The sequence below is a fragment of the Salmo trutta genome, chromosome 2 (assembly GCF_901001165.1).
Source record: "Salmo trutta chromosome 2, fSalTru1.1, whole genome shotgun sequence".
NCBI lineage: Eukaryota > Metazoa > Chordata > Actinopteri > Salmoniformes > Salmonidae > Salmo > Salmo trutta.
In genome coordinates this window covers 62,947,932-63,003,886 of record NC_042958.1, presented here as the reverse complement: position 1 = coordinate 63,003,886, position 55,955 = coordinate 62,947,932, and the positions used below count along the sequence as shown (strand labels likewise).

General features: G+C 42.7%; 1 protein-coding gene across 1 annotated transcript; it reads right to left on the bottom strand.

The window, feature by feature from the left end:
- Nucleotides 1-12,549: 12,549 nt before the first annotated feature.
- zgc:56095 (ferritin) lies at nucleotides 12,550-45,790 on the bottom strand. Its single transcript, XM_029710677.1, has 5 exons — nucleotides 45,676-45,790; nucleotides 26,658-26,761; nucleotides 21,082-21,228; nucleotides 13,797-13,922; nucleotides 12,550-13,498 (listed from the first exon to the last, which is right to left on the bottom strand). The coding sequence occupies exons 2-5, from the start codon at nucleotides 26,757-26,759 to the stop codon at nucleotides 13,349-13,351; spliced, it is 525 nt and encodes a 174-aa protein (XP_029566537.1). The 5' UTR covers nucleotides 26,760-26,761; nucleotides 45,676-45,790; the 3' UTR covers nucleotides 12,550-13,348.
- Nucleotides 45,791-55,955: the final 10,165 nt, after the last annotated feature.

Below are 55,955 nucleotides of genomic sequence, written 5' to 3'. Positions count from 1 at the left end.
CTGTAATGGAGTGGGTCGAGAGTTTCAAGTTCCTTGGTGTCCACATCACCAACGAACTATCAAGGTCCAAACACACCAAGACAGTAGTGAACAGGGCAAGACAACACCTTTTCCCCCTCAGGAGACTGAAAAGATTTGGCATGGGTCCTCAGATCCTCAAAAGGTTCTACAGCTGGACCATCGAGAGCATCCTGACTGGTTGCATCACTGCCTGGTATGGCAACTGTTCAGCCTCCGACCGCAAGGCACGACAGAGGGTAGTGCGAATGGCCTAGTACATCACTGGGGCCAAGCTTCCTGCCATCCAGGATCTCTATAGCAGGCGGTGTCAGAGGAAGGCCCTAACATTTGTCAAAGACTCCAGCCACCCTAGTCATTGACTGCTCTGTCTGCTACCGCACGGCAAGCAGTACCGGAGCACCAAGTCTAGGTCCAAGAGGCTTCTAAACAGCCCCCCCTCCCCCCTCCGGTGCCCCCCCAACATTGACTCTGTACCGGTACACCCCTGTATATTTTCTCAGTATTGTTATTTTACTGCTGTTCTTTAATTACTTGTCACTTTTATTTCTTATTCTTATCCGTATTTTTTTTAAACCGCATTGTTGGTTAGGGGCTCGTAAGTAAGTATTTCACTTTCAGGTATACACCTGTTGTATTCGGTGCATGTGACTAATAACATTTGATTTGATTTAAATAGGCTGCATTCAGCAGCCTATATCTCTCCACCTCCACTAATCTGCATCGGATGCGCTCATAAATGCGCTGCTATACTCAGAATGTTTCAGAGATATCAAGTTATGATGCTGCATGTATTTCATCAAATGCTAGCAGTCAAACAAACAATAATGCACGATTCCGTCTATTTTCTTGTGTTTAGTCCAGACTGCGTTCTCACCTGCAGCGAACCCCACCAAGGTACTAATTGAATCGGACTGAGACCACCCTTTTTGAGCAAACCACATAGCGTTGTTAAGTGCGCTGCCGAGTGCAGATAGTGTTCACACCAGTCTAAACGAACCGAACTATGGGGGTAAACGCACCAGAGTTCGGAAAAACCCGACCAAAACAATTTGGTATGAAAGCCTCTCTACTGTACGTGTCTTAACTAATCAAGTAACTTGCAACTCAGGGAAATTTGTTGGCAAATGGCCAACTTGACAGTGTTTATTTGAAAGTGTGGGTTCTGAATAATCCATTTCATTTTTCAGTGCACTATCATGTTGATTTGAATTCTTCTAAACAAGGATCTCTGACTCACTCTACACTAGAAACCCATTGGAGTATTTGTATGTGTTATCTTCCATGCAGTCACTACTAAAGGGAGGCAAGGATCTTCTGAGGGTGTAGGACCCCACCTATAACAAAGACCCCAAAAACGAATGTGCTTAAATAATGACCAAAGACATGGGTTTATTAAGATTAATAGCTGAGAGGGACTTAGGTGGTGAATGAGTCTCTCTCCCAGCACCCACAGTGAAGCAGATGAAGTTGGAAATATGTATTTATTTTTCGGCTCACCTTTTCCTGTAGTCCACGATCAGCTCCTTTGTCTTGCTCACATTGAGGGAGAGGTTGTTGTCCTGGCACCACACTGCCAGTTCTCTGACCTCCTCCCTATAGGCTGTCTCACTGTTGTCGGTGATCAGGCCTACCACTGTTGTGTCGTCAACAAACTTAATGATGTTGTTGGAATCGTGTTTGGCCATGCAAAGCGTGGGTGAACAGAGAGTATAGGAGGGGACTAAGTACACAACCCTGAGGGGCCCCAGTGTTGAGGATCAGCGTTGTTACTTACCCTTACCACATGGGGGTGGCCCGTCAGGAAGTCCAGGATCCAGTTGCAGAGGGAGGTGTTTAGTCCCAGGGTCCTTAGCTTAGTGATGAGCTTCGTGGGCACTAGGGTGTTGAACGCTGAGCTGTAGTCAATGAACAGCATTTTCACAAACTCAGCAAACAAAGAAATGTCCTCTCACTGTCAACTGCGTTTATTTTCAGCAAACTTAACATGTGTAAATATTTGTATGAACATAACAAGATTCAACAACTGAGACATAAACTGAACAAGTTCCACAGACGTGACTAACATAAATGGAATAATGTGTCCCTGAACAAAGGGGGGGTCAAAATCAAAAGTAACAGTCAGTATCTGGTGTGGCCACCAGCTGCATTAAGTACTGCAGTGCATCTCCTCCTCATGGACTGCACCAGATTTGCCAGTTCTTGCTGTGAGATGTTACCCAACTCTTCCACCAAGGCACCTGCAAGTTCCTGGACATTTCTGGGCGGAATGGCCCTAACCCTCACCCTCTGATAAAACAGGTCCCAGACGTGCTCAATGGGATTGAGATCCGGGCTCTTCGCTGGCCATGGCGCACAGCGTTGAGATTGCCTGCAATGACAACAAGCTCAGTCCGATGATGCTGTGACACACCGGCCCAGACCATGACGGACCCTCCACCTTCAAATCGATCCCGCTCCAGAGTACAGGCCTCGCTGGAACACTCATTCCTTCGACGATAAACACAAATCCGACCATCACCACTGGTGAGACAAAACCGCGACTCGTCAGTGAAGAGCACTTTTTGCCAGTCCTGTCTGGTCCAGCGACGGTGGGTTTGTGCCCATAGGCGACATTGTTGCCGGTGATGTCTGGTGAGGACCTGCCTTACAACAAGCCTACAAGCCCTCAGTCCAGCCTATTGAGCACTGATGTAGGGATTGTGCGTTCCTGGTGTAACTCGGGCAGTTGTTGTTGCCATCCTGTACCTGTCCCGCAGGTCTGATGTTCGGATGTACTGATCCTGTGCAGGTGTTGTTACACATGGTCTGCAACCGCGAGGATGATCAGCTGTCCGTCCTGTCTCCCTGTAGAGCTGTCTTAGGCGTCTCACAGTACGGACATTGCAATTTATTGCCCTGGCTACATCTGCAGTCCTCATGCCTCCTTGCAGCATGCCTAAGGCACGTTCAAGCAGATGAACGGCCTATAGGGAGGAGGTCAGAGACCTGGCCGTGTGGTGCCAGGACAACAACCTCTCCCTCAACGTGATCAAGACAAAGGAGATGATTGTGGACTACAGGAAAAAGAGGCCCGAGCAAGCCCCCATTCTCATTGACGGGGCTGCAGTGGAGCAGGTTTAGAGCTTCATGTTCCTTGGTGTCCACATCAACAACAAACTAGAATGGTCCAAGCACACCAAGACAGTCGTGAAGAGGGCACAACAAAACCTATTCCCCCTCAGAAGACTGAAAAGATTTGGCATGGGTCCCGAGATCCTCAAAAGGTTCTACAGCTGTACAATCGAGAGCATCCTGACCAGTTGCATCACTGCCTGGTATGACAACTGCTCGGCATCTGACCGTAAGGCACTACAGAGAGTAGTGCGTACAGCCCAGTACATCACTGGGGCCAAGCTTCCTGCTATCCAGGACCTATATAAAAGGCGGTGTCAGAGGAAAGCCCATAAAATTGGCAGAGACTCCAGTCACCCAAGTCAAAGACAGTTTTCTCTGCTACCGCACAGCAAGTGGTACCGGAGCGCCAAGTCTAGGACAAAAAGGCTGCTTAACAGCTTCTACCCGCAAGCCATAAGACTGCTGAACAATTAATCAAATGGCCACTGGACTATTTACATTGACACACCCCAATCCCCCATTTGTTTTGTACACTGCTGCTATTCGCTGTTTATTATCTACAGTGAGGGAAAAAAGTGATTGATCCCCTGCTGATTTTGTACGTTTGCCCACTGACAAAGAAATGATCAGTCTATAATTTTAATGGTAGGTTTATTTGAACAGTGAGAGAGAATAACAACAAAGAAATCCAGAAAAATGCATGTCAAAAATGTTATAAATTGATTTGCATTTTAATGAGGGAAATAAGTATTTGACCCCCTCTCAATCAGAATTTTTTTTACAAATTATTTTTTTTGCTTTTTACACTGCTGCTACTGGCTATTTATTATCTATGTATTGTCACTTTACAAATTACCTCGACTAACCTGTATCCCCGCACATTGACTCGGTACCAGTACCCACCCTGTATATAGCATTGTTATTGTTTTGTAATTTTCTTATCGTTTTTTTCCCACTAGTTTATTTAGCAAATATTTTCTTAACTCTATTTATTAAACTGCATTGTTGGTTAAGGGCTTGTAAGTAAGCATTTCACGGTAAGGTCTACACACTTGTTGTATTTGGCACATGTGACAAATATAATTTGATTTGAAGATTCTAGTTTTGGGAACAGAAAAATATATTGAGATCAGATGTTTCATTGTTGAGAAAATTTGCAGAATGTCGGCAGATTCACCTAGTTCCATCCTCTCCCACTTCCCAGACTGGACTTCCTCTCACTACCATATTTGGTGGTGAGAAAACATTCTAAACGGATGCTTCAGCTTTATAGCCCCTGTGACGTGTCTGTGGTTACAGTCTGGGACAAAATACTGGAACATGGCTGTGTATGGTAACTTAGCTGGCTAACAGAAATTGGAAATGCAACACCTTTGCAAATCACCACTTGCCATATTTCTCTAAATTTCCAAGGAACTAGTCCAGTGGTTACGTGACTTTGTATCTGCTCTGTGATTGGACGATACAGACCGCAATGCTGTATGGGATGAGTAGATTGTTTTCTTGTACCCTTGACTCTTTTTTTTAATCTATCACAGTTTTTTAAAATTGATTTCTAATCTTTTGAATGAATGGCTCACCCCGGAGATTTTTGTACCTATTCAATGTTTGTAACCATGATTCTCCAAGTGGGTAGCTGCAGCCCAATATGGCAACCGGAGTATAGGCGAGTGGGTGTGTCAAAAGGAGTGGGCGTATGGAAAGCGAATAAGCTTATTGGGCAGGTTTGTTGCCACTCAAGACCGTTTGGCGTGGCTGATTGGGCTGCACGACGAAATAAGCCGGTGACCAGCACACGGATACAATGTAATGCAACAGTACACCCATCATAAATACTTTGAATGAAAACAAACAATCGTCAGTTTTATAACCGAAAATGTACAATTATTTGTGTAAAACAGTGAAATATTACTCATTCATCCTCTCGCTTAAAAACAGAAGTACAAACTCTCGCGGTATGACTCAATCAAAACCGCCTGGCCTACAGTATAGAAGAGCGCTTGACACACCCACTCCTTTCCTTTCCACACACCCCGGTCACCGGTCACCATATTGGGATGCAGCCTCCGATTACAAATGAGTGGGGTGTCAGTTCCGGAACCATAACCGTGGGAAGAGGGGCGCGGCCCGTTGGAGCTCTATTGGCCATCATTTAATTTGAGCAAATCACACAACTTTTATTTGACCAGGTAAGTTGACTGAGAACACATTCTCATTTACAGCAACGACCTGGGGAATAGTTTCAGGGGATAGGAGGGGGATGAATGAGCCAATTGTAAGCTGGGGATGATTAGGTGGATGTGATGGTATGAGGGCCATATTGGGAATTTAGCCAGGACACCGGGGTTAACACCCCTACTCTTACGATAAGTGCATTGGGATCTTTAATGACCTCAGAGAGTCAGGACACCCATTTAACGTCCCATCCAAAAGACAGCACCCTACACAGGGCAGTGTCCCCAATCACAGCCCTGGGGTATTGGGATATTTTTTAGACCAGAGGAAAGAGTGCCTCCTACTGGCCCTCCAACACCACTTCCAGCAGCATCTGGTCTCCCATCCAGGAACTGACCAGGACCAACGCTGCTTAGCTTCAGAAGCAAGCCAGCAGTGGGATGCAGGGTGGTATGCTGCTGGCGCATAAATGCGAGGCATGGCTCCAAATGGAGCCAGGACCCGGGCAAGAACTTGTGGTGTGCTAGCAAAAACATTGTCCCTGACCTCAAAAGGGAGCGAAAAAACAATACCTTCCAGCTAGCTAATTACAAAAAGACACAGCTAGCTAATGGCTCCCAGAGAAGAAAAAAGCCTGATACACCAGTAAAATATGTGGTCGATGTGTGTCGTCTTTTGGGGAAAACTATCCCATAAGAAGTACAAACGCCATCTCTTTATTGTTGCCAAGACGTCGGCCTGATACGATTATACTATAGGGCACGAAAGGAGATAACTGGTCCCATCGCGGAGGTGGATGATCTTTCTAAATCAGCCTGCGAAAAGTGTTGCACACTTTTAACAAGGCACTACAAAAGTAGTGGCGAGACTTGGGAGTTTATTTCGGGAGAGTTTATTTCAGGCTATGTGCACACTGCTCACAAAATGAGGTGGAAACTGAGCTGCACTTCCTAACCTCCTGCCAAATGTATGACCATATTAGAGATACATATTTCCCTCAGATTACACAGACCCACAAAGAATTCAAAAACAAATCCAATTTTGATAAACTCCCATATCTATTGGGTGAAATACCAGTGTGCCATCATAGCAGCAAGATTTGTGACCAGTTACCACAAGAAAAGGGCAACCGGTGAAGAACAAACACCATTGTAAATACAACCTATATTCGTTTATTTATTTTGCCTTCTGTACTTTAACTATTTGCCCATTATTACAACACTGTATATAAACATATGACATTTGAAATGTCTTTATTCTTTTGGAACTTGAGTGTAATGTTCACTGCAATTTTTTTGTTTATTTCACTTTTGTTTATTATCTATTTCACTTGCTTTGCCAATGTAAACATATGCTTCCCATGCCAATAAAGCCCCTTAAATTGAAATTGAATTGAGAGCCAATACTGTGCCGAAAATACAACAGACAAGGTGCTCCCTCACAACAACTGGCATACAAGGGGAACGTAAACAGAGGTGCACAAGACATGTACGGATGAGGGTCATTACCGATTTCAAAACAACTCAGAAACTGACATTTCCGACTTAAACTCTTAGAAAAATGAGCTCAGTTCCCCACTTGGAAAATATCAGAATGGACCAATAGGAAGCTCTACGCAAAAAATGTATGTACATTTTAACTCAAGAGTTGTCTTGAAAGCACCATATGGCTTTTCATGACAATACGCCATGCAAGTGACACGTTGTTACGTCATATTTTCGTGTTTACATCCCTGGTCTTTTGAATGGGCTTCAAGATGATTTCAAATTCATGAAAATGCGATCATATAAAGATATACACAATTATATTTGTGTTTGAATTTACTTCTGCCAGATGCATTTTATTATGTTTTTGCCATTCAAAGCCTACAAAAGTTCAACTTCAAGGCTACTTGCATGGTGTATTAGGCTGGCATATATCATTTATTTTATTTAACCTTTATTTAACTAGGCAAGTCAATTAAGAACAAATTATTTTTTACAATGGCGGCCTACGAAAAGCCAAAAGGGCTCCTGCGGGGACGGGGGCTGGGATAAATTAAATAAAATATAGGACAAAACACACATCACGACAAGAGAGACAACGCTACATAAAGAGAGAGCTAAGACAACATAGCATGGCAGCAACACAGCATGGTAGCAACACAACATGACATCAACATGGTAGCAACATGGAAGCAGCACATGGTAGCAGCACAAAACATGGTACAAACATTATTGGGCACAGACAACAGCACAAAGGGCAAGAAGGTAGACAATACATCACGCAAAGCAGCCACAACTGTCAGTAAGTGTCCATGATTGAGTCTTTGAATGAAGAAATTGAGCTAAAACTGTTCAGTTTGAGTGTTCGTTGCAGCTCGTTTCAGTCGCTAGCTGCAGCAAAATGAAAAGACGAGCGACCCAGGGATGTGTGCTTTGGGGACCTTTAACCTGTTGGGGCTAGGGGGCAGTATTTGCACGGCCGGATAAAAAACGTACCCGATTTAAACTGGTTACTACTCTTGCCCAGAAACGAGAATATGCATATAATTGGATAGAAAACACTCTAAAGTTTCTAAAACTGTTTGAATGGTGTCTGTGAGTATAACAGAACTCATATGGCAGGCCAAAACCTGAGAAGATTCCATACAGGAAGTGCCTTGTCTGACAATTTGTTGTCCTTCTGTTGCATCTCTATCGAAAATACAGCATCTGTGCTGTAACGTGACATTTTCTAAGGCTTCCATTGGCTCTCTAAAGCCGCCAGAAAGTGGAATGGGGTGTCTGCTGTCTCTGGGCAAAGAACAGCAGCAGAGTTTGTGAGTGGTCAGCCTGGGGACAGTGAGACTGAGATGCGCGTTCACGAGACTACTCCATTTTTTTCTTTCAGCCTTTGAATGAATACAACGTTGCCCGGTCGGAATATTATCGCTATTTTACGAGAAAAATAGCATAACAATTGATTTTAAACAGCGTTTGACATGCTTCTAAGTACGGTAATGGAATATTTTGAATTCTTTCGCACGTCACACTTCGGATAGTGACCTGAACGCACGAACAAAACGGCGGTATTTGAATATAACTATGGATTATTTGGAACAAAAACAACATTTGTTGTTGAAGTAGAAGTCCTGGGAGTGCATTCTGACGAAGAACAGCAAAGGTAATCAAATTTTTGCTTTCGCCGAAAAGCTATTTTAAAATCTGACACCACGATTGCATAAAGGAGTTCTGTATCTAGAATTCTTAAAATAATTGTTATGTATTTTGTCAATGTTTATCATGAGTAATTTAGTAAATTCACCGGAAGTTTTCGGTGGGTATGCTAGTTCTGAACATCACATGCTAATGTAAAAAGCAGTTTTTTGATATAAATATGAACTTGATTGAACAAAACATGCATGTATTGTATAACATAATGTCCTAGGAGTGTCATCTGATGAAGATCATCAAAGGTTAGTGCTGCATTTAGCTGTGGTTTTGGTTTTTGTGACATATATGCTTGCTTTGAAAATGGCTGTGTGATCATTTTTGGCATTTTTGAGGTATTTGTATTTCGCGCCACGCGATTCCACTGGCTGTTGACTAGGATGGGACGCAAACGTCCCACCTAGCCCATAGAAGTTAACAGAATGTGACTGGCAGAACGGGTGTTGTATGTGGAGGATGAGGGCTGCAGTAGATATGTCAGATAGGGGGGAGTGAGGCCTGAGAGAGTTTTATAAATAAGCATCAACCAGTGGGTCTTGCGACGGGTATACAGAGATGACCAGTTTACAGAAGAGTAGAGTGCAGTGATGTGTCCTATAAGGAGCATTGGTGGCAAATCTGATGGCCGAATGGTAAAGAACATCTAGCCGCTCGAGATCACCCTTACCTGCCGATCTATAAATTACGTCTATATAATCTAGCATGGGTAGGATGGTCATCTGAATCAGGGTTTGTTTGGCAGCTGGGGTGAAAGAGGAGTGATTACGACAGAGGAAACCAAGTCTAGATTTAACTTTAGCCTGCAGCTTTGATATGTGCTGAAAGAAGGACAGTGCACCGTCTAGCCATACTCCCAAGTACTTGTATGAGGTGACTACTTAAATCTCTAAACCCTCAGACGTAGTAATCATACCTGTGGAGAGAGGAGCATTCTTCTTACCAAACCACATGACCTTTGTTTTGGAGGTGTTCAGAACAAGGTTAAGGGCAGAGAAAGCTTGTTGGACACAAAGAAAGCTTTGTTGTAGAGCGTTTAACACAAACTCCCGGGAGGGGCCAGCTGAGTATATGACTGTATCATCTGCATATAAATGGATGAGAGAGCTTCCTACTGCCTGAGCTATGTTATTGATGTAAATTGAGAAGAGCGCGGGGCCTAGAATCGAGCCTTGGGGTACACCCTTTGTGACAGGCAGTGGCTGAGACAGCAGATGTTCTGACATTATACACTGCACTCTTTGAGAGAGGTAGTTAGCAAACCAGGCCAAAAACCCTTCAGAGACACCAATACTTCTTAGCCGGCCCACAAGACTGGAATGGCCAAGTCAATAAAAATAGCAGCACAACATTGCTAAGAATCAAGGGCAATGGTGACATCATTGAGGACCTTTAAAGGTTGTAGTGACACATCCATAACCTGAGCGGAAACCAGATTGCATACCAGAGAGAATACTATAGACATCAAGAAAGCCAGTCAGTTAATTAAAGACAAGTTTTTCCAACACTTTCGATAACTGGGGCAAAATAGATATAGGCCGATAACAGTTAGGATCAGCTTGATCTCCCCCTTTAAATAAAGGATGAACCGTGGCTGCCTTCCAAGCAATGGGAACCTCCCCAGAGAGAAGAGACAGGCTTGGTGATTATAGGGGCAGCAACCTTAAGCCTTGTGTTGTCTAAAGGGTAAAAAATGACCCGCCACTATGTTTAACAGCAGAGAAAACCCCCTAAATTATATTTTTTCAACTTGAAATTTGATGACGTTTCCTAGAGTGACCCCAACATTAGAAAAAGTGAAACATCACCTTTGTTCATATTTCCATGAAAGCTGTACACCACCAGGGTACAAAGATTGTCTTAGGGTGATTTTTGACCTGGCAGTTATAAAATAATTTACACACACACACAGAAATTGAGATTGTGTGCTACTGATTGAACTCAGACAAAACTAAAACTTTGTTGTGCATGTACAGCATCTCCCCTCCACATGACTCAAGTTCACAGACAAAATAAAAACAATTTCATACAAAATAAACATTTTTTGAAAGCAATGTTTACTGATGGGGAATGCAGTCAGAGGCTATAAAAGGTGCTGCAGATGACAGTACCCCCAGTTCTCTCTTTGCTGAAGCCATGAGTTCACGTTTCAGTGCCCAACAGGTCATAGATCAGATTTTTTTCAGATGTCCAGGAGGAACAAGAGAACAATGATTTAGAAGAGGAGGAGCTATCTGAAGAAGAAAACAACCCAGAGCATGATGCATCATCTTCAGATGAAGAAGATATCCCCCAAGCTGAAAGAGAGACATTTTTGTCAAAGAACAGAAAAATAACATGGTCCTTGTCACCATATGACAACCAGGGCAGGATGGCAGCACAAAATATCATAAGGATGACCCCAGGGCCCACAAGACATGCAGTTTCCCATGCCCAGGACATCGCCTCAACATTCTACATGTTCATCACACCAGCCTTCGAAAAAAATCATCCTGGAGATGACAAATTTGGAGGGATTCCAGAAATATGGAGACAACTGGAAAATAATGGAAAGATTGACCTGCGTGCCTACATCGGGCTTAGCGGGTGTGTATAGGTCCCGAGGCGAGGCTACACGTAGTCTCTGTGATGCAGAGTGTGGAAGGGCGATTTTCCGTGCCACAATGCCACTGAAAGTCTTTTACACTTTCTCAAGAATTCTACGATTTGATAACCGTGAGTCAAGACCTGTGAGAGAAACTGGCTGCTATAAGAGTGGTCTGGGAGAAGTGGATGGAGTGTCTGCCATACCTCTACAACCCTGGGCCTAAAGTTACAGTGGATGAGCAACTGGTTTCATTCAGAGGTCAATTTTATTTTCATATCAGTAATGTAAGTGATTTTCACTGTTCATTTTATTATGTATTGCTGTAATATCATTGATTTATGTGATTATTTTCTGTGACACTGATACTAATTACTGATAGTAATCTCTTTTGTCAAAAGGTTGCTGTCCTTTCCAGCAGTATATGCCCAGCAAGCCAGCAAAGTATGGCATCAAGATATGGGTCGCCTTTGACACACAATCCAGCTACGCTTGGAAGATGCAAGTCTACACAGGGAAGCCGACCAGTGGAGTCCCGGAGAAGAACCAGGGGATGCGGGTTGTGCTTGATGTGACAGATGGACTGATGTGTCCCCTCCGTGTAACTTTGGCTTTAAGGTGAAAGTGTTGTGGGAGATTATTTGTAGGTAGATTAAGCCAATGAGGGAGTTCTATTAAACTGCCCTGGGTTGAACCGGGCTATGGCCTGTCACGTGACCAGGCGAAGCCCTGCGCCGCTTGGTCATATTGGTCGTGTTCCTCTGCTCAGACGCTGCTGACGCATGCCAGGTGTTACGTCGTCTGTATTTGTATTTTACGTATCAGCCAACATGTTATAGCAATGTGGTTCCCGACAGCACAGTTGATGACGTGGCACGCAACCATTGGTTGATACATGGAACAAGACCATCATCAACAATGCAGCATGGTGCATTGTTCAGAAACATACAGTACTAGTTTTCATTGGGAAGGCAGAAAGCAATCACTTTTGCATGTGAAAACACAGATTCCTACGTCACTTTTGTTTTGAGACGACTTTGCTGTCAGCCAGAACGGGTCCCTGGCTCACGCCCGGGAGGCAGCCCGGTTCCAAATAGGATACAATCAACGCAAACTCGGTTCGCCCGGGGCATTAATAGAATCCCCTCACTGCCTATGTGTTGGGGAGTTTCTCACAAATCTTTTTATTGGCTAACGAAGGCCAAGTTTGACGCGTTTGTCCACCAGACCTTTCACGCATTTGGGCAGAATTGTCTGGGAACGAGATTAATGCATGGGTGGAATTTAAGGTAATCTTGTCAAAAATTGTGCTGAATAGGTTTTGACTGCCAATTTTCCAGACCTATATTTCTGTGCGGTTATACAACAACAAAAGATCTGGCAGTCACAAGTAAAACAAACCTTCGCTCGACAGTGACTCAGTAATACCAGGAACCCCAACCCCACCAGAAAATAATTAGACAAAGCCATCAATAGTGTTACTTTTATTCAAATTCAACTATTGCTTAAATCCTTTACAACATATTTGATCATATGCTGCTTTTTGGACTAATGAAACTAGGTGTAACACAGCACTGATTCAGAAATATGTAGGAATGCACAACACAATGAAGCATATTTACTGCTGGAATGCTTGATCAACTCTCTGGCAGAAACCAGAGTTGACTTATAGCACCAGAGTTGTTTAGGTGAACGGACACCTGGGGCGGTTGCCCTTCGTACCCACTCCCATACCCTATAATTCTGTATTACTTTGTGACTAATTTGTATACAGGTAGGCCAGAAAAGCCACATACCTGATTGTCAGATGAGTGGCAACCCTGATCAGAAGTACCTGCTGCTCATCGGGTGTTCTCTAAAAATGCGGTTTTGAATTAAAAAAAAATTGTACCTACACACTGAAGGATGTAAAGCCGAAACGTCTTTGTACGCTATCCCTGATGCAGTGAAAATAATTTAGAAAAATTTAATAGTAAGCTTTATGTGACATATTTTTGAGTGCGAACCCATTACACATTTTTGTTTGTCAGTGGTAACCATTGTTCACATCAGAAGTGGTAAACGGGTGTTGAGGTATTCAACTGTTCCATTGTCTTGCATTGTTTTCTGTACGTACTGTAAGAGGTATGTGGTTCTATTGCTAAATCCCACTTTAGTGCTACTTATAACGGAAATGCATGCACAGTTAGAAAGGACGTTCTGCCCAGCACAACTCTCCAGACTCCAGTCCCTGTGTGAAAGCTGTGCTCTCTTATTGCTGTGAGTCTTACAGGGTGTGTTTGTCAAACAAGTATTCTCCCATGGAGCCATGGGTCTCAGAGGAAGTGAGGCGGGTCAGGCTGCCCAGATGGTCACCCAGCTTCTTGATGGTGTCGTGGCTGTCGGACAGGAAGTGCTGTTCTAGGAAGTCACACAGCTAAAGAGGAAGTAAAGTTATATTGTCATGCACGGTTGCAACAGACAGCACAGCATTGACATCATAGAGATAGATGCATACTGCAGCGGAGGCCACACGCTTCTGCAGGTATTCTTTCAACATTCTATCTGTTCCTCCTTTTCATTTTTTAAATCTGTTCAAATCACTAACAGACAAATATAGATGTTATGAGCTTCAATTATACATGGCTATCAAATACATCTGATCTAATAACACTGAACATCCATTAAAATATGCATAGCAGTTAATCACAATGGGATAATTATCATGGATTTACATGGGGGTCAGCGTGAGTGTTGGCACCACGGTGCACCTCGAGGAGGGACGTGTTGAGAGTTTTCTGAAACTCCAGGGAGAAGGTGATGGCATCCAGGCCACCTCGCCAGTCCTCCCTGCTGGGTTTCTGAAAGAGAGACAGACCGCACATTTGAAGGAATCAGTTTGAGCAAGGCGAGGCCCAGAACCGCTGATCTAGGTCACATAGAGTAGTTATTTGGGATACATCATGCAAGGTTATTTGTAGATTAGTGATTCTTCATAGTTCGCCTACAATGTAGTCAAACAGGCATAGTGACTTGGGTATCACAACTGCATGTAGGGCCCTGACAAATCCACGTTGAGGAAAACAGACGGAATAACAAAAGCCCGACATTAAAACGGAATGCATTCTAGCACCTCCCACATTGGGGGTTTCATTTCCGCTTGACTTCCGGCCGGTCACTATGCTTCGCTAACTCAGGGAGGGAGATGTAGCTAAATATGGATCAAATTTGTTAAAATTACATTCACATAATTTGTAAGCAACAGCAGGACGTTGATGAGAAAATTGGATGAAGAATTTCAAACAAAGTATTACCGCTACAAAGCTGATGCTAGCTTGCTAATTTTTCATTGCAATAACATGGCTGGTTAGCTATCATTTCCACACCCCCTCAGGCCTTCTTTCTTAAAGTGGAACTGAAAGCGTTTTAACTACTTGGCAGATATGAAAAACAGAATCATAAATTAGTCAAAAATATCAAATTCCCAGTTTATGCAACAAAACCAACTTGAGGTTTTAAAACTAAGGTGTATTTGACTCAACATTCCATGACATACATTAAGGCATTGTTGGCAGAATAGATGGATGCAGCTCAATGCATGATTAATATACTGCTCAAAAAAATAAAGGGAACACTTAAACAACACAATGTAACTCCAAGTCAATCACACTTCTGTGAAATCAAACTGTCCACTTAGGAAGCAACACTGATTGACAATACATTTCACATGCTGTTGTGCAAATGGAATAGACAACAGGTGGAAATTATAGGCAATTAGCAAGACACCCCCAATAAAGGAGTGGTTCTGCAGGTGGTGACCACAGACCACTTCTCAGTTCCTATGCTTCCTGGCTGATGTTTTGGTCACTTTTGAATGCTGGCGGTGCTTTCACTCTAGTGGTAGCATGAGACGGAGTCTACAACCCACACAAGTGGCTCAGGTAGTGCAGCTCATCCAGGATGGCACATCAATGCGAGCTGTGGCAAGAAGGTTTGCTGTGTTTGTCAGCGTAGTGTCCAGAGCATGGAGGCGCTACCAGGAGACAGGCCAGTACATCAGGAGACGTGGCGGAGGCCGTAGGAGGGCAACAACCCAGCAGCAGGACCGCTACCTCCGCCTTTGTGCAAGGAGGAGCACTGCAGAGCCTTTCAAAATGACCTCCAGCAGGCCACAAATGTGCATGTGTCTGCTCAAACGGTCAGAAACAGACTCCATGAGGGTGGTATGAGGGCCTGCCGTCCACAGGTGGGGGTTGTGCTTACAGCCCAACACCATGCAGGACGTTTGGCATTTGCCAGAGAACACCAAGATTGGCAAATTCGCCACTGGCGCCCTGTGCTCTTCAAAGATGAAAGCAGGTTCACACTGAGCATATGTGACAGACGTGACAGAGTCTGGAGATGCCGTGGAGAACGTTCTGCTGCCTGCAACATCCTCCAGCATGACCGGTTTGGTGGTGGGTCAGTCATGGTGTGGGGTGGCATTTCTTTGGGGGCCGCACAGCCCTCCATGTGCTCGCCAGAGGTAGCCTGACTGCCATTAGGTACCGAGATGAGATCCTCAGACCCCTTGTGAGACCATATGCTGGTGCGGTTGGCCCTGGGTTCCTCCTAATGCAAGACAATGCTAGACCTCATGTGGCTGGAGTGTGCCAGCAGTTCCTGCAAGAGGAAGGCATTGATGCTATGGACTGGCCCGCCCGTTCCCCAGACCTGAATCCAATTGAGCACATCTGGGACATCATGTCTCGCTCCATCCACCAACGCCACGTTGCACCACAGACTGTCCAGGAGTTGGCGGATGCTTTAGTCCAGGTCTGGGAGGAGATCCCTCAGGAGACCATCCGCCACCTCATCAGGAGCATGCCCAGGCGTTGTAGGGAGGTCATACAGGCACGTGGAGGCCACACACACTACTGAGCCTCATTTTGACTTGTTTTAAGGACATTACATCAAAGTTGGATCAGCCTGTAGTGTGGTTTTCCACTTTAATTTTGAGTGTGACTCCAAATCCAGACCTCCATGGGTTGATAAATTGGATTTCCATTGATTATTTTTGTGTGATTTTGTTGTCAGCACATTGAACTATGTAAAGAAAAAAGTATTTAATAAGATTATTTCATTCATTCAATCTAGGATGTGTTATTTTAGTGTTCCCTTTATTTTTTCGAGCAGTGTATAATTCACCAATACATTTCTTGGTAGTCCAAAAAATTATTGCTATAAGGTTGTAAATCCCAGCTGGCCTGGTACAATGTTTGCTGCCTCCATTCGGGATGCACGGTTTCATTTTCAATGACTCAATATTTTGGACAAAAACAGACAAAGGCTGGGAATGTAAATACAATCAAACTAGCAAGGGCAATAATCACAAATCAGCTACAACGTGGCTAATAGGTTAGCGTATCTATTTATGTAGCAAGCTAAAAACACAGCCTAACGTTCGCTAACTAGCTGCTAGGAAGATGTCATGTCATGGGAGGAGTGACTGACTTTTTCCCCTCATTGTTTTTCAGTGGCTATACACAGCTAGAGATGCAGGTGTCATTTGGTTAGCTAGCAAGAACTTGAACGACTGCTATCCAGTTAGCCAGTGTGAATTTGCGAACGCAAGAGATATGCTATCTACTTCGATTTCAAAGCACTCGTCTGAATGTGCTAGTGCAGAATAACTGAGGAATTTACGAATAGGCTGAATATGACCGGTGTCAGTAAAAGTAGGCAAAAAAAATTAAAAGTTAGTCACGAACCCTCTAGATAACATGTAAACAGCCTAGCTAACCAGCTCTGCTAAGGTGAGTCAAATGGTCCGTGTGAGGTGTTCTCTCATTTGTGTCTGGAAGTAGCTAGCTAGCCAACTTTAGCCAGTTAGCTTGGGTGCAGGCAAGCTGCAGAAGGATGAGTAATCTACAATTCCCCATTGTTTATCAGTGCAATTTTGACACCCAACTAGCTGAAACAGTTTGAGAGGGTTTATCTAATGTTACTTTGTTCGATTTTAGCTCATCTTGCTCTGGCTAGCATTAGTTGTTGATCTTGTTGTTGTGCATACCTAAGGGAGAGAGCCTAACTTGTCATGGTTGTTTGATCAATAGGACTGTAAAGTTCCCAAATGTAAGAGGACGACTCCTGTGGCATTGACATACTTGCAGAAATCCATTCTGGTGTATTTTGTGGCTTCTGGCGAATGTGTTCTAATGATCTGAAGTCGCACTGTTGCAACTGCCTGTAAACACACAGTCCAGTTTAAAGTGAATGATGGCAGGCCTGTGTGGCAAATGGACGAGACAGATGTTTTTGTTAGGTTTTATTTACTGCAGTGTCTATTAAATTGTCCAAACGCACCGCCGCTTTCCCACTCTATATTGCTATAGAATTTTCACAAATGCCTTAAAATGACTGAGAATTACATATACTAAGAATTTATGAAAACGTGAATATGACCATATCTAAGTGCTTGCTTGTCAGGAAATGAATTAAAAGAGTCATTCTTCCTGGTGGTGTATATTAACAGATTTTAGTAAGTTTTCATGTTGGTAAAATGCTGGCAGTTTCACTTTAAATAACTAGCTAGTTACAGTGCATTCAGACCGTGACTTTTTCCACATTTTGTTAGGTTACATCCTTACTCTAAAATGGATGAAATAGCCCCCCCCCCATCAATCTACACACAATACCCCATAATGACAAAGCAAAAACAGGTTTAGATGAGACACGAGATTGAGCTCAGGTGCATCATGATTCCATTGATCATCTTTGTTTCTACAACTTGATTGGAGTCCACCTGTGGTAAATGCAATTGATTGGGCATGCTTTGGAAAGGCACACACCTGTCTATATAAAAAGGTCCCACAGTTGACAGTGCATTTCAGAGCAAAAACCAAACCATGAGGTCGAAGGAATTGTCCGTAGAGCCCCGAGACAGGGTTGTGTCAAGGCACAGATCTGAGGAAGGGTACCAAAGAATTGCTGCAGCATTGAAGGTAAACAAGAACACATTGGCCTCAATCATTCTTAAATAGAAGAAGTTTGGAACCACCAAGACTCTTCCTAGAGCTGGCCGCATGGCCAAACTGCGCAATCGGGGGAGAAGGGCCATGGTCAGGGAGGTGACCAAGAACCCCATGGTCAATCTGACAGAGCTCCAGAGTTACTCTGTGGAGATGGGAGAACCTTCAGAAGGACAACAATCTCTGCACCACTCCACCAATCAGGCCTTCATAGTAGAGTGGCCAGACGGAAGCCACTTCGTAAAAGGGACGACAGCCCACTTGGAGTTTGCCAAATGGACTCTGACCATGAGAAATAACATTCTCTAGTCTGATGAAACCAAGATTGAACTTTTTGGCCTGAATGCCAAGCGTCACGCCTGGAGGAAACCTGGTGCCATCCCTACGGTGAAGCATGGTGGTGGCAGCATCATGCTGTGGGGATGTTATTCAGCGGCAGGGACTGGGAGACTAGTCAGGATCGAGGGAAAGATTAACGGAGAAAAGTACAGAGAGATCCTTGATGAAAACCGTCTCCAGAGAGCTCAGGACCTCAGACTGGGGTGAAGGTTCACCTTCCAACAGGAAAACAACCCTAAGTACAAAGCCAAGACGATGCAGGAGTAGCTCTGGGACAAGTCTCTGAATGTACTTGAGTGGCCCAGCCAGAGCCCGGACTTGAACCCAATCAAACATCTCTGGAGACCTGAAAATATCTGTGCAGCGACGCTCCCCATCAAACCTGACAGAGCTTGAGAGAATCTGCAGATTAGAGTGGGAGAAACTCCCCAAATACAGGTGTGCCAAGCTTGTAGCGTCATACCCAAGAAGACTAGAGGCTGTAATCGCTGCCAAAAGGTGCTTCAACAAAGTACTGAGTAAAGGGTCTGAATACTTATGTAAATGTGATATGTTTATTTAAAACATTTGCAAAAGTGTGAACTTGTTTTTTGCTTTGTCATTATGGGGTATTGTGTGTAGATTGAGGGGGAAAAATGGCTAACGTAACAAAATGTGGAATAAGTCAAGGGTACTTTCTGAATGCACTGTATATCAGATACATTTTCAGGAAACGCAGGGAGAGAGCAAGCTAGTAATAGTTACATTATGAGTTATCAGTTTATGGGTGTATAAATGGCACGGGAATGAGCAGAGCCTATCAAAGACAAAAAATGGTGCAGCGAAGTAGGGCTGACCCCATTTGGCTGATTGTTTGGTCAATAATGGGCTATTGGTCGACAAAAAAAAATTTGTAGATCAGTCGCAAATATTTTTTTGATTCACGCCTGACTCTGTGGACTTATCCATTGCGAAGGCCACAGGGATGGCAGTCTTTTCTCATTGTCGGAGTGGACACGTTGTTTGCAGAGCGCATAACCAATGCTAGACTGGTTAATTTCATTCCATTTACAAGTTCTGTCAATTTATTAATTGTCTTTTGTTTGGGGCGCTCCTGTCAAAGTTGAGTAAGGACACGCACCTGATTACGCATAGTCGGCCTTAACTCACCACCGCTAATGAGATGTCGAGCTTCTCAAAGTAATTTTCTTCACCTTAACAGCAAGTAAACAGTCTGTTTTTACTTCCACTGAGAATGATAATTCCTCTATTTGAAAAATCTTTCCAGCCTCTCCCTTTCGATAACCATTGTGTGTGAAAGGGAAAAATGTCATGCTCTGATCCAGTGGAAATGTCAAATAATAAATTGGCCTACCTGATTACTTATCCTGTGCACAAATAGCCTACAGCTGTGTCTGTCCAGAGCTCACTGGTGCGGGAAACTGAGGGCCCAGAATATTTTATACAATGTTGCAAGTTTTGTTAGCATGAGCTTCGAGCCAGACCCAGTTGATACAATATTTCAAGTTTGTTGCAGACAGGCCAATGTGATTTATGATAGTTCTCAGGATATTTAGCCAGCAGTTTTTATTGACAAATGTCTGCCAAAGCAAAAAATCTGATCAAAATAAATGTAAAGGAGTGCTATGTACAGAAATGGTTTGCTCAGTGGGAAATTAATATCCAACTAGTCAGTGACAACTGTGTGGCGTTTGACAGCAACTAAGTGAGCTTATTACAGTATTACACTATGTCCTGGGATTTCATATGATCTTCTAACGACTCGCGTAGCTTGTGAACGCACCGGAAATGAGCAAAACATGTTACATGTGCGTGTTTGAGAGTCTCAGCTTTTCATAGATCGATACAAACTACTAAAAGCTCAAACCATTTGGACTTGAGTCCTTGTCTCATAAATACCACTCTAGCTCAGCCCGTTATTTACACACACTAATGGTTGGTACCAATGGATGCAGAATATGTTTAAGAGGTTATAAGTAAAAATCACACCAGCGTCAAGGTGGGACTCATAGGGAACGAAATGCATGCGATTCATTTTTTTCCCTGCAACTTTCTGAAATGGCACAGGAATGCCGTCTGTGTGTGCGTTGTGTGCGCATATGCCTAGTCTATGCTTTGCGTAGCCACTAGCGATAATGATAACCGTCCGCTGGCGGATGGAAAGGCTTTCCTAAAAATCTTACCAATTCAATGTTAACTAAGGATATCATGATTGTTTGCTTCAATCCAGTGGGCATTTGTTCTGAAAACCCTGCAATCACATGAGCGCTACAGAAACACAGGTAACCGAACAATGGTCTCTGGCTGGTGGGCGTTGCATTTAAAGGGTAACCACACCTACATTTCTTTGATTTTATTTAAAAATGAATTCCCCAGACCTCAAGGTGGACTCCTGATGTGATTTTAAGCTTTCCTGTAGACTTAGAAAAACAAAATCGGATGTCCTATTAAAAAAGTGATTTTGAGCGCAACCCCCACCCCCCCAAAAAAACACTGAAACCTGGGAAAACAAAACAAAAATGGAGAAAACAGAATCAGGCAAATTATGATAATGAGGAAGAGGGCAATTCCAGGACAGGAAATTCAGCTGACAATCTCAGGTACAAAGGCCTTAAAAGCAAAATAGGAGTGAGCATGTTTTGTAGTTAACCGGGGAGAAATAGTAACTTACAGCGATGGGCTGAAGAAGAACGCGACCGCCTCTCATATTCTGGTATTCCAGCAATTTTTCTGCCTGCTCCCTCTCCTTCACAGAGCGCTCCAGGAAAAAAATAGAGAAGCTACGCAAAGCCACGTCGTCCTTGTCAAAATACATCCCCTGGGCGAGAACAGAGAAATACACATTAGATAAAAACAGGTCAGAATCAACAGATCACGTTTTTATAACATGGTGGAGTACAGAGTAGAAAATAGCCAGTGCAAGTCAAAGAACTAAACATGAAAATAACATGGCGAGGGAAGAATAAGAGAACATTTAGGAGAGAGGGCCCTATCGGAGTAAGCTAGAGCAGATAAGGGGCTAGATATACACTGAGTACAGCCTCCCGAGTGGCGCAGTGGTCTAAGGCACTGCAGTGCTAACTGTGCCACTAGAGATTCTGGGTTCGAATCCAGGCTCTGTCGCAGGCGGGTTGTGTTTCGGAGGACAAACGGCCTCGACCTTTGCCTCTCCCGAGTCCGTACAGGAGTTGCAGCGATGAGACAATTGGATACCATGAATTTGGGGAGAAAAAGGGGTAATAAATGAAAATAAAGATATACACTGAGTTTACCGAACATTAGGAACAACTTCCTAATATTGAATATTTTTTGTCTAGCCCATTCACCCACTGAATGGCACACACAATCCATGTCTCAATTGTCTCAAGGCTTAGAAATCCTTCTTTGACCTGTCTCCTCCCCTTCATCTACACTGACTGAAGTGTATTTAACAAGTCACATCAATAAGGGATCATCGCTTTGACCTGGTCAGTCTGTCATGGAAAGAGCAGATGTTCTTAATGTTTTGTGCATTCAGAAAGTATTCAGACGCCTTCACTTTTTCCACATTTTGTTGTTAGCCTTATTCTAAAAATGATTAAATCGGGGGATGTCCCACTCAATCTACACACAATACTAATAATGTTACTTCCGGCACCGACAGAGATGGTCGCCTCGCTTCGCGTTCCTAGGAAACTATGCAGTTTATCTTTTTTTTTTGGTGTTATTTCTTACATTGTTACCCCAGGAAATCTTAGGTTTTATTACATTCAGTCGGGAGGAACTATTGGATATAAGAGCAACGTCAACTCACCAACATTACGACCAGGAATACGACTGTCCCGAAGCGGAACCTCTGTTTGGCCCACCACCCAGGACAATGGATCGGATCCCAGCCGGCGACCCAAAACAACGGCGCCGTAGAAGGGGCAGATGGAGCGGTCTTCTGGTCAGGCTCCGTAGATGGGCACATTGCGCACCACTCCCGAGCATACTACTCGCCAATGTCCAGTCTCTTGACAACAAGGTAGACGAAATCCGAGCAACGGTTACCTTCCAGAGAGACAGAGACTGTAACGTTCTTTGTTTCACGGAAACATGTCTCACTCGAGACACGCTATCGGAGTTGGTACAGCCACCTGGTTTCTTCACGCATCGCGCCGACAGAAACAAGCATCTCTCTGGTAAGAAGAAGGGCGGGGGTGTATGCCTTATGATTAACGAGATGTGGTGTGATCATAACAACATACAGGAACTCAAGTCCTTTTGTTCACCTGACTTAGAATTCCTCACAGTCAAATGCCGACTGCATTATCTACCAAGAGAATTCTCTTCGATCATAATCACAGTTGTGTATATTCCCCCCCAAGCAGACACATCGACGGCCCTGAAAGAACTTCATTCTACTCTATGTAAACTGGAAACCACATATCCTGAGGCTGCATTTATTGTAGCTGGGGATTTTAACAAGGCTAATCTGAAAACAAGGCTCCCTAAATTCTATCAGCATATCGATTGCGCAACCCGGGCTGGCAAAACCCTGGATCATTGTTATTCTAACTTCCGCGACACATATAAGGCCCTCCCCCGCCCTCCTTTCGGAAAAGCTGACCACGACTCCCAGCCTATAGACAAACTAAAACAGGAAGCACCCAGGTCTGTTCAACACTGGTCCGACCAATCGGATTCCACGCTTCAAGATTGCGTAGATCACGTGGACCGGGATATGTTCCACATAGCGTCGAACAACATTATTGATGAATACGCTGATTCGGTGCGTGAGTTTATTAGCAAGTGCATCGGTGATGTTGTACCCACAGCGTCTATTAAAACATTCCCCAACCAGAAACCGTGGATTGATGGCAGCATTCGCACAAAAATGAAAGTGCGAACCACTGCTTTTAAATCAGGGCAAGGTGACCGGAAACATGACCGAATACAAACAGTGTAGCTATTCCCTCCGTAAGGCAATCAAACAAGCTAAGTGTCAGTATAGAGACAAAGTAGAGTCGCAATTCAACGGCTCAGACACAAGAGGTATGTGGCAGTGTCTACAGTCAATCACAGACTACAAAAGAAAAACCAGCCCCACCGCAGACCACGATGTCTTGCTCCCAGACAGACTAAAGATCTTCTTTGCTCGCTTTGAGGAAAATACAGTACCACTGACACAGCCCGCTACCAAAACCTGCGGGCTCTCCTTCACTGCAGCCAATGTGAGAAAAATATTTAAACGTATTAACCCTCAAGGCTGCAGGCCCAGACGGCATCCCCAGCAGCATCCTCAGAGCATGCGCAGACCAGCTGGCTGGTGTGTTTACGGACATATTCAATCAATCCTTATGCCAGTCTGCTGTTCCCACATGCTTCAAGAGGGCCACCATTGTTCCTGTTCCCAAGAAAGCTAAGGTAACTGAGCTAAATGACTACCGCCCCGTAGCACTCACTTCTGTCATGAAGTGCTTTGAGAGACTAGTAAAGGATCAAATCACCTCCACCCTACCTGACACCCTAGACCCACTCCAATTTGCTTACCGCCCAAATAGGTCCACAGACGACGCAATCGCAATCACACTGCCCTAACCCATCTGGACAAGAGGAATACCTATGTAAGAATGCTGTCCATCGACTACAGCTCAGCATTTAACACCATAGTGCTCTCCAAACTCGTCTTTAAGCTCGAGACCCTGGGCCTTGACCCCGCCCTGTGCAACTGGGTCCTGGACTTCCTGACGGGCTGCCCCCAGGTGGTGAGGGTAGGTAGCAACATTTCCACCCCGCTGATCCTCAACACTGGGGCCCCACAAGGGTGCGTTCTCAGTCCTCTCCTGCACTCTCTGTTCACCCACGACTGCATAACCATGCACGCCTCCAACTCAATCATCAAGTTTGCAGATGACACTAAAGTGGTAGGCTTGATTACCAACAACGACGAGACGGCCTACAGGGAGGAGGTGAGGGCCCTCGGAGTGTGGTGTCAGGAAAATAACCTCACACTCAATGTCAACAAAACAAAGGAGATGATCGTGGACTTCAGGAAACAGCAGAGGGAGCAGCCCCCTATCCACATCGATGGGACAGTAGTGGAGAGGGTGGAAGTTCCTCGGCGTACACATCACGGACAAACTGAAATGGTCCACCCACACAGACAGCGTGGTGAAGAAGGCGCAGCAAAAACACTAACTTTTACAGATGCACAATTGAGAGCATCCTGTCAGGCTGTATCACCGCCTGGTACGGCAACTGCTAGGCCCATAACCGTAAGGCTCTCCAGAGGGTAGTGAGGTCTGCACAACACATCACCGGGGGCAAACTACCTGCCCTCAGGACACCTACACCACCCTATGTCACAGGAAGGCCAAAAAGATCGTCAAGGACAACAACCACCCGAGCCACTGCCTGTTCACCCCGCTATCATCCAGAAGGCGAGGTCAGTACAGGTGCATCAAAGCAGGGACCGAGAGACTGGAAAAACAGCTTCTATCTCAAGGCCATCAGACTGTTAAACAGCCATCACGAACATTGAGTGGCTGCTGCCAACATACTGACTCAACTCTAGCCACTTTAATAATGGAAAAATATATGTAATAAATGTATCACTAGCCACTTTATATAATGTTTACATACCCACCATTACTCATCTCATATGTATATACTGTACTCTATACCATCTACTGCATCTTGCCTATGCCGTTCGGCCATCACTCATTCATATATTTGTATGTACATATTCTTATTCATTCCTTTTAATGTGTGTATAAGGTAGTTGTGAAATTGTTAGGTTAGATATTACTGCATGGTCGGAACTAGAAGCACAAGCATTTCGCTACACTCGCATTAACATCTGCTAACCATGTGTATGTGACAAATAAAATTTGATTTGAATACCCATAATGACAAAGCAAAAACAAGTTTAGAAATTGAGCAAATGTATAAAAATACAAAAACATCACATTTACTTAAGTATTCAGACCCTTTACTCAGTACTTTGTTGAAGCACCTTTGGCAGCGATTTACAGCCTCGAGTCTTCTTGGGTATGACGCTACAAGCTTGGCACACCGGTATTTGGGGAGTTGTTCCCATTCTTCTCTTCAGATCCTCTCAAGCTCTGTCAGGTTGGATGGGGAGTGTCGCTACACAGCTATTTTCATGTCTCTCCAGAGATGTTCGTTTGGGTTCAAGTCCGGACTCTGGCTGGGCCACTCAAGGACATTCAGAGACTTGTCCCGAAGCCACTCCTGCGTTGTCTTGGCTGTGTGCTTGGGGTCGTTGTCCTGTTGGAAGGTGAACCTTCACCCTAGTCAGAGGTCCTGAGTACTCTGTAGCAGATTTTCATCAAGGATCTGTACTTTGCTCCGTTCATCTTTCCCTTGATCCTGACTAGTCTCCCAGTCCCTGAAAAACATCCGCACAGCATGATGCTGCCACCACGCTTCACCGTAGGGATGGTATTGGCCAGGTGATGAACGGTGCCTGGTTTCCTCCAGATGTGACGCTTGGCATTCAGGCAAAAGAGTTCAATGTTGGTTTCATCAGACCAGATAATCTTGTTTCTCATGGTCTGAGTCCTTTAGGTGCCTTTTGGAAAACTTCAAGCGGGCTTTCATGTGTCTTTACTGAAGAGTGGCTTCTGTCTAGCCACTCTGCCATAAACGCTTGATTGGTGGAGTGCTGCAGAGATGGTTGTCCTTCTGGAAGGTTCTCCCATCTCCACAGAGTAACTCTGGAGCTCTGTCTGTGTGACCATCGGGTTCTTGGTCATGACCCTAACCAAGGCCCTTCTTCCCCGATTGCCCAGTTTTTTTTTTTTTGGTACCCCTTCCCCAGATCTGTGCGTTCGACATAATCCTGTCTCGGAGTTCTACGGACAATTCCTTCGACCTCACGGCTTGGTCTTTGCTCTGACATCCACTGTCAACTGTGGGACCTTATAGACAGGTGTGTGCCTTTCCAATCATGTCCAATTAATTGAATTTACCACAGGTGGACCCCAATCAAGTTGTAGAAACAGAATGCACCTGAGCTCAATTTCAAGTCTCATAGCAAAGGGTCTGAATACTTAAGAATAAAAAAATTAACTTTACATAAGATATTTACAAACATTTCTAAAAAACCTGTTTTCGTTTTGTTATAATGGGGTAGTGTGTGTAGACTGACAAGGCAAATTTTCATTTAATCAATTTTAGAATAAGGCTGTAACAAATGCGGAAAAAGCGAAGGGGTCTGAATACTTTACGAATGCACTATACATATTATATAGACCATACCAGAGAGAGGTAGGTGTAGGATGCAGTCAGCTTGATGTTCACCAGCTTGTTGATGTTCACCTCACTCTCTGGGTGGAAGTTCTGATTTACCCGCAACTGCATCTCTGAAATGGCAAAAAAAAGATATGAAATGAACTAAAAGAAAGCAATAGGCCACTGGTATGGAATATATATATTGAATCATTTACAAAACCATGTTCACCCACATCATCACTAGTAACTTTATTTGCTGCAATGAAACAAAGGCAGGAATTCTAAGTAAATCATTTGTAAAAAGCTTAGTCTTTGAAGTTCTAAAATCATAGCTAATATAACTCATGTCTACATAAAGCTGTGTCCATGCAGCACCGTACAGTATGTATACACTACTCATCATAAATGCTGCAATTACACTACTTGGCAGCCCTAGCATTTATATACCACAATCACGGTGTGCATCCTTCTTACCGAACTCCAATGCGCACTTTGACGATGTTAGAAGAACTGCCACATTTACTTTTCCTCAGCCAACAGCACTAGTAATGAACAGCAAAATCACTAGCCTATGTAAATCTAATATCCCCTATAGTAGAAAAGTTGGCATTCTATTCATCAGCTTGTCGTTCTGTGTGAGAAAGAAATAGCCTATTCCAAACAGACTCTGGGACAGTTATGGGACGATAAAAGCACTGAGGATTATGCAATAGATCAGCACATTTAGCTTAAATGTTGACAAACTATTATTTCTTCACATTATAAGCGCAGCAATGCGCACAGGCAGTAGGCTACGTGCAAATATTTGTTCCATAATGCAACTGGCGGGAAAACTGCTACAAGACCATGGTGCTTGCCTACGGAGCTGTGAGGGGAACGGCACCTCCATACCTTCAGGCTCTGATCAGTCACTACACCCAAAGAAGGGCACTGCGTTCATCCACCCCTGGCCTGCTCGCCTCCCTACCTCTGCGGAAGCACAGTTCCCGCTCAGCCCAGTAAAAACTGTTTGCTGCTCTGGCACCCCAATGGTGGAACAAGCTCCCTCACGACGCCAGGACAGCGGAGTCAATCACCACCTTCCGGAGACACCTGAAACCCCACCTCTTTAAGGAATACCTGGGATAGGATTAAGTAATCCTTCTAACCCCCCCCCCTCCAAAAAAAGATATAGATGTACTATTGTAAAGTGGTTGTTCCACTGGATATCATAAGGTGAATGCACCAATTTGTAAGTCTCTCTGGATAAGAGCGTCTGCTAAATGACATAAATGTAAATGTAAATCACTTGTCAAAAGCGCACCGCTTTGCGAGCGGTATCATTTATTTTATTTAACCTTTCATGTGACAGAGATGAAAAGATCCGTTAGAAACGTAGAAAGAGGGGAGATCTAAAGATGCAACAACTAGCGTGGGTTGCTAATATGACTAGTATATGCACTTGAATGGCAAATATAGTAGACCTAGCCCTTTTTAATCGAGGCCATCAAAACTGTTTAACACGCGATAGCATTTAAAATTGTTACGAAATGATTGGACTTATAAAAGCACGTTTCACTCCAGCAGCAGCTCTCACGCTGTCTGACAGATTGTCCACTCATAGGGTCTGTATGTGTGATAAACATATTGACTAACAAAATACACACATACCAATTGAATTCCACTAAATTATGCAAACTGATCTATAGGCCAATAAGCATGACCAGCCAAATGTATTTCCATCAACTGTTATTTAAAATCAATGAATAGGCTAAAAAGCATTATTTTGCAATGCAATTTTTTTTTCTTCTCCTGGACAATTGGCCGGCCCCCATTTTATTTATCAACTTTTACCGGCTAACGGAAATCCTGCATATCATGTGTCGTGGAGTAAAGGGAGATCAAATTCAAGGTTTAATTCAGCTAAGGTGGCAGACACAGCTGACACTGTCTAACGGAAGCCATACTAAATAGGTGGCAGAGTATGTGAGCAGAGTTGCACGGTTGGAAATAAAGGTCAACCGATTAATTAGGGCCGATTTCAAGTTTTCATAACAATCGGTAATCAGCCTTTTTGGACGCTGATTATGGCCGATTACATTGCAATCCACGAGGAAACTGCGTGGCAGGCTGACCACCTGTTACGCAAGTGCAGCGTCAAAAGGACCTCGTGGCTGCAAGGAGCCAAGGTAAGTTGCTAGCTAACAAACATATATATATATATATATATATATATATATAAATATCAATCTTCACAATCACTAGTTAACCTAGTAATATCATCAACCATGTGTAGTTAACTAGCTTGTCCTGCGTTGCATATAATCAATGCGGTGCCTGTTCATTTATCATCGAATCACAGCCTACTTCAACTTCGCCAAACGGGTGATTTAACAAAAGCGCATTCGCAAAAAAAGCACTATCGTTGCACAAATGTACCTAACCATAAATATCAATGCCTTTCTTAAAATCAATACACAGAAGTATATTTTTTTAAACCTGCATATTTAGTTAAGAAATTCATGTTAGCAGGCAATATTAACTAGGGAAATTGTCACTTCTCTTGCGTGCAGTGCAAGCAGAGTCTGGGTATATGCAACCGTTTGGGCCACCTGGCTTGTTGCGAACTGATTTGCCAGAATTTTACATAATTATGACATAACATTGAAGGTTGTACAATGTAACAGCAATATTTAGACTTAGGGATGCCACCCGTTAGATAAAATACGTAACGGTTCCGTATTTCACTGAAAGAATAAACGTTTTGTTTTCGAAATGATAGTTTCCGGATTTGACCATATTAATGACCAAAGGCTCGTATTTCTGTGATTATTATAATTAAGTCTATGATTTGATATTTGATAGAGCAGTCTGACTGAGCGGTGGTAGACAGCAGCAGGCTCGTAAGCATTCATTCAAACAGTACTTTACTGCGTTTGCCAGCAGCTCTTAGCAATGCTTGAAGCACAGTGCTGTTTATGACTTTAAGCCTGTCACAAATGATTTTTTAGGTGTAAACACATCACTGCACTCCCTCCCTTAGTCTTCATCTTTGTAAGTCACCTTGATTTGCAACTGTGTTATAACAGTTTCTTTTATGAAAATATTTAGCAAACTAAAGTAGCTAAAGTAAGGGGCTATTGCAGCACACAAGTAGACTACAAATGCATGCTGGGCCGGGCATGCCTTGAGCTCATGATGTGGGCGACAAGGCCGACGCTCCAGCCTTTGGGAATCTCGCTCCACTCACATACTGATAGGTGGACTGCAGTCCGTATTCAGACCCAGAACGGGGTCAATACAGACCGTGGGTCCAGACAAAAAAAAAAGAAAAACCTTTGGTGGGCATTTTTTTTTTTTTGTCATTCACTAACAGAGCTGACTATAAGTGGTCAGAAATGTCCAATTAATCCACCTTATCTAGGTAGGTAATTTAGGCTAAGCTGCTATCCAAATCTTGTAGTTCTCATGGACAAGTTACATACCCAGGAGCCCCAATTGAATATTTTTTATTTTTTTTACCCAAGTATCTCAATACACAAGAAATGGCAGGAAATGTTAGAATTCCAGGAATTTTGCTTTAAAATGGCTAAATGTTCTCTCTGCCCCATGGCAAGATGTATAGAACTGCAGGAAATTAGCTTTGAAACCGGAAAAAAAAGAAAATCTGCCAACAAGATGTGTGAACAGTTTGGGGGTCGCATTGTTGAGAGGTGGGGGTTTGTTACTACACTGACAAATCACAATATCCATCTGGACCTTTGTCACCTAGCTAGGCCAAAGGCTGGCAGATGGCCACATTGAAGCCTTCCATCTTACCATCCGAAGGGAATGCATGCAGCCGGCTAATACACGTATCCCCGTGGACCGGTTCGTACCTAAAGCATTCTCCATTCAGGCTGCAAATCTGAAGATTTCCTCCTAGAACTCAATTTGACGGCGGGAAGTCATTACCCATTATCCACCACACTGGATAATGGGTAATGCCTAGGAATGCTAGTTCTGGATGTTGCTATTGCGTTCAGCCAATCAGGTTGTAGAACCTGTTTACCCCAGGCTCAACATGGGGCGCAATATCAGGAAGTAGCATTAGCCTCTATAGAGAACGAACCGGTACACAGGGACTTGAGTGTATGCATACATTCCCCACAGAACGCTGTGGATGGGAGTCTGTTAGATGAATAATGCGATTTGGTTGTTGAGTGGCTTCACTGCAAGTATATTGTATGTTTTTTTCCCCATATATTAAAAATAAATAAATTAAGAGACATTTCACTGGATGTATAAATATGAAGCATCTGCTTGGCGTTTCCACGAGGAAGCCCACTGACGGGCAGTGGAAGAAGATGGATTTTGTCCTACATTCTGCAAATGAAACATTTTATCTCAATAGTTCTGTTCCCAAAACTATAATCTGTTATGAACAGAGTGGACTAAGTTTTGTAGACTTTAGCCTTTGCCAAAGTTTTAAATGTCTTGTTTAGGAGTGCAAAGTTGAATTGAGTTATTGCACACATTTCACAGAGTAGGGTTCCCTAACGGAAAATGCAGATGTATGCTAGAACGGGCCAATAGGATATCGCTAGCACGTACTTGGCTCTGCTCACCTCCTTGCTTGTTATGCCCACTATGACTCATCTGTTCCCATTGGAAATGACAGGCTGTGGTCTATCTTGGTTTGGTTATTAAAATCTTTGCATTCCCTTTGGAGAGTAAGATTAAACGACTATAGTATTACCACCATCTGCCGGCCTTTGAGCTACCAGTAGCTAGGATGTGTGTGACCGTACCTTCTAAAATAGTATTTAAGTACCCCTGGTATAACATATCTCGAATCCTGGACATAAATAAAAGGCATGCCCAAATGGCTGAAAGGAACTGGCATAAATAGAAAAATATACCAGTTTCATTTTTATTTTATTAACAAGAAATCAATATAGGAAGTACATGTGGGAACACAAGTATATATAAATAATATACAAAAGGACAATTGGGCTAGGGGGTACAATATCACATTACACAATGACCTTAAGGGACATACATACACTTATTTTAACAGCTTTTTTGTTAGAGTATTTAATTGTCTTAAAATACAGTTCAATTTATTTTTGTAGGGTAAGAAAATTTGGTGTTTTGTTTGTAAATTTACATTTGTGAATATGAAATTTGGCCAAAAGAATAATGAAATTAATGACATAGAAATAAGCTGAAACATTTTTATCATAGGTAAAGAATCCAAGCAGTAGATCTCTCCACAATAGTGTAAGATCCTCAAATGTGTTCAATTATAAATCTACTGATGTCTTGCCAGTTTTCTTACATGAATACAATGCCAAAAAAGATGCAACACTGTTTCTGATTGGTCATTACAAAAGGACCAATTTGAGTTGATGTTATCCTTAAACTTCTTCATATAGTGGTTGTCAGGATAATATTTATGAATAATGTTAAAGGAAACTTCCTTAAAAATGTTGTTAACAAGTAGGTATGTGTATGGCAACATCTAAACTTTTTTCCAACAGATATTAGCAATAAATCCATTCCAATAAGGCATGACATAAGGTATAGATACAACATCCTGCTGAAACAAGGTTCGTACCGCTCTGTTGTTGAATGGACCAAAAGAGAAACAAATCTTTCCTACTGATGAGTCAACAGGGTCAACGGAAGGTAGGCTCTGAGGGTCTTGACACGTTCCTGAATAATAAAGCAACACCTGAGGGAATGGCATCTAAGATAATTGCAAAATCTTTAGGTGTTACAGGGACCTTGTAAAGTGATAAGAATTCCTTATAACTGAGTAAAAGACTCTCTGCATTTACCAGTTGGCTCACCAATAGGATATTATTTCGGAAACAATATTCTAAAAAGAAAGAAGTATTTTTATATAATATATCCAGATTATTCCATATACAATATCTGTGTGGAGAAAAATTCTGCTTACAAATTAAGGACCATGACAAGAAAACCTGCTGATGAAAAGCAGAAAGTGTCACTGGAACTTTGTCAATATTATAATTGCAAACCAACATGAAGTTAAGGCCACCAAAAGTAGAGAAGACATGATGCAGTCTTCTTCAGAATTGTTTTATCCAATTGATCTTAAAAGTATTATTTAAGGTAGTAAAGTCCAGAAAATTCAGCCCACCATTCTCATAAGTGTTCAATACAACAGTTTTCCTAATGTAATGGGTACGGTTTCTCCACAGAAAGTTGAAAAGCATCTGGTCTATCTCCTTGCTTATTTTACCGTCAAGATATAAAGATAGAGCGCCATATGTTAGTCTAGAGATACCTTCAGCCTTGGTTATTAGGACTCTTCCTTTTAAAGATAAGTCCCTATGTAGCCACTGATTTAGCTTCTTCTGTTTTTTTTAATAAGAAGGTTCAAATTTAGTAAGCTTCTAGACTTCTCATTCTTTGTAATGGTTATGCCTAAATAGGTAAGTTCTTCTTTTACTGGAATACCATAATATGAAGGTGTCACACAATCTTTGACAGGCATGAGTTCACATTTATTAATATTAAAATATAGACCAGACGCTTTGGAAAAGGATTGTATCACATTGATCGATATGGGAATTTGGTTAGCATCTTTCAGAAAAAGTGTAGTATCGTCAGCCAGCTGGCTTATAAGAATGTCTTTACCAGCTATGGAAATACCTTGTACAGGACTATTATTTTAATAATTTGTAAGAAGTTGGGTGATTAACAAAAACAGGTACGGAGAGATGGGACAACCTTTCCTAATTCCGCTCTTTAACTCAAATCTAGGTGAGGTGTCATATTTCAATTTGATAGAGCTGTTACCATTTGTATAGAGAGTCTATTAGCCTTATAGAAAAACATCCCCAAAACCAAGTCTCTCAAGGGAGTGGAAGAGGAACTGATGCTCTACTGTGTCAAATGCTTTATAAAAATCTAAAAATAATATGAAGCTATCCTTGGTTATTAGGTCTGAGTAGTCAAGTATGTCTAATACTAGTCTGATATTGTTAGAAATGTGTCTGTTCCTCATAAAGCCAGACTGTGTTTCATCAATGATTGCATCCAGGACTTCTTTAATTCTTTTTGCAAGTAGTAAGGCTAATATCTTATAGTCATTATTAAGAAGACAAATTGGACGCCAGTTATCGATGAGCAGCACTTCTTTTTAGGCTTAGGTATCAGTGTTATTAACCCCTGACTCATTGTAGGAGGGAGAACATTGTTTTTAACACTCTCTAAAAGACATCAAATAGGAAGGGAGCTACTTGTTCAGAAAATAATTTGTAAAATTCTGATGTAATTCCATCAACACCTGGTGATTCATTGTTCTTTAGATGTTTGATAGACTATAATCTCTTCAACTTTGATGGGTTGACACTGTTTAGATTCTATATCACTGATAGAGTGAACATTATTCAGTGAGTCAAAAAACATCTGTGGATTCCTGACAGTACGTAGAGCTATACAATTTTCTGTAAAAATTGCTACAGTATTTAGCGATTCATTTTTGGTCATCTGTAATAATACCATCAATGTTAAACTTATGGATAGTGTTGTTGTAGAGTGAAATTCCTCAAGTCTAAAGAAATAGGATGAATTCTGTTTTCCCTCAATCCATTTTTTCCTAGATCTAATAAAGGCTCCTTCTGCTTTTAAGATATATATATATAAAATCCAGTTTATTTTGTAACTCAATCAGTTCCATCTTCTCCTCCCCTGAAAGGCTGGCTGGGGGCCTCTGAGAAAGGGAAGTTATCTTAATGATCACCTTTTCCTCCTCAGCTCTTCTGGTCTTAGCAAGATTACTACCATATTTTCTAAGGTATTTGGACACCTCAAATTTAAAGAGCTCCCAGTTCTTGCAATAAGATTTTTCTTCACAAGCCCTTTCCCAAAAGTGTGAAAGCAGATCTTTAACCTCAAACTTAACTATATCATTATTTAATAATGAGCTATTTAGTTTCCAGTAGGATGCTCTACCAAGGTTAGTATCAGGGGTAAATATTTTGATATCAATGTAAATGGCCCTATGGTCTGTGAGGGTGTAGTACAAATATTTGTAGTAACACACTCACTATCAAAACATTTGGATATAAGCCAAAAATCTATTCTGGATTGTCTGGAACCGGTTTTGTTACTTCAAGTGAATGATCTGTCGGCAGGAAACCTCTCTCTCATACATCAGTAAGATCAAACTTTTCCATAAAAAGTATTAAACCCAAATTCTGATTGGTTGGCCTACCTGGGGGCCATCTACATCTATCAGTTGAATTATCTATAGTAATGTTAAAGTCCCCTCCTATCAATAATAATGAACTCGGAAATGTAGATCACCAATGGAAGTATATGTTTCTCTAAAGATTCAAGCAACTCATCATTCTCATGTTTGGTGTTGTACCCGCAGAAGTTTACAGTAATGAGCGTAATGTCATTGTAACTGATCACAAGACAAATAAAGTGACCAAAGGTGTCACATTCCGAGTGAAGAATATTACCAAAGGTATTTTTCATTGTATTGACACCAGTGGAGCGTTCAGATCCATGGGAAAGCCAAATATCATTGCCCCACTGTGACCTCCAGAAGTTGGCATCAAGCCGAAATTGAGTGAGACTTGAAAAAAGCAAAAATGTGTTCGAAATTGTTTAGTAAATAAAAATACGGCCTTGCGCTTCACATTGTTTCGTAACCCCCTAGCATTAAGAGAAACTATAGACAAAAGACAAAGCAACAAAGATTATATAAAAGTATAAAACTGTAGTGGGATGAGTCAAAAACATAGGAGCAGTGAACGTACGCGATAAGGAACCGAAATCTGCACCATTTAAGTCAACTTTAAGTGAAAATAGCTTATTCCATAAACGCTGAGCTAGATGTTGTCCGGCTTTTGAAATTCAACTCAACTGAAAATTATGTTCAAGACCAAACCAACGGTTCTTTGTTGTAAGAGACTAAAAACCCTCTTTAGCGTAATCAGGAACTATTGAGAAAATACAAAATAATAATTTAAATAAAAGGGTACCTACTATTTTAAGTGCATATGAAAACTGATCATAAGAAAATGGAATAAAAAATGTTTTACATATACATGTTCCTAAGACCTTTTTCACTTGGAAATAAGTATTAATAACTAAATAGAACAACCGTGTAAAGTCAGAGCAGACCTGTATGCTCTTTAAAAACAGTATCTTAGTTACTGTATACATAAAAAATAAATACAACTTTCAGTCTTCTTAAGTTTGTAAACAAAATAGACCTTCTCTTCATACAAGACCAAACTAATAAATTGAAGTACCCGAGTATTCCGAAAAATAGTCACCTGATGCCTGTTAGGTAACGTTAAACAATACAAGGAAAATGAGAATACCATGGCCGAAACCATCAATCTGTTCCTTCTGGTGAGATTTTAGAGAGGAATGTGGATTTCTGAACCGTTGACGAAGCCTCGTCCTCCAAAGTAAGCAGCCTTTCCCTCATTTCGTACTTTCTTGATCGTTGGCCACAACTTGTTCCTTCTTTCTATGTCCTCCGGGCTAAGATGCTCGGCGAAATGCATACCATGGCTCTGAAGGAAGGCATTCTTCCTAGCAGCTTTCCAGACAGCATCCTTGTATAATCTGGCAGTGACGATACACCTTGGTCTTGAATCGTTTTGCTGTTGCTTCTTGCCGAGGCGATGCACAACGTCGATGGTATCACCAACTTTGTTCTTCTCTGCAGGCATAACTTCTTGGCAGATGCGGATAGCCTCTCCTCGCACACACTAGCAGTTCTGGGGGGGGGGGGGGGGGGTCCAGTGCCCCTGTGACAACAATTTTGGACCCCCTTGTGGCCCCCCTAAATGTGGAGTATGAAATAATTTTTACATAACAAATTTTTGCTATCTTCTCGTTCTTTTTTCACACCCGTCCAATTCTCATAGCTTTTATCCGTACCCTTATCCTACTCCTCCTCTGTTCCTCTGGTGATGTAGAGGTGAATCCAGGCCCTGCAGTGCCTAGCTCCACTCCTATTCCCCAGGCGCTCTCTTTTGATGACTTCTGTAACCGTAATAGCCTTGGTTTATTGCATGTTAACATTAGAAGCCTCCTCCCTAAGTTTGTTTTATTCACTGCTTTAGCACACTCTGCCAACCCGGATGTCCTAGCCGTGTCTGAATCCTGGCTTAGGAAGACCACCAAAAACTCTGAAATCTTCATCCCTAACTACAACATTTTCAGACAAGATAGAACGGCCAAAGGGGCCGGTGTTGCAATCTATTGCAGCGATAGCCTGCTGTCCAACTATCCAGGTCTGTACCCAAACAATTTGAACTTCTCCTTTTAAAAATCCACCTTTCTAAAAACAAGTCTCTCACCGTTGCCTCCTGCTATAGACCACCCTCTGCCCCCAGCTGTGCTCTGGACACTATATGTGAACTGATTGCCCCCATCTATCTTCAGAGCTCGTGCTGCTAGGTGACCTAAACTGGGACATGCTTAACCTGTTATGGCTAGGGGGCAGTATTTTCACGGCTGGATAAAAAACGTACCCGATTTAATCTGATTATTAGTCCTGCCCAGAAACTGGAATATGCATATAATTATTAGCTTTGGAGAGAAAACACTCCAAAGTTTCTGAAACTGTTTGAATGGTGTCTGTGAGTATAACAGAACTCCTATGGCAGGCAAAAACCTGAGATGCTTCTGTTCAGGAAGTACCCTGTCTGAACATTTCTTGCCCTTCTTTATTATTTCTATCGTTTACAAAGGATCTGCTCTTACGTGACACTTCACACGTCTCCAATGAGGTCTCATAGCCCGGGAAAAACAGGAATGACGTAATTCAAAGCCCTGGCTGAAACAAAGGAGAGCAAAAGCTAAGTGGTCACTCAATGGACTAAGCCTTAGGCGCGTGACACGCCCCGCCCCCGGCTTTCGGTTTTTTCCTCAGTTTACAGACAGGCAGATTCCCGGTCGGAATATTATCGCTTCTCTACGAGATAAATTGCATAAATATTGGTTTTAAACAGCGGTTGACATGCTTCGAAGTACGGTAATGGAATATTTAGAAATTTTTTGTCATATTTTGCGTCATGCTCGTGGCCGAGATTTAGCGTTGGGATAGTGTCTAGAACGCACGAACAAAACGTCGCTGTTTGGATATAACGATGGATTATTTGGGACCAAACCTACATTTGTTATTGAAGTAGAAGTCCTGGCAGTGTATTCTGATGAAGAACAAGCAAGGTAAGAACATTTTTCTTATAGGAAATGTGATTTTGGTGAAGGCTAAACTTGCAGGGTGTCTAAATAGCTAGCCCTGTAACGCCGGGCTATGTACTTACATTATTGCAAAATGTGCTTCATCCGAAAAGCTATTTTAAAATCGGACATATCGAGTGCATAGAGGAGTTCTGTATCTATAATTCTTAAAATAATTGTTATGCTTTTTGTGAACGTTTATCGTGAGTAATTTAGTAAAATCACCGGAAGTGTTCGGTGGGAATGCTAGTTCTGAACGTCACATGCTAATGTAAAAAGCTGGTTTTTGATATAAATATGAACTTGATTGAACAGACATGCATGTATTGTATAACACAATGTCCTAGGTGTGTCATCTGATGAAGATCATCAAAGGTTAGTGCTGCATTTAGATATGGTTTGGGTTTATGTGACATGATATGCTAGCTTGAAAAATGGCTGTGTGATTATTTCTGGCTGGGTACTCTGCTGACATAATCTAATGTTTTGCTTTCGCTGTAAAGCCTTTTTGAAATCGGACAGTTTGGTTAGATAAAGGAGAGCCTTGTCTTTAAATAGCTGTAAAATAGTCATATGTTTGAAAAGTGTAAGTTTTCGGATTTAGAGGAGTTTGAATTTCGCGCCCCGCCCATCATTGGATATTGGAGCAGACGTTCCGCTAGCGGAACGTGTAGATGTAAGAGGTTTTAACACCCCAGCCATCCTACAATCTAAGCTTGATGCCCTCAATCTCACACAAATTATCAATGAACCTAGCAGGTACCACCCCAAAGCCGTAAACACGGGCACCCTCATAGATATCATCCTAACCAACTTGCCCTCTAAATAAACCTCTGCTGTTTTCAACCAAGATCTCAGCGATCACTGCCTCATTGCCTGCATCCGTAATGGGTCAGCGGTCAAACGACCTGCACTCATCACTGTCAAACGCTCCCTGAAACACTTCAGCGAGCAAGCCTTTCTAAATCGACCTGGCCCGGGAATCCTGGAATGACATTGACCTCATCCTGTCAGTAGAGGATGCCTGGTTATTTTTTTTTAAATGCCTTCCTCTCCATCTTAAATAAGCATGCCCCATTCAAGAAATTTAGAACCAGGAACAGATATAGCCCTTGGTTCTCTCCAGACCTGACTGCCCTTAACCAACACAAAAACATCCTGTGGCGTTCTGCATTAGCATCGAACAGCCCCCGTGATATGCAACTTTTCAGGGAAGTTAGAAACCAATATACACAGGCAGTTAGAAAAGAAAGCCAAGGCTAGCTTTATCAAGCAGAAATTGGCTTCCTGCAACACAAACTCAAAAACGTTCTGGGACACTAAAGTCCACGGAGAATAAGAACACCTCCTCCCAGCTGCCCACTGCACTGAGGATAGGAAACTCTGTCACCACCGATAAATCCACTATAATTGAACATTTCAATAAGCATTTTTCTACGGCTGGCCATGCATTCCACCTGGCTACGCCTACCGCGGTCAACAGCACTGCACCCCCCACAGCTACTCGCCCAACCCTTCCCCATTTCTCCTTCACCCAAATCCAGTCAGCTGATGTTCTGAAAGAGCTGCAAAATCTGGACCCCTACAAATAAGCCGGGCTAGACAATCTGGACCTTTTCTTTCTAAAACTATCTGCCGAAATTGTTGCAACCCCTATTACTAGCCTCGTCAACCTCTCGTGTCGTCTGAGATTCCCAAAGATTGGAAAGCAGCTGCGGTCATTCCCCTCTTCAAAGGGGGGGACACTCTTGACCCAAACTGCTACAGACCTATATCTATCCTACCCTGCCTTTCTAAGGTCTTCAAAAGCCAAGTCAACAAACAGATTACTGACTATTTCGAATCCCACCGCACCTTCTCCGCTATGCAATCTAGTTTCAGAGCTGGTCATGGGTGCACCTCAGCCACGCTCAAGGTCCTAAACGATATCGTAACTGCCATCGATATGAAACAATACTGTGCTGCCATATTCATTGACCTGGCCAAGGCGTTCGACTCTGTCAATCACCACATCCTCATCGGCAGACTCAGTAGTCTTGGTTTCTCAAATGATTGCCTCGCCTGGTCCTCCAACTACTTCTCTGATAGAGTTCAATGTGTCAAATTGGATGGCCTGTTGTCCGGGCCTCTGGCAGTCTATGGGGGTGCCACAGGGTTCAATTCTTGGGCCAACTCTTTTCTCTGTATATGTCAATGATGTCGCTCTTGCTGCTGGTGAGTCTCTGATCCACCTCTACGCAGACGATACCATTCTGTATACTTCTGGCCCTTCTTTGGACACTGTTAACCTGTCTGGGGTATGTGGGACGATTTCGTCCCACCTACGTAACAGCTACTGGAATTCCAGTGGCGCGATTTTTGAATCGTTAGAAATACTATAACTTCAATTTCTCAAACATATGACTATTTCACAGCTATTTAAAGACAAGAATCTCGTTAATCTAACCCCACTGTCCGATTTCAAAAAGGCTTTACAACGAAAGCAAAACATTAGATTATGTCAGCAGAGTGCCCAGCCAGAAAAAATCTGACACCCATTTTTCAAGCTAGCATATCATGTCACATAAACCCAAACCACAGCTAAATGCAGCACTAACCTTTGATGATCTTCATCAGATGACACACCTAGGACATTGTGTTATACAATACATGCATGTCTGTTCAATCAAGTTCATATTTATATCAAAAACCAGCTTTTTACATTAGCATGTGACGTTCAGAAAAAGCATAACCACCGCAAACTTCCGGGGAATTTACTAACAGTTTGCTAAATTACTCACGATAAACGTTCACAAAAAGCATAACAATTATTTTAAGAATTATAGATACATTACCCCTCTATGCACTCGATATGTCCGATTTTAAAATAGCTTTTCGGATGAAGCACATTTTGCAATAATCTAAGTACATAGCCCGGCATTACAGGGCTAGCTATTTAGAAACCCACCCAGGTCAGCCTCCACCAAAATCAAATTTCCTATAAGAAAAATGTTCTTACCTTGCTTGTTCTTCATCAGAATACACTGCCAGGACTTCTACTTCAATAACAAATGTTGGTTTGGTCCCAAATAATCCATCGTTATATCCAAACAGCGACGTTTTGTTCGTGAGTTCTAGAATGCTTTTTCACGGTCCCGCGCATGGCGCGTTGGCTTGTCAAAAATGTCTAAATATTCCATTACCGTACTTCGAAGCATGTCAACCGCTGTTTAAAACCAATTTTTATGCCATTTATGTCGTAGAGAAGTGATAATATTCCGACCGGGAGTATGCATTGAGCCTAAACAGCCGAATAAAATTTCTCCTCAGAAGCGACTCATGCACGCGCATCATTGAAAGGTCCTCCGAGCAGCCACTTACAAAAGGCGATAATATGTTTCAGACTGAGGCTCCCTCGTAAACCTTCAGGTATTTCCCGGGCTCTGAGAGCCTATCGGAGCCCTGGGAATTGTCACGTTACAGCTAAGATCCTTACTTTTCAATAAAAAGAGGTAAGACGCACGACTCCTTGTCAGACAGGGTACTTCCTGCTTGAAACCTTGTCAGGTTTTTGCCTGCCATAGGAGTTCTGTTATACTCACAGACACCATTCAAACAGTTTTAGAAAATTCAGAGTGTTTTCTATCCAAACCTGAACAATAATATGCATATTCTAGCTTCTGAGTTGGTGTAGGAGGCAGTTAAAAATGGGAACATATTTTTCCAAAATTCTCAATACTGCCCCCTAGCCCAGACAGGTTAACAACCCTCCAGACGAGCTTCAATGCCATACAACTCTCCTTCCGTGGCCTCCAAATGCTCTTAAATACAAGTAAAACTAAATGCATGCTGTTCAACCGATCGCTGCCCGCCCATCCAGCATCACTACTCTGGATGGTTCTGACTTAGAATATGTGGGCAACTACAAATACCTAGGTGTCTGGTTAGACTAAACTCTCCTTCCAGACTCACATCAAACATCTCCAATCCAAAATTAAATCTAGAATTGGCTTCCTATTTCGCAACAAAGCATCCTTCACCCATGCTGCCAAACATAACCTCGTAAAACTGACCATCCTACCGATCCTCGACTTCGGCGATGTCATTTACAAAATAGCCTCCAATACCCTACTCAATAAACTGGATGCAGTTTATCACAGTGCCATCCGTTTTATCACCAAAGCCCCATATACTACCCACCACTGCAACCTGTACGCTCTCTTTGGCTGGCCCTCGCTTCATACTCGTCGCCAATCCCACTGGCTCCAGGTCATCTACAAGACCCTGCTAGGTAAAGTTCCCCCTTATCTCAGCTCGCTGGTCACCATAGCAGCACCCACCTGTAGCACGCGCTCCAGCAGGTATATCTCTCTGGTCACCCCCAAAGCCAATTCCTCCTTCGGCCGCCTCTCCTTCCAGTTCTTTGCTGCCAATGACTGGAACGAACTACAAAAATATCTAAAACTGGAAACACTTATCTCCCTCACTAGCTTTAAGCACCAGCTGTCAGAGCAGCTCACAGATTACTGCACCTGTACATAGCCCAACTATAATTTAGCCCTAACATCTACCTCTTCCACTACTGTATTTATTTATTTAGCTCCTTTGCACCCCATTATTTCTACTTTGCACATTCTTCCACTACAAATCTACCATTCCAGTGTTTTACTTGCTATATTGTATTTACTTTGCCACCATGGCCTTTTTTGCCTTTACCTCCCTTATCTCACCTCATTTGCGCACATTGTATATTTACCTATTTTTCTACTGTATGTTTGTTTTACTCCATGTGTAACTCTGTGTTGTTGTATGTGTCGAACTGCTTTGCTTTATCTTGGCCAGGTTGCAATTGTAAATGAGAACTTGTTCTCAACTTGCCTACCTGGTTAAATAAAGGTGAAATAAATAAAATAAATAAAATTAGACAGTGGCAACGCGGAACATGGTCTTTTGCCTGCTAATGCCTGCAATGCAGTGAAGAAAACGATATCACAATAACGTCTAATGTAACTGGTTGAAATGGTCTAGATCCGCCACTGCTCGCACATCCTCATTCTCCACCTCTGGCAAGCCGTAGAGTCTCAGGTCCCATCTTCTTGTGTATTGTTCCAGATCAATGAGACATCTATGGTAGACATTGTTATTATTTTCCACACTTTTGCCACTCTCATTTTCACATCTTTGATGTCACCACATGCAAACTCCAGTCTTTTTCAAGCCTTCGATAACCATGGTGGTCGCGCCTACCATTTTCCCAATGGCGTCAGACCTGGAGTTGATGAGTATGGAGAGGGTAGCCACGATGCCAGAGTTCATGTTGGGTCTTTTGGAGGGTGGAGGTTTGCACGGAGTAACCGGTAAAGGGGGGAATTCGTCATCTTCAACAGCATTCGAAAGCATGATATTATCCATAGGGCAAGCGTAGTTATGGCAGTTGTCTATAAGCACGTTTCTCTCTTGTTGATTAGCAATAGAACGGCTAGCTTCGTCCTTTCTTTTTTTTGTCACGACTTTGCATGGACATTCCGAAATAAATTATGCAATTCTTATTCCAGTCACAGGAAAGTTCTTATATCTTGAACAAATAAAAACAGTAATAGTAATGACTGTAAACTTCTTTGGCGTCTGTTCAAGCCGCCATCTTGGCCTCCTCATATATATATATATATATATATATATATACTGCTCAAAAAAATAAAGGGAACACTTAAACAACACAATGTAACTCCAAGTCAATCACACTTCTGTGAAATCAAACTGTCCACTTAGGAAGCAACACTGATTGACAATACATTTCACATGCTGTTGTGCAAATGGAATAGACAACAGGTGGAAATTATAGGCAATAAGCAAGACACCTGCAATAAAGGAGTGGTTCAGCAGGTGGTGACCACAGACCACTTCTCAGTTCCTATGCTTCCTGGCTGATGTTTTGGTCACTTTTGAATGCTGGCAGTGCTTTCACTCTAGTGGTAGCATGAGACGGAGTCTACAACCCACACAAGTGGCTCAGGTAGTGCAGCTCATCCAGGATGGCACATCAATGCGAGCTGTGGCAAGAAGGTTTGCTGTGTCTGTCAGCGTAGTGTCCAGAGCATGGAGGCGCTACCAGGAGACAGGCCAGTACATCAGGAGACGTGGAGGAGGCCGTAGGAGGGCAACAACCCAGCAGCAGGACCGCTACCTCCGCCTTTGTGCAAGGAGGAGCAGGAGGAGCACTGCCAGAGCCCTGCAAAATGACCTCCAGCAGGCCACAAATGTGCATGTGTCTGCTCAAATGGTCAGAAACAGACTCCATGAGGGTGGTATGAGGGCCCGACGTCCACAGGTGGGGGTTGTGCTTACAGCCCAACACCGTGCAGGACGTTTGGCATTTGCCAGAGAACACCAAGATTGGCAAATTCGCAGATGAAAGCAGGTTCACACTGAGCACATGTGACAGACGTGACAGAGTCTGGAGACGCCGTGGAGAATGTTCTGCTGCCTGCAACATCCTCCAGCATGACCGGTTTGGCGGTGGGTCAGTCATGGTGTGGGGTGGCATTTCTTTGGGGGGCCGCACAGCCCTCCATGTGCTCGCCAGAGGTAGCCTGACTGCCATTAGGTACCGAGATGAGATCCTCCGACCACTTGTGACACCATATGCTGGTGCGGTTGGCCCTGGGTTCCTCCTAATGCAAGACAATGCTAGACCTCATGTGGCTGGAGTGTGTCAGCAGTTCCTGCAAGAGGAAGGCATTGATGCTATGGACTGGCCCGCCCATTCCCCAGACCTGAATCCAATTGAGCACATCTGGGACATCATGTCTCGCTCCATCCACCAACGCCACGTTGCACCACAGACTGTCCAGGAGTTGGCGGATGCTTTAGTCCAGGTCTGGGAGGAGATCCCTCGGGAGACCATCCGCCACCTCATCAGGAGCATGCCCAGGCGTTGTAGGGAGGTCATACAGGCACGTGGAGGCCACACACACTACTGAGCCTCATTTTGACTTGTTTTAAGGACATTACATCAAAGTTGGATCAGCCTGTAGTGTGGTTTTCCACGTTAATTTTGAGTGTGACTCCAAATCCAGACCTCCATGGGTTGATAAATTGGATTTCCATTGATTATTTTTGTGTGATTTTGTTGTCAGCACATTCAACTATGTAAAGAAAAAAGTATTTCATAAGATTATTTATTTCATTCAGATCTAGGATGTGTTGTTTAAGTGTTGCCTTTATTTTTTTGAGCAGTATATATATATATACACACACACCAGTTTAATTTGAGGACAACAATGTTGACAGCTGCGCCATAAACGAACTGGTACAAAAAAAACACCTGGTTCAACACTTAGAGTTTTTACATTTAAAATTATATAAAATTCTTGCCACCAACAGAAATTATATATATATATATATATATATACACATACACATACACACACACACACACACACACACACACACACACACACATACATACATAGCGAGAGAGAGAGAGAGAGAGAGAGAGAGAGAGAGAGAGAGAGAGAGAGCGAGAGATATATATATGCACGACAGCGAGAGTGACCTAACGTTACAGCACGTCATTAGCGTTAGTTAGCTAACAGACAAGCACGAGGAATGCAAGACAAGCTAGCTTGCTAACTACCTAGGCCACCAACATGGGTGTAGTTCTCTGATAAGGCACATTTGAGATAGTCGTTAGGTACATAACTAAGTTGTTGGTGTTACCCAAATCAATATTAGCTAACGTTCGCTAACCACTGCAAACGATTTTTTTAAAATGTATTACACAAATACTATTGCTTGTAAACCTCCAGGTAAGTGCATTGACATGTCGAATACTGAAGTACCAGAATGTTCTACTTACGTTCTCCCTTTGTTTCTAATCACTAGAAACGTTAGTTTACTTGAAAAATTACACTATCTTGCAGAGACTTTGTTTTTAACGTTGACTCGTCAACAACATTAAAGAAGTACTTCCGGGTCACGGAACGTCAGAAATTGTCAAAATAAAAGGCCCCCACGTAATAGTAGAAAAGTGTCATTAACCTGTATTTATTAATGTATGAAAAATGCATGTCTAAACATTAACAATGATTCATATGTGTTCCTATTTAGGTGACATTTACATAAAATGTGGGTTTTAAAACATGTTTCGAGGTCAAATCACTGTATATCAGTGGAGACTGCTGAAGGTAGGACTGCTAATAATATAAACTGGAAAGTTCTAGACATTATTATGAGCTGTCCTCCCCTCAGCAGCCTCCACTACTGTATAGGCATTACATATTGGCTTATAGAAAAAAAACTATTATTTGTGCCAACATAAAAGTGGGGTAAGGAGAACTCAATAGGGTCTCTATAGTCTATATATGGTATCATTTCATGGGGCTCTGAATAATAAAAGAGTGTTGCTGGCCTTTTACAGTGGTCAAACAGCTTAAAATGGGGTGCCTGGACACTACAATGCCTTCAGAAATTATTCATATCCCTTGACTTATTTCACGTTTTGTTGTGTTACAGCCTGAATTCAAAATGGATTAAATATTTTTTTCTCACCCATCTACACACAATACCCCATAATGAAAAAGTGGAAATGTGTTTTTATACATTTTTGTACATTCTTTGAAAACAAATACAAAAATATCTCATTTACATAAGTATTCACAGTGCTCAGTCAATACTTTGTGGAAGCACCTTTGCCAGCGATTACAGATGAGTCTTTTTGGGTAAGTCTCTAAGAGCTTTGCACACCTGGATTGTACAATATTTGCCCATTTAAAAGAAAATCTTCAAGCTCTGTCAAGTTGATTGTTGATCATTGCTAGACAGCTGTTTTCAAGTCTTGCCATATATTTTCAAGCCGATTTAGGTCAAAACTTTAACTAGGCCACCCAGGAACATTCAATGTAAGCAACTCCAGTGTATATTTGGCCTTGTGTTTTAGGTTGTTGCCCTGCTGAAAGGTGAATTTATCTCTTAGTGTCTCTTGGAAAGCAGACTGAACCAGGTTTTCCTCTAGGACTTTGCCTGTGCTTATAGGTGTATTCCGTTTCTTTTTATCCCCCCCAAAACTCCCTAGCCAATGACAAGCATACCCAAAACATGATGCAGCCACCACCATGCTTGAAAATATGAAGTGTGGTACTCAGTGATGTGTTGTGTTGGATTTGCCCCAAACATAACGCTTTATATTCAGGACAAAAAGTTAATTTCTTTGCCACATTTCTTGCAGTATTACTTAAGTGCCTTGTTGCAAACAGGATGCATGTTTTGACATTTTTTATTCTGTACAGGCTTCCTTCTTTTCACTCTGTCATTTAGGTTAGTATTGTGGAGTAACTACAATGTTGTTGATCCATCCTCAGTTTTCTCATATCACAACCATTTAAACTCTAACGGTTTTAAAATCACCATTGGCCTCATGGTGAAATCCCTGAGCAGTTTCCTTCCTCTACTGCAACTGAGTTAGGAAGGACGCCTGTATCTTTGTAGTGACTGGGTGTATTGATACACCATTCAAAGTGTAATTAATAACTTCACCATGCTCAAAGGTACAGTATATTCAGCGTCTGCTTTTCTTATATTTTTTTTTACACATCTACCAATCAGTGTCCTTCTTTGTGAGGCATTGAAAAACCTCCCTGGTCTACGTGGTTGAATCTGTGCTTGAAATTCACTATTGATTGAGTACTTTAGCAGAGACGGGTAATACATTTTTCTCTCTACAGTCCAATATGTGTAGGGTACAGAGATGGGGTAGTCATTAAAAAATCATGTTAACTACTACTACTGAACACAGAATGGGGGGGGGGGCAAATCGGACAGCTATTGAGTAGGGGGTTACTCTTTCCACAATAGAGGCACATGTTTTCACGTATCCTCCGATGTCTCTCGGCAGGCGTGAGAGTTGGGCGGCCGAGTTGCATGGGTTCGGGGCTATTGGACCATGGTGGACGAGAGAAGGGCGTGGAAAATTCGCAGGCCATGGGCGACTGTATAGGTCTGCTGTCCACCAGTAGGTTGCCAATGGATATGGACATCCGGTTGTATTGGTTTAGGTCTGTTAAATCTCCTCTGCAGGCCAGTTCGGTCTGTAACTCCCGATTTAAGACCCCTCCGGTAGACTGTAGGAAGAGCTGGTTCACTTCATCCACTGCCGGCAGCCATGGTGCGGAACTCAAGGGCATACTCAGTGGTGGAGCGACGGCCCTGTCGCAGCTCACATAACAGGTCCCCGGTGTGACGACTAGAAACTGAATGGTCGAACACTTCCTTGAAGAGGGCGTGGAAATGCAATTCAGAGGATAGATCAGAACTTTGAGCAGGTCACAGGGCTGTGACCCAATCCAGAGCTTTGCCTGTGAGTAGGGAGATGACGAAGTCCCCCTGTGTTTGACAGAGGTGAAGTCAGCGGGGTGATGGTCTATGTACAGGTTACACTGCATGAGAAATCCTTGACATTTCCCTGGGGAGTCGTCGTATTTATTAAGCATGGATATGGGGGGAGATGCTGTGGCACCTGATGTCGGTGAAGCAGGAATGGAATGTCAAAGGAGGTCGCAGAGTTCATCGATTCGTTCTTCCTGTCGGGCTAGACGTAGCTGCTCCTCTGCTGAATCCATCTGTCGTTTTTGGTGAGGTGTTCTGTAATGAACACAATGGGAGACCGAGAACTGGTTTCAAGTGCAGGGCACAGCAGGTGTTTATTGTAAGGACCACAGGAGGAGGCAGGTAGCTGGGTCCAGAGTCAGGCAGAAGTACAACAGTACAGGCAGGGAAAAGGCTAGTAACGTAGTCCCGGAGATCAGGCAATAGGTCGATAACAAGAAATCCGATAGGCTGAAGTACAGGCAGGGAATAGGCAAAAGGTGTCATTAGTGAGGCAGGCAACAACTATCAAACACGGAAGGAGTAGATTACGGGGAAAAACAGGGCTCCGAAGAGAAGTGTGTCACAAAACAAACAATACCTCACAGTGAAGGGGTGCACTGAACTGAACTAAATATTGTGGGATGATGACATACAGGTGATTGGAATTAAGGTGATTGGAATCTGGGGAGTGAGCTGGAAAGTGGGCTGGAAAGTGAGCTACGTTCAGGGGATCTACGTGTTTGGGAGTGAGTTGGAAGCAGGCGAACACTTGTGCATTTCAGGAAAAATAACAACACAATGTTTATATGCCAGGACAAATTAGCTAGCAACAGCAAGCTAGCTAGCTAAATTGCCATAAATGTTTATTGCTTTTCAACCTGTCCCCAAATTAATATATTTGGTTCAGTTTGTTTTGATATTTCAACCTGCGTGTCCTGATCGCGTCTGGTGTGGCAGGACAAAATCAACATACGAGTGATATTTGTTATGAATAAAGTGCTTTTTTGGACCAAATGTAATTTCAGCTCTCTTGACTTTTTGAATAAACATTGTCAGGTGCGTCGTAAAAAGTGGACCAAGGCGCAGCGGGTGCAGTGCTCATCTTCTTTTATTTTAATAAACGTGAACACTTAACAAAAATAACAGCCGACGACAACGACGAAAAATAGTCCTGTAAGGCTACACAGCTATACATGGAACAACTACCCACAAAAACAGTGACAAAAACCCACTACTTAAATATGGCCTCCAATTAGAAGCAACGAAGAACAGCTGCTTCCAATTGAAGGCCAAACCAAACCTGAACATAGAAATAGACTAAATAGACATTCAAACATAGAAATAGACAACATAGAACATTACCCAAAACCCCAAGACACATAAATCAAACACATTCCTGCCACGTCCTGACCATACTATAATAACAAAATGACCCCTTACTGGTCAGGACGTGACAAACATATTGTACTGTATATTTTTTGTATAACAATGCGTCCTATGACGCAATGCTATATTTTAACCATATCGTGTCCAGGCACCCCATTTTAAGCTGTTTAACCACAGTAAAAGTCCAGCAACACTGCCAAAGACCTTGCGTTTTGTTCAAACTCACCTGGAGTGCATTTGGAAAGTATTTGCAAAAAAATTCTAAAAAAACACAATTTAATACATTTTAGAACAAGGTTACAGCCTTGTTCTAAAATTGATTAAATTGTTTTTTCCCCTCATCAATCTACACACAATACCCCATAATGACAAAACAATTTATTTATTTTTTAAGTTTGCAAATGTATTTTAAAACCCCTGGAAATATCACATTTAGATAAGTATTCAGAGCCTTTACTCAGTACTTTGTACTTTGACTCTGCCTTGAATCTTCTTGGGTATGACAACAAGTTCGGCACACTTGTATTTGGGGACTTTCTCACATTCTGCTCTGCAGATCCTCATGCTCTGTCAAGTTGGATGGGGAGCATCGCTGCACAGCTTTTTTCAGTTCTCTACAGAGATGTTCGATCGGGTTCAAGTCCGGGCTCTGGCTGGGCCACTCAACGACATTCAGAGACTTTTCCCGAAGCCACTCCTGCGTTGTCTTGGCTGTGTGCTTAGGATCGTTGTCCTGTTGGAAGGTGAACCTTCGCCCCGCTCTGGAGCAGGTTTTTAATCAAGGATCTCTTTGTACTTTGCTCCGTTCATCTTTCCCTCTCCTGACTAGTCTCCCAGTCCCTGCCACTGAAAAACATCCCCACAGCATGATGCTGCCACCACCATGCTTTACCGTAGGGATGGTGCCAGGTTTCCTCCAGACGTGACACTTGGCATTCAGGCCAAAGAGTTCAATCTTGGTTTCATCAGACCAGAGAATTTTGTTTCTCATGGTCTGAGAGTCCTTTAGGTGCCTTTTGGAAAACTACAAGTGGGCTGTCATGTGCCTTTTACTGAGGAGTGGCTTACGTCCGACCACTCTACCATAAAGGCCTGATTGGTGGAGTGCTGCAGAAATGGTTGTCCTTCTGGATGGTTCTCCCATCTCCACAGAGGAACTCTGGAGCTCTGTCAGAATGGCCATCGGGTTCTTGGTCACCTCCTTGACCAAGTCCCTTCTCCCCCGATTGCTCAGTTTGGCTAGGCGGCCAGCTCTAGGAAGAGTCTTGGTGGTTCCAAACTTCTTCCATTTAAGAATTATGGAGGCCACTGCCATCTTGCTTCCATCTTGGGGATTTTCAATGCTACAGAAGTTTTTTGGTACCCTTCCCCAGATCTGTGCCTCGACACAATCCTGTCTCGGCGCTCTACTGACAATTCCTTCAACCTCATGGCTTGGTTTTTGCTATGCCATGCACTGTCAACTGTGGGACCTTATATAGACAGGTGTGTGCCTTTCCAAATCATGTCCAATTAATTGAATTTACCACAGGTGGACTCCAATCAAGTTGCAGAAACATCTCAAGGATGCTCAATGGAAACAGGATGTACCTGAGCTCAATTTCAAGTCTCATAGCAAATGATCGGAAATACTTATTTAAATAAGGTATTTATTTTATTCTATATAAATTTTCAAAGAATTCAATATGGATGAGCGATGGCTGAGTGGCATAGGCAAGGTGCAATAGATGGTATAAAATACAGTATATACAGGTGATATGAGTAATGTAAGATATGTAAACATTATTAAAGTTGCATTATTTAGAGTGCATTGTATAAAGTGACTAGTTATCCATTTATTAAAGTGGCCAGTGATTGGGTCTCAATGCTGGTAGCAGCCTCTCTGAGTTAGTGATTGCTGTTTAGCAGTCTGGTGACCTTGAGATAGAAGCTGTTTTTCAGTCTCTCGGTCCCAGCTTTGACCTCGCCTTCTGGATGGTAGCCTTGTGGATGGTAGTGGTGTGAACAGGCAGTGGCTTGGGTGGTTGATGTCCTTTAATCTTTTTGGCCCTCCTGTGACATCGAGTGCTGTAGGTGTCATGGAGGGCAGGTAGTTTGCCCCCGGTGATGCGTTGTGCAGACGGCACCATCCTCTGGAGAACCTTGCGGTTGAGGGCGGTGCTGTTGCCGTACAAGGCTGTGATACAGCCCGATGCTCTCAATTGTGCATCTGTAATAGTTTGTCAGGGTTTTGGGTGACAAGCCAAATTTCTTCGGCCTCCTGAGGTTGAAGAGGCGCTGTTGCGTCTTCTTCACCACACTGTCTGTGTGAGTGGACCATTTCAGTTTGTCTGTGATGTGTACGCCGAGGAACTTTAAAACTTTCCACCTTCCCTACTGTTGTTCTTTCGATGTGGATATAGAGGGGTGCTCCCTCTGCTGTTTCCTGAAGTCCACAATCATCTCCATTGCTTTGTTGATGTTGAATGAGAGGTTGTTTTCCTGACACCACACTCCGAGTACCTTCACTTCCTCCCTGTAGGCTGTCTCGTCATTGTTGGTAATCAAGCCCACTACTGTTGTGTCGTCTGCAAACTTGATGATTGAGTTGGAGGCGTGCATGGCCACGCAGTCGTGGATGAACAGGGAGTACAGGAGGGGGCTGAGCACGCACCCTTGTGGGGCCCCAGCGTTGAGGGTCAGCAAAGTGGAGATGTTGTTTCCTACCTTCACCACTTGGGGGCGGCCCGTCAGGAAGTCCAGGACCCAGTTGCACAGGACGGGGTTGAGACCCAGGGCCTCCAGCTTGATGATGAGCTTGGAAGGTACTATGGTGTTGAATGCTGAGCTGTAGTCAATGAACAGCATTCTTACATAGGTATTCTTTTTGTCCAGATGGGATATGGCAGTGTGCAGTGTGATGGCGATTGTGTCGTCTGTGGACCTGTTGGGGCGGGTACTGTGTGTAGATTGATGAGGAATAACCACTTAATTCATTTTATAACAAGGCTGTAACGTAACAACATGTGGAAAAAGGGAAGGGCTCTGAATACTTGCCAAATGCACTGTATATTTGTACAGTCTATTACAGTGTAATGTATTGCAGTGGGGACAATGTCGAGGGTGGAGTGAAATGCCAGCAGCAGGCCGTGCAACACAGTCTCCCTCTAAAACGAATCATATGTGGTTAGTAGAGACCCTACTGAGTATTTCACACCTAACTTTAGCGGAGACAGGTAGAATAGCTTTCTCTCTACAAGCCAATATGTATCCCATGCAAATCAAATCAAACTTTATTTGTCACATGCGCTGAAAACCACAAGTGTATACCTTACGGTGAAATGCTTACTTACAAGCCCTTAACCAACAATGCAGTTCAAGAAGAGTTAATAAAATATTTATTTATTTATTATTTTACCCCTTTTTTTCTACCCAATTTCGTGGTATCCAATTGGTAGTAGTTACAGTCTTGTCTCATCGCTGCAACTCCCATACGGGCTCGGGAGAGGCGAAGGTCGAGAGCCATGTGACACAACCCAACCACGCCGCACTGCTTCTTGACACTGGGGACCCATGCCAAATCTTTTCAGTCTCCTGAGGGGGAAAATGTTTTGTCTTGCCCTCTTCACGACTGTCTTGGTGTGTTTGGACCATGATAGTTTGTTGGTGATGTGGACACCAAGGAACTCTCAACCTACTCCACTACAGCCCCGTTAATGTTAATGGGGGCCTGTTTGGCCCGCCTTTTCCTGTAGTCCACGATCAGCTCCTTTGTCTTTTTATTTTTTTATTTTACCTTTATTTAACTAGGCAAGTCAGTTAAGAACAAATTCTTATTTTCAATGACGGCCTAGGAACAGTCCCCCTCAAAAACGAATCATATTTGGTTAGTAGAGACCCTACTGAGTATTTCCCACCCCACTTTAGCCGAGACAGGTAGTAAGGTTTTCACTCTACAGTGCTATATTTGTACCGAATAGTGTCAAGGTGCAACCTATTTGACTACAGTAAAAGTCCAGCAATACTTGCTATGACCTAGCTTTTTGTTTGAACTCACCTGTTTTGTATTCTAGGGACTCTAGTGAGTAGACTAGACCCTAGTTTTATGGACACACAATTGATTGTTTTTCCTGTACAGTGCAATTTGTTTGTGCAATACCAAAAATACAGTAAGACTTTTCCTAAATTTAACGTTTCAAAATTGCATTTATTGAACAATAGTACCAGTAAATAAACAAGAATTGTGCAAATAAAATAATTATGTATAGAAAATATATATATTGTATAACAGTATGTAATTGACATTTGTTTACTGAAGCTCCAACCATTTCTCAATGTGCTCCACCTTCTCTTTAGTTTAGATTTTTCCTCCATGTAGTGTTAATTGTATATTTTTTTTAACTAAATTGTAACGTTATGCCTAATGCAAAGCTGCAAAAAATATGTATTCGTTTATCATACACAGAGCGTTTTACCGAGACTTTTATTCTGAAGGCAAAATTCGAAAACCGGAACACTTGTCGATTAACTGGTGAGGCTCCAACTCGTGAGTTTTTTTTAATCTTGTCGATTACGTGATAAAACAAGTGACGTGGATAAACCCTTGATGACTGACGGGGGGCGCTGTATTGAAGCCACCACGCAGCACTAAATTCTTAAATATATTTTGGATGCTATAGAAATGCATGTATTAATGTCTACGTAAGTATATTATATTACAGACACCTTAATGCATACTTTTAAATTATATTATGTGAGAAACATTTACCTTCAAGTATTTTTTTAAAGAGTACTAATGTTACTGTCCCTACTACAACAAAATAAATACTTAAATACATGTAATTTTGTCTTTGAAACGCTTAATTGAAATACTGTAGAATTCCATTTATTTCTTGGCGGACTGCTCCTATTAGGAAGTGCCAATATGGCTGACCGGTGGCTTCAAAGCCTCTCAATGGCCAATACATAGAATATGCAATCCAGGGTTTGTATATGTCATTGGATGAAAGCAAGGGGCCAGGATTCGGCCATACTGCTCTGCTCCTACAGGGTACTGAAGTTTAACCAGTTGAGGCTGGTGGGAGGAGCCATAGGAGGACAGGCTCATTGTAATGGCTGGAATTGAACAAATGGAACTGTATCAAATATATGAAAACCACATGTTTGACTCCGTTCCATTAATTCCAAATCCATTCCCGTCATTACAATGAGCCCATCCTTCTAAAGATCCTCCCACCAGCCTCCACTGGTTAAACTTCAGTTTAACTGACATCCAGCCCAGAAAGACAATTTCCATACACGTCCACATAGAGAAATCAGATTAGAAAATTCCTAATAATAGTCATCACCTTTGAGCACAAAACATCCTTTGAATTATTCAAATAGTTATCGCTGGGGCCGATTTTTATATATATATATTTTTTTTTTATCACTCACACTTGAAGACATTGGGCACGTTTTAGTGGTAAACTGAAAGTGGCCGACTGTAGACAGAAGTCGGCGCGTACAGTTGGCACCGAAACGCGACAATAACCACGTTTCCATCCAAGTTTTTATGCGAGTAAAGTCATACTGTATAAAAAACTAATCACAACAGCTGTGATGGAAACAGGAAGTTTCCGGTATAATTTACAATTTTAAAATGCCAACAAATAATTTGTTCGTTCGACATGGTGGGATCTTTTTGTGTTGGTAAAACCAATTATGCGAGAAATGGCGGTGGAAACCGCTTTATAAAAACCATCATATCGAAGTAAACTTGGAGTCATGCGATGATATGGTGTGTGGTCCTCCCACTACGACTCGGGAAAGCATGCAGTTTATTAGGCTACAGATGAAATACGTTATAATGAACTTCACAGGGTGGTGAAAGTGCAAGGTGATCTTGATGCTCCTTTCCACAAAATATCGAGGGTCTTATTCTGGTGACATGATGATCGATGCTTGACTGCCGTTTTGATAAGATAAAAAAGTTACAGACGCAAAGACATCATACCCTCCCACCCTCTCAAAAAATGCTAACCTCCCATGTTTTGGGATTATGATACTTGTGCGTCTAACTTTCTCACTCATCATTATTCACGATTCATTCAGGATCATGATAGCATCCATGATAGCATCCACGAAAGCATCCACGATAGCATCCAAGATAGAATCCATGATAGCATCCATGATAGCATCCACATTAATGTAGAAGTGTTTAGAAACATGTGACTCCAAAATGACACAATACATTATTCACCATTCATTTCTATTGGGCACAAAATAATCTGAAACACAATTAAAAAAAACTGCAAATGCAAGTCACAAGCTTGATGTAGTCATTGAGTGCTATGAATATCGGACCAAATACTTAACTTTTTACTACTTTAATACACATATAAGTGAATTTGTCCCTATGCTTTTGGT

Excerpts from the sequence above, each read along its gene's own strand:
- zgc:56095 (XM_029710677.1), bottom strand. The coding sequence starts at position 26,759 with ATGCAGTTGCGGGTAAATCAGAACTTCCACCCAGAGAGTGAGGTGAAC. Across the intron at positions 21,229-26,657 it reads CCTACACCTACCTCTCTCTG|GGGATGTATTTTGACAAGGA; the intron begins GTATGGTCTATA and ends GTTCTCGCCCAG. Across the intron at positions 13,499-13,796 it reads ACACTCACGCTGACCCCCAT|CTGTGTGACTTCCTAGAACA; the intron begins GTAAATCCATGA and ends CTTCCTCTTTAG.